Below are 72,089 nucleotides of genomic sequence, written 5' to 3'. Positions count from 1 at the left end.
ATTGGCTTATTTCCATTGGGTCGATAAATATGTATTACTTTGACTTATGAGTATTAGAAAAACACACACCCAGAATCAGAAGAGCCCAATTAAGCTTGAGTTCAAGACCTAGTGCAAATTTACAGAAGTTAAGACAGTGTGGATTGGCACAAGGATATACAAATAGACCAGTGGAACAGAACAGTTAGAAAAAGTTAATGACATATCAGTACAAGTCTATAAGGGAATAAATCTTTTTCAATAATTGGTATTGGAACATACAGTTTTATGGAACAAAATAAAACTTGGTTCCTACAAATATGATTTACAAAATTAAATTCTACTCCAAGGTACATACCCATGAGTGCATGCGTCCACCAAAATATAAGAATGTTCACATCAGTGTTATTTATAATGGTAAAAAAAACTGAAAGCACAAATGTCCATCAAGAGAACAAAATTAATTACAGACTAGTCTCACAATGGAATACTACACAGTAATTAAAAAAAAAACCTAATGATACTTGCAGCAAAATAGATGAATACTATAGACATTATATTAAGTGATACATTTATATAAAATTTAAGATCAGGCATAATGATAGAAGACAGAATAGTAATTACTTTTAGATGGTGGCATTGACTAGAAGGAACATGAGGAAACCTGGAAAAAAGATGTTCTATAAATGTATATGGATGTTTTCATAGGCCCTATAGAGAACTCTTCTGAGCTTTGCTGCAAAGGGCAGTAGGGGGCAGAGAAAGTGGGGTTAGAAGTTTCCTAGAGGATGGGGAAATAACATTTATATGCTAATAGGAATAATTAAGTAGCAAGGGACAACTGATGATGGAGAGAATGGAGTAATGTCCCTCATCAGGGTGGGAGGGGATGAGATGTTCTGCCTACATGGAGGAAAGGGAAGCTTTATAGCAGTGGTTCTCAACCTTCCTAATGCCGTGACCCTTTAATACAGTTCCTCATGTTGTGGTGACCCCCCAACCATAAAATTATTGTCGTTGCTACTTCAAAACTGTAATTTTGCTACTGTTGTGAATCGTAATATAAATATCTGATATACAGGATTTTCATTGTTCGTGACCCACAGGTTCAGAACCACTGCTTTATAGTTTCAGATAAGAAGACAGAATAAAGGTAACTGTATAGAATTAGGAAGTAAAACAGTCAGGATAGAGAAAGTAACGTAGAAACATAAAAAGAGAGGTGATATAATCAAGAAAGTAGCACAGTGAATGGACCAAGGACCTACACAACCAGGAGGGTAAGGTAGCTATTGTGGACGGTTCAAGTTAGGGGGATGAATGTAGTTAGTGTGGTTGGTTTTTTTTCTACAGTGCCATCCAGCTGCACAGGTGCAAGCACCCAATTTAACCAGCTTTGGAGCATTGCCACAGAGTAAGTGTAAGTTTTATGAGATCATATATTTATTTTTACCAGTTGGAGTATAATTAACACTAGCCTCTCTTTTAAAAAATATATTTTTATTGATTTCAGAGAGGGAGAGGGAGATAGAAACATCAATGATGAGGGAATCATTGATTAGCTGCCTCCTGTACACCCCCTACTGGGGATTGAGCCTGCAACCCAGGCAATGTACCCTTGACAGGAATTGAACCTGGAACCCTTCAGTCCACAGGCGGATGCTTTCTCCATTGAGCCAAACCAGCTAGGTCAACACTAGCCTCTTTCCATAGTCAAAACTAGGAAATATTCTTAAATATTTTTAATGAGTTCAAATTTTTATAATTTACTAGAGGCCCGGCACACAAAATTCGTGCACGGGGGTGGGGGGAGGTGGGGGGGGGGTGTAACTCAGCCCAGCCTGCACCCTCTCCAATCTGGAATCCCTCTCACAATCCGGGACCGCTGTCTCCCAACCATTCGCCTGCCTGCCTGCCTGATTGCCCCCTAACCACTCCCCTTCCAGCCTGATTGATGCCTAACTGCTCCCCTGCCAAACCGATTGCCCCCAACTGCCCTCCCCTGCTGGCCTGATCGCCCGCAACTGCCCTCCCTTGCCAGCCCTGTCACCCCCAACTGCCCTCCCCTGCAGGCCTGGTCACCCCTAACTGCCCCTCCCCTGCTGGCCTGATTGCCCACAACTGCCCTCTCCTGCAGGCCATCTTGTGGTGGCCATCTTTGACCACATGGGGCGGCCATCTTGTGTGTTGGAGTGATGGTCAATTTGCATACTGGTCATGACTAATTAGCATATCCAGTCATCGCTAATTAGCATATCCAGGGTAATTAGCATATCCTTCTCTTATTATATAAGATATTTACTATACAGATATCTTTCTGAACTTTTGGTATTATATTTGTATCTATTTCTTCTGTCAGTGAAACTCTTGGATCCTGATGAATTCTAATACTAGTACTGTTATCAGCAATAAAATTACCTAGTGAAGCTTTAAAATTTCTTTGTAGTAATTTTTGTTCTTAGAATAGATCCTGTTAAGGGTGTACAGATGGAGTATTATATTCAACATTCACTTTGAATAATTATTTTCTCTGTATGGATCTTACCAATATGAAATAAAAATGGGCTTAATTGTTGGAGTTAAATTTGGATGTTTACATTTTACACGCCTCCTAACTTTTTTTTAATATACAAAACACATTGGTAAAAGAAACTCAAAACTGTATAAGAGGTTATACTCAGAGAAGCTTGCTTCCATGCTTCCTCTCCCCATGCCCTCTTCATCCCTTCTAGGTTACCATTTCTTTAACTCTGTAAAGGCAAGAATTAAACATTTATCCTTACCTTTGGAGAAGAACTATCATTTATCTCCTGTTGATGAAGGAAAATGCTTCTCTACGAAAGTGTTGGCTAATAAATGTAATTATTTAATTAGAAAGTATTTAAAAGAAATTACTTAATTAGAAAAATCTTTCTGCAAATCTTAAATAATTTAGACAAGGATATTAAAACCACTGGGCAAGAGGTTGTTCAAGAAGATGAAATTGGCATACAACCAAAGTATCATCCCACAGATTGCTTATTGCAAAAGAAAAACATATTTTACGACTGAGAGATCTGGCAAGTGGTCAAACTTGACATTATGTGTTCACTGATGGGATGGCAATATGAAATACACAGCATTAACCATGAAGCATTCTTGCCAAAAAAGTTTAACATGATTCTAGCCAAACTTTAGTTAATGGACATATTGGAGATAAAAGAACAAATTAAACAATCAGACAAATCCAGAGTGTAGGCCATCAGACAAGACAACTGATCTAGTTTCTCCTAATTGGCAATGTCAAGGGGGAAAAGTGGCAGAGCTATTACAGGTAAAAAGACACTAAATGAGACTAGATTTTAAGAAGACATAATGACTCGTCTGGTTGAGCATCAACTTAAGAACCAGGAGGTCACAGTTCGATTCCAGTCAGGGCACATGGTTGCTTTGAGAACTTGGTCCCCAGTGGGGGATGTGCAGGAGGGCAGCCAATCAATGATTCTCTCTCATCATTGATGTTTCTGTCTCTCTCTCCCTCCCCCTCCCTATCTGAAGTCAATACAAAAAAAAATTTTTTTTTCAAAAGATAAAAAGACATAATGGTTCACAAATAGTAAGATATTCACACCAGGCACAAAAAGTGCAACACTTTGTGATATTAAGCAATTCATTATTATTCATACATCTGTGTATAAAAAGTAGATATGACATATATGAAGTATGTTACTAATTCTTTATTTAATTCTCACCCACAGATTTGTTTAACTGATTTTAGAGAGAGGGGAAAGAAGAGTGTGAGAGAGAATGAGAGAAACATTGATCGGTTGCCTCCCATTTGTACCCTGACCAGGGATCGAACCCACAACCTAAGTATGTGCCCTGACTGGGAATCGAACCTGCCACTTTTTGGTCTATGGGATGACGCTCCAACCACACTGGCTAGGATAACTAGTTCTCTACATTGACAACAAAGAGAACATTGAACTGTAAAGAGTTTTACTTATATAAATCATTTAATAACATTTGATTAAAGCTTCAAAAAATTTTTATTTAGAATTAACACATTAATTATATTTGTATTTTGCCTCTAAGTTTTAATCAGTTTGACTATTTAAGATAACTATTTTGAAAACAAAAATAATTTAAATATTTTAATTTTCATTTTTATTAAATATATTTAAATATTATACATCTGGAATACATTTTTTATAATTCATATTACTGCCAGCAGAAATTATGAGAAAATTCTTATTATAAGAATATAAATAATGATTTTGCTAGAATAAAGGCAAGACAAATGAGAAAGTTTCCTCAAATAAGAATTTTGAAAAGACAAGACAAACACAAAGGAAGAGTAGCTAAATACATAAAGAATATAATAAAAATAAGCAGTGTTCCTGATGGAGAGACCTGAACAAAAGAAAGAGAAGCATTAATCACAGACATAGATGTTTTTATCACTCACCCAAACCTTGCTGTTCAACACCCAGATATCCTATATAGTAAAAGCTTAATATGCTAAGTGTCCAGTCATCTGTTCAACCAATCAAAGCATAATCCTATCTAATTAAAGAGAAACATGGTAATTAGCCATAACTTCCCATTGGCTAATCAGGGCGATATGCAAATTAACTGCCAACCAAGATGGCGGCCGTCAGCCAGGCAACTGACGCGAACAGGAGGCTTGCTTGCTCCAGTGACAGAGGAAGCCAAGGTTCCCCGCCTGCCACTGCTGGGCTCTGAGCTTCTCTCTAAGAAACATTGTTACAAATATAGAAGCTAAACAAAACCCCAGAAACCTGCTTTCAGTCAGCCGGGATCTCAGAGCTGGAGTCGCAACAAAGTTTCAAATACAGAAGGTAACCAAAGCTCCGAAACCTGCTTTCAGCAGCCGAGGTCTCACAGCTAAAGCTGGCTCTCAGTTCCAGTGACAGCCATAGAAGGTAAATAAATCCCAGAATTTAAAAAAAAGGAAAAAAGGAGAGGTTGGGAGCTTCAGTCACCCACCAGCCTGAAAATGGCCCTCAGCCCCTCACCCAGACTGGCCAGGCACCCTAGTGGGGACCCCCACCCTGATCCAGGACACCCTTCAGGGCAAACCAGCCGGCCCCCACTCATGCACCAGGCCTCTATCCTATATAATAAAAGGGTAATATGCCTCCCAGCACCGGGATCAGCAAAGCAGCGAGGCCTCCTAGCACCAGGATCAGTGGAGCCACGAGGCCTCCTGGCCCCTGGAGCAGCGTGACAGGGGGCAGTGCCCAAACCCCCTGATCACCCTGTGGCTGTGTGTGACAGGGGGCAGGGCCACAACCTCCCTATCCACCCTGCTCTGTTTGTGAAAGGGGAAGGCGCCCCAACTCCCTGATCGGCCCTGCTCTGTGTGTGACAGGGTGCGGTGCCCCAACCCTCCCATGGGCCCTGCTCTGTGTGTGACGGGGTGGAGCCGCAATCTCCCCATCGGCCCTGCTCTGTGGGTGACAGGGGGCGGCGCCCCAATCTCGCCATCAACCCTGCCTTGAGAGTGACAGGGGGCGGTGCCCCACCCCCCCAATCGGCCCTACCCTGAGCGTGACTGAGGGTGGCATCACAACCCCCTGATCAGCCGGCTCTGCGTGACAGGGGGGAGCTCCCCAACCCCCAGATCAGCCCTGCTCTGTGTGTGACAGGGTACGGAGCCCCAACCCCCCTGATGGGCCCTGCTCTGTGAGGGACACGGGGCAGCACCCCAACCCCCTGATCGGCCAGCTCTGTATGTGACAGGGGTGGCACCACAACCCCCTGATCCGCCCTGCTCTGTGCATGACAGGGGGTGGTGCCGCAACCTCCCCATCAACCCTGCCTTGAGTGTGACAGGGGGGCGGCGCCCCAACCCCCCAATCGGCCCTACCCTGAGCATGACTGAGGGTGGCACCGCAACCTCCTGATCCGACCTGCTCTGTGCATGACAGGGGGCGGCGCCCCAACTCCCCAATCGGCCCTACTCTGTGCCCGACCAGGGGCTGCGGGGCAGGCACCTAGGGATTAGGCCTGCCCTCTGCCACCTGGGAGTGTGCCTAAGCCAGCAAGTCGTTATCTCCCGAGGGGTCCCAGACTGTGAGAGGGCACAAGTGGGGCTGAGGGACAACCGCCCCCCCCCATGCACAAATTTTTGTGCAGCGGGCCTCTAGTCTACACTAATAAAAGAGTAAATGGTAATTGGCATATGACGCTACCCTTTTCATTGGCTAATCAGGGCTATATGCAAATTAACCGCCAACTAAGATTGGCAGTTAACTGCCAACAAGATGGCGGTTAATTTGCATATGTAGGCACAATGCAAGGAGGCGAAAGGGAAAGCAGGAAGAAGCCCCCTGCCACTGACAGTGATCAGAAACCCAGGGGGGAGCTAAGAGCTGGGGGGCAGGGCCCTGGGGCCGCCTTTGCCCTGCCCCCCAGCCATGATCGGAGAATCAGGTGCCTTTTCCGCCCTGGCCAGTGATAGCAGGAAGTAGGGGTGGAGCCAGCGATGGGAGCTGGGCACGGTCGAAGCTGGCAGTCCCGGGAGCTAGGGGTCCCTTGCCTGGGCCTAAAGCGAAGCCCACGATCGGGGGGCTGCTGCAGCTGCGCGTCCCCGCTGCCCGGGCCGGACGCCTAGGCCAGAGGCGTTAGGCCTGGGCAGGGGCGGAGCCTGCAACCGCGGGGAGCTGAGGGTCCCCTGCCCAGGCCTAACGCCTCGGCCGGAGGCCTCAGGCCTGATCAAGGAGCCGATCCAGTGATTGGTGATCAGAGGGTGATGAGGGTCAACTCCTCTGGCCGAGGCATCAGGCCTGGGTGGGGGGCAGAGCCGGGGATTGGGTGGATATGATGGTCCCCTTGCCCAGGCCTGAAGCCTGGGTCAGAGGCGTCAGGCTTGGGCGGGGGGTGGAGCAAGTGATCAGAGGGAGATGGGGGTCCCCTGCCCAGGCATGATTCCTGGGCCAGAGGCCTCAGGCCTGGGTGGGGGCCAGAGCCAGTTATCGGGGGGAGATGGGGGTCCCCTGTCCAAGCCTGACACCTCTGGCAGAGGCGTCAGGCCTGGGCAAGGGGCCAATCAGGCGATCGGAGGGTGATGGGGGTCTACGCCTCTGGCCGAGGCATCAGGCCTGGGCTGGGGGCAGAACCAGTGATGGGGGGAAATGAGGGTCCCAGAGGCGTCAGGCCTGGGCAAGGGGCCGATCCTGTGATTGGAGGGTGATGGGGGTCAATGCCTGAGGGCTCCCAGTATGTGAGAGGGGGCAGGCTAGGCTGAGGGACACTCTCCCCCCCACACACACCTAGTGCACGAATTTCGTGCACCGGGCCCCTAGTGTATAATAAAAGGGTAATGTGCTAATTAGGCCGGATGTCATTCCAGACAAAGCCAGGGCCGGAGGGAAGCCAGCCCAGGTCCCCAGTGCCTATGGGCAGCCAGAGGGAAGCCAGCCCAGGTCCCAGGTATCAGAGGGAAGCCAGTGCTGGCAGCGGGGGAAGAAAGGCCTACTCTTGCACGAATTCGGTGCACTGGGCCTCTAGTATGCTAGTGATATGCTAAGGCTGCTCAACTGCTTGCTATGACGTGCACTGACCACCAGGGGGCAGACAGTCGACAGGTCGACCAGTCGCTACGACATGCATTGACCACCAGGAGGCAGACACTCCGACCAGTAAGTTAGCTTGCTGCTGGGGTCTGGCCGATTGGGACTGAGCGAGATGGGACAGACAGGCCCTGGAGTCCTCCTATGGTACCTCCCTAGCTGGCCAACCTCCCATGTCCCTCCCGGCCCAGATCATACACTGGTGGGATCCCTCGGCCTGGCCTGTACCCTCTCAGAATCCAGGACCCCTCAGGGAATGTCAGAGAGCCAGTTTCAACCTGATCCCCCCAATGCAGGAGCTGCCCCCTAGTGGTCAGTGTGTCCCACAGGGGGAGCGCCACTCAGCCAGAAGTCGGGCTCACAGCTGGCGAGCGCAGAGCCTCTCCTGCCTCCATGGCAGCACTAAGGATGTCCGACTGCCGTGGGGAGTGGGCCTAAGCCATCAGTCAGACATCCCCCAAGGGCTCCCAGACCGAATTTCGTGCACCAGGCCTCTAGTGTTTAATAATTAAATCTAGTTATCTCTAATATTTTGCATTTTGTCATATTAAAATCATAATGCTACCCATCTTTTTTCTACTTCATTGTAAAGAAAATTTGCCAAGACCATGGAGTATATTTTAAGTTTGTTAGCTTTATTCAAACATTTCAAATATTTAGACATATTGTATGTGGGTCTCCATTTGAACTCTTGCCTTGGGCCCTGTAAACATTAGAGGTGGGACTGACTACTATTTTAAATCTCAAGAATAATTAACTAGTATCTATAAAGTTTTCAAAGAGAAAACCCTGTAACACTAGAATGTTAAAAAATTCATATCTATTCAAGTGTACTTTACATGTAAAAAGAAACAAGAAGAGCATTTCCTCTATGCAAAGGCTGAGACAATTAGCCATCCAATAATCCTCCTTGGAAAAGTCACATAAAGATGTCTACCAACTGACCCACAATTAAGAGCTCAAGATTGGGAGGTTTCTGGGAAGATGGCCGAATGAATGCATTCCTACAGCTCAACTCTCTCAACTCCACTCTAAACACTACCTACCTCCCCCAAGCAGGCAGGCAGAGTACATGAGCTAAACCTCAATAATGCTTAGATCTCTTCAGAGTGTGAACTCAAGACTTGCCCTTCAAGGCCAGCTGAAACCTTGGGTCCCACGTAAAGAGCAAGTGCCCTGGGCTGAGAGAACCAAGATGGCGGCATAGGTTAACGCCGGAGTTTGCTGCTTTGAACAACTACTTCAAAAGTGAAACCAAAAAACGGAAGGGACATCACCCAGAACCACAGGAATGCTGGCTGAGTGGAAGTCCTACAACTAGGAGGAAAGAGAAACGCATACGGACACTCAGAGGAGGCACAGTGCTGAAGTCAAATTCTGAGGTGCGGAGTGCACGGAGTGAGCTGGCGGCGGAGGGCGCGGTTGGCGTTTTCAATCGGGAGGGAGTTGCAGACTCTGAGCTCCAGATCCGGGCGAGTCTTTAGGGACCCAGACTCAAACGGGAGAAGCGGGACTGTCTGGCTTCGGTCAGAGCGAGTGCAGCTTTCTCTCCCAGCTTTGCAGCGGGTGCTGGGACTCAGAGAGGCAGAGCCCCTGGGGACAGGACTGAGAGCCGCCATAACTGCTCTCTCCGGCCCACCCTGTTGATCCTGTGCAACCCGCCCTACCCAAGCCCTGCACAGAGGCATTTGCCGGATAGCCTCAGGCAAAGGCTAGATTAGCACCTCCCTAGAGGACAGAAGTTCTCTCACTGCTGACACAGCTGATTCTCATAGCCACTTGGCCTGGAGGTCAAACCCTCCCTGGAATTAGCTACAACAATCAAGATTTAACTATAAGACTGCGAACAAAGACCACTAGGGGGTGCACCAAGGAAGCATAACAAAATGCGGAGACAAAGAAACAGGACAAAATTGTCAATGGAAGATATAGAGTTCAGAACCACACTCTTAAGGTCTCTCAAGAACTGTTTAGAAGCTGCCGATAAACTTAATGAGATCTACACGAAAACTAATAAGACCCTCGATCTTATATTGGGGAACCAACTAGAAATTAAGCATACACGGACTGAAATAACGAATATTATACAGACTCCCGACAGCAGACCAGAGGAGCGCAAGAATCAAGTCAATGATTTGAAATGCGAGGAAGCAAAAAACATCCAACCGGAAAAGCAAAATGAAAAAAGAATCCAAAAATGCGAGGATAGTGTAAGGAGCCTCTGGGACAGCTTCAAGCGTACCAACATCAGAATTATAGGGGTGCCAGAAGATGAGAGAGAGCAAGATATTGAAAACCTATTTGAAGAAATAATGACAGAAAACTTCCCCCACCTGGTGAAAGAAATGGACTTACAGGTCCAACAAGCGCGGAGAACCCCAAACAAAAGGAATCCAAAGAGGACCACACCAAGACACATCATCATTAAAATGCCAAGAGCAAAAGATAAAGAGAGAATCTTAAAAACAGCAAGAGAAAGAAACTCAGTTACCTACAAGGGAATACCCATACGACTGTCAGCTGATTTCTCAACAGAAACTTTGCAGGCCAGAAGGGAGTGGCAAGAAATATTCAAAGTGATGAATACCAAGAACCTACAACCAAGATTACTTTATCCAGCAAAGCTATCATTCAGAATTGAAGGTCAGATAAAGAGCTTCACAGATAAGGAAAAGCTAAAGGAGTTCATCACCACCAAACCAGGATTATATGAAATGCTGAAAGGTATCCTTTAAGAAGAGGAAGAGGAAGAAAAAGGTAAAGATACAAATTATGAACAACAAATATGCATCTATCAACAAGTGAATCTAAGAATCAAGTGAATAAATAATCTGATGAACAGAATGAACTGTTGATTATAATAGAATCAGGGACATAGAAAGGGAATGGACTGACTATTCTTGGGGGGGAAAGGGGTGTGGGAGATGTGGGAAGAGACTGGACAAAAATCGTGCACCTATGGATGGGGACAGTGGGTGGGGAGTGAGGGCGGAGGGTGGGGCGGGAACTGGGAGGAGGGGAGATATGGGGGGGGGGAAAGAGGAACAAATGTAATAATCTGAACAATAAAGATTTAATTTAAAAAAAATAAAGTTGAAAAATAAAAAAAAATTTAAAAAAAAAGTGCCCTGGGCTGAGGATTGGAGTCACTGAGATATGATAATGCCAGATGCTATGACTACTCCTTTTCACACCCCTGGCCCTGGGGGATGAGTGGGAACTAACAGTATGGCTCAGTCCTTCCTGCCCCAGAACCTGAGAAGTCAGGGAGCAGAGTTCTCAGGAGGCTCCAAGACAGAAAAAGCCAGTGCCTCAGAACTAGGGAGTTACACTGCAGGTGCAGCAGCAGGACTTGAGCCTTGCACAAGGGTGGATCCCAGTGGAAGCAAAGAAAGGAAAATAACAAGGCCCCTCAACTAGCAGCCAGAGTGAGGAAGGACAAGCAGAACAGCCACAACGGAGATGACCTCCTGGAACTAATCAGGGGCAAAGAAGCCACCTTACACATATAAGGCAAAAGTGCTTAAGGAAATCTGATTACAAATCACAACCCAAGGATTTAAGTTTTTTTAAATTTAAGTAGTTAAATCCAAGCAAAGAACAGTTACTATGTTGATCTCCATTAATTAAAAGTCAACGCAGAGGCCTATCTCAAAACATCGTCAAGCATGCAGAAGAATGGAACTCGAGGGAACAGGTGACAACTTACCTGGGCAGATCCAAAGCATCTCATAAAAAATCACAGGAGTGCCATGAAATACAGACGAAGGAAAGATGATCATTAAACAAAATTTAGTTCTATAGATTGGAGAGGCTGGCCCATCAGATTGAGAAAATGTGCATACCTAGATTAGCTTCACAAAACTCTGTCAACAATAAAATCATATAAGCTTCTAGAATTAAAGGGTGGGGGGAGAGGAAGAGAATAGGAATCATCACCCCACCCCACCCCCCCAAAAAGATCAGTATTGAATGTGTTTAAAATCTCTAACAATACATAATCAGTTTAGCTTCTTTCTTAATCACATCTGTGGCCTTTGTTGCTAAGATAGATTCCTTTTCACATCTCAATAGTCTCTGAGTATTTCCCTATCTGGGAATATATTTTTTCATTGAGCAAGTAAAGGATATCTTGGCTGGGAAATATACACTTGTATAGTATGTAGTGTGGCAGACACTACTCTAAGTATTTTGGAAGTATTAACTCTTTTATTCATCTTAACAACCCTATGAGGTAGATGCTGTTTATAATCCCTATTTTACAGGTGAGAAATGGTCATACAGAGGTTTAAAAACTTGCCCAAAGTTACAAGCTGGTTAGTGGCAAAACCCTTTCTTTCTGCTAATATCAGACAATGTGCAATACAATATTAAAAGCCATAAGCCGAAGAGACATTATATAAAAAGCAATTCATGCAGATATGCCATAAATCTGTAAGCACTAACAATATATATACATAGATTTGATTTCAAAAAATTTGTGGATCAGAAAAATTACCATAATTCAAATAATTAAATGATATACTCATAAAAGTATGTATAATGTAAAACAAATAGTTAATAGCTCTTAGAAAACAACAGTAAAAGGCAACTTGACAGAAAAATTAATTAGGACTACAAACATGCAGAAGAGTAAATATTAATAAGCAGCAGAGTAAATCCAAATACAAATATGAATTTTTAAAACATTACTAAACAGAGAAATATTAACAATGACATATCACTTTACATCCATCAGATTATCAAGAATTACGAGCCTCAGTTAACACCTTATCAAACTTTACCAAAGTCCTTACTATGGACTACCCCTTTTGACCTCATTTCTTCCTTTCTTTTTTCTTAATATCTTTATTTTTTTGACTTTTTGAGAGAGTGGAAAGAGAGAGAGAGAGAGAGAGAGAGAGAGAGAGAGAATGAATATGACCTCCCAAATGCATCCCAGCCTGAAATTGAACCCCTTAATCTTTGGGTGTACAGGACAACTCGAACCAAATGAGCCACACCAGCCAGGGCCTGACCTTATTTCTTTCCCCTCATCCCTATTGCTTCACTCAAGTCACACTGTCCAGCTAGTTATTTTCAAAGACAAAAAACAGTCCTCTCTGCCTGAAACATTCTCTCCTTGGATATTACCATGGATGCTCTTCACTCAGATCAGGTCTTTGCCCAAAAGTCAGCTGCTCAGAAATTTGCCCTGATCACCCAGTCTATTATAGAATCCCCTCCCATAATGCTCCATCTGCTTAAACTACTTTGTTTTCCTTTACACCACCATCAGTTACCTAGTGTAATGGATTGTTTTATGTATTTGTACAATGTTTACTTTATTACATCATATTACTTTCATTGCATTGTTTGTTCATTGCCTGTCTCCCTTGGTAGATTCTAAACGCCAAGAGGGCAGAAACTTTTTCATTCTAGTACATAAAATAAGACACATGGCAGAGACACTCAATAAATATTTAACTGATTGAACATACAATGAGCAAACACCTACCACTAGTAACGGTACTAATAAAACGGAGCTCTTCTACCCTTGTGAGATATGTAAATTTTTAATAGGTTTAAATTATGTAAAATTATGCATGTGTATGACAATATTCTCTTTAACACAGCAATGAGTCACCAGCCCTATAGTCTACTAAATAAAGTTCCAAAATATAAGGACGTGTTCATAAGAAGGATGTCTATCATGGCAATACTAGAAGAGGGAAAAATTAGAAACAAGAATGAATGCTCAATAAGGACATGCTTGAATAAAATGTGGTGCATACACAGCACAAACTGTGCAGGATTTAAAGTAACTGAAATTAGATCCATGCTTGTTGACTTAGAAGGCTGTGTACTATATAGAAAGCAAGAGAGGCAAAATTCAGATAAATGTAAATAATGTGAGCCCATTTCCTAAAACAATACTAAACCTCCACTCTGTACATGCGTGCATATGTAAGCAGAGCGAATGGTGAGTAACCAATTGTAATACTATAATGGTTATGTAGGGTGTAGGTATGGTTAGGAAAAATTAAATTCTTTTCAAAATGTCCACATCAAAACACACAGAAGACATGTCCCACTCATGTACCATTATACATGTGACAGACTGTAGGTTGTCTAACAGTCATTCCTTGTCAGTCTTTCTTGCCATCAAAGTCTACCTCTCAACAGACGCCAAAACTGCCAGAAACACTCTTCCCCAGCTTCCCCCGCAGTTGAGACGTGACCTTGTAACCTGATGAAATAAACGTTTGCTAGGGTCTCCTAGGAAAGATTGCTTTTCTCCATGAAGAGAGACACAAGGAGTACCAGCTTCTTCCTGGCTCCTGCTCTTGAACATAGTTATCTGAGGACGTTACAGCTGGAGCTGTGAGAGCCATCTTATAACTCTTAATAGGAAGGCCAAGGAAACCAAAAGAAGCCAGACCAAAGCCCCGATTTTGCTAAGCTGCTATAAACCCTGTAACTGGCAGCACCCAGCATTGTTATATGTTATATACATAACTAATAAATCTCTACTATTGACATTACTTTTAGTCAAGTATTTGGGTCCACTGCAGCCCAACATATTGAGTAGCCATATGTTTATGTGGATATTCAGAATATATGAAAAGCTAACCATCAAAATATTAACAGTCCTCATATTTTTATACATTGTTTAAAGTTTTAATAACCAAATCACTTATATAGTCAGATAAAAATAATACAGCTGATTTCATTATATTTAAAAATAATTAACTTCAGGGTCAGGCAGGAAATAGACAAAAGAGATAAATTTAAATGCCGTAGATGTGATTATGAAACAGTGCAAATTGAAGATCTGGAAACAATCCAAGTGCCCATTAGTAGATGAGTGGATAAAAAAGTGGTGGTACATTTATACCATGGAATACTATACAGCAGTAAAAAAAGAAGACTCTCTTACCCTTTGAGACAGCATGGAGGGACCTGGAGAGTATCATGTGAAGTGAAATAAGTCAGTCAGAGACAGACAAGTATCACATGATCTCACTCATATGTGGAATCAAATTAACAAAATAAACTGATGAACGGAGTGGATCGAGAGACATGGAAGCATGAAACAGTGAGAAATCATGGAGGGAAGGTGAGGGAAGGTAGGTGGGTGGGAGGTAATCAACCAAAGACCTTGTATGCATATATGCATGGCCCATGGACACAGACAATAGGGTGGTGAAAGCCTGTGGGAGGCAGGATGGGCGGGAGGGGGTCAGTGGAGGAAAAAGGGGGACATGTAACATGTAATACTTTCAACAATAAAGAATTAAAAAATAAATAAATAAAACTACAAATTGTCAAAATTTCTAGTCGCTATTTAAAAAATAAAAAGTATTAAAAATAATTGAGCAAAGACTAAGCATTCTAAGAGTTGAAGCATTTTCTTAAACAAGAGGGGTTAAAATATTACATGTCATGGAATGGTCAACACTGACAAAGAACACAAGTTTAAGAATGTCTGAAAACTTAAGATATCCACTACATGAATCAAAAATAAAACACACATTCTCGCCTGGCTGGTGTGGCTCAGTTGGTTGCACCAGGAGGTCACTGGTTCGATTCTCAGTCAGGGCACTTGCCCAGGTCTTGGGCTTGATCTCCAACAGGAGTTGTGTAAGAGGCAGCCCATCAATGTTTCTCTCTCTCCCTTCCTCTTTCTCTAAAGTCAATAAAAACATATTTTAAAATAAAATACACATTCTAGAAAGACAAAAGCAAATAGATTAGAGCAAAACACTAAAAAAAGTAGCAAGCAAGCATTTAAAAAAAAAACACTAAAAGATGACTATTACCAAGGATATAAACTACAACAATAAATCTTCTGTATTAAAGACAGATGATCTCAGAAAGCATTAAAAATGACCAAAATTTGTTTCCAACTGACACTAATAGACAGGATAAATTTACCTCCCTTTCTTTCCATAATCATAATGAAATAACAATGAAGAGGAATAAGAGCTTCTGAAGTGACATAGCTGTCCAAATCAGCATCTTTCCCTTTCTCCTAAAAACTGGACAAAAACAATATAGGGAGGAGGTAAATCTTGTGACCTTTCTCATTGAAACAAAGTATAATCCATAGACACCAAAACATAGATAAGTTCTGCCGCTGAGACTGTACAGAAGAAATCAACAGAGACCACCCAGTGGTGGCAGATCTGAGAGCACTAGCCAAATACAGCTGCACCCTAAAACGCAGACCTTTACAATAACCAGCGCTGCCACAGGCAAAAGGGAGCTCAATGGTATCCAGCAGGCCCAGCAACAAAAATGTGAGAAATGCCAGGAAAATACAAATATTTCAATTCATTAACCTTTTTAAATGGGCACATCAAAGATACTATCAGAAATAAAATAGAAAAGGAACACACACACAGCAAAACTAACAAATGAAAACTACTCCTTCAGAGAATATAAAAATTATAGTCAAACAATAAAATGGTTATTTTCTTCAGGCTATTCTGGGAGCCACTGAAAACCAATTAAGTTAAAAAAAAGGGGGGGGGGATTTATTTGCTCACACAAAGCAAAAATCATTAATGAAAAGTAGGAAGAAGAAAAATATATGGGCTTAAGGAAACCAAAAACTCCAGGTTTCACATTCTCGACTTCGGCGCGAGCATGCGCACGCGCATGCACACACACACACACACACACACACACACACACACACACCTTGGGAAGGGGCTATAAATGTGGCCAAAGTGGAGTTTGATATAAACAGAGCAGCAATTTTCAATCCCTGCTGCACATTTGATTACTTGGTAACTGAGGAGCTGTCAAAATTACCAGAATGAAAATTTACAATAAATGGGTAAAAGACACAATTTTTAAGCACACATGTGCGTGTGTGAGCACACACACACCTAGTTCTCAAAATACATTCAACATCACTCAAAATAAAAAATAACAACACTAAAACCATATTAAAATAGCATTTCTCCTCTTCCATTGACAAATATTTAAAGTATTAACAACATAATCTGGGGCCACAGGGAAACAGGCACTCATACACTGTGATAATGCAATTGATGCAAAACTAGGTACACTTACCTTGATCTCATTTCTAGTTGTTTAACCTAAAGATACATGAAAATTTAACTGTGCAAGATTATTCATGGCAGCAGTTTTGTAATTGCATATATTTCAATGCATATGGTCATACATAGGAGAGGGGTTGAACAAACCATGGGACACACAATGGAGTACTTGATAGCTGTAAGATCTTAAGATCTCTCTGAATTGATATGGAACAATTTCCAGGGTACATTGTCAGGTGAAATAAAGTGCCACAGATATCTGTAGTATGTTACCCTTTGTATAAGAAGAGAAAATAAAATATACATGTATCTATTCCTTTGTGCAAAAAGAAATAAAGGATAAACCACAAGATGCACAAGTTTGGTTACAGGAAGTGGATAGGAATGGGGTAGAGAGGACAGAAGGAATTAGGGGGAGGGGAGAATGTTATTTTTCTTGATAAAACTTTATAAACCATACTGACTTTTAGAGCCATGTTAATGTTTTACACATGCAAGGAAGAAGAAAGGGAAGACGTGGGAGGAGGAGAGAGGGGAAAGGGGGACAGGAGGGAGAAAAGAAAGGAAAAGAGAAGAGACTGAAAAGGAAGGGGAAGGGAGAGGAAGGAAGACAAGATGGGGAAGGAAAAGAGGAAAAAAGAAAAGGGGTAGGAGAGAAACAGGAAATGTGGGGCAGGGGACCTAACTATATAAAAGCTTAAGCGACTGAACGACCGGTCACTATGACACGCACTGACCACCAAGGGGCAGATGCTCAATGCAGGAGCTTCCCCCTGGTGGCCAGTGCGCTCCCACAGCCAAACTCCCTTGGTCCCTCCCCCAGGCCAGCCAACCTCCCGCAGTCCCTCCCCCTTGCTTGGCAGGCTCCAATGGGCCCTGGTCACTGGCCAGGTCAAGGGACCCCATCTGTGCATCAATTCGTTCACCGGGCCTCTAGTTGTATTATAAAGAAACGAATGAAATGGTATTTCAAGTAGTAACAGCTACACTGAAGGAAGGGATGAGTGGAATGGAGAACTTAAGTTTTGAATAGAGTATCTGAATTAAATGCCCTAAATCTAAAGATAAAATGAACCCAAAAAACATACCTTGAATTCTTAGGCTTCTAACTTACAAACACACAGGCTAGCAATTATAAAACTATTTTGTTTATTCTAGGATTGAACAAGCATGTTGGGGATATCCTGCTTTCATACTGTACACACAAAAGAATTACACATATGCAAAGAGAGCAGAAAGACCCTTCTGATATTTGGTTGGAATTAGAGATATCAATGTTAACTCATGGATTTAAAATGTATATGTATAAAGAATTATAGAAAAAAATAACCTATAAACATTTAAAAATTATTTAAGTGTGTGTGTGTCTGTGTACATGTGCATCTATTTTCCATCTGTCTGCTGTGAGAACTTAGAAGCATTGACACCTCAGTAGCAATGAGTATACCAACTGTCCAGATCATGGTTACTAAATTCCAGTCTCCACTAAAGAAATCATTGCTCCATGGAGAAATCACAAATTTCAGGGCTGAAGCAGAGAAAGATCAAGATGTCAAGACATGCCTGGGACTCACTTTTGTACCCAAAAGTAAATCACATCAAAGAAATGTGGACCTGTTCTTAAAAGGACTGAGGGTCTGTTCCAGATTAAGGTGACTAACAGGATATGACAACTGAATATGACACATATACTGGTTTCCATCTGCTATCAAGGGTATTGGGACAGCTGATAAAATCTGAGTAAGATCTACAAATTATACTACTGTACTCATGCAAACTTTCTCATTTTGATTATATTATAGTTATGTATAAGAATATTCTTGCTTTTAGGAAATATAACTAAATATTTTGGGAAACACACACTGAAATATTTAAAGCAAAGGATACTTATTCTCAAAAGGTTCAGAAAAATAATTTTGACAGAAAGTATGGTACAATTCTGGGTGAAGAGTATATAGAAATTCTTTGTATTATTCTTACAGCTTTTCTATAACTTTGAAATTGTGTCAAAACAAAAAGTTAAAAAATCACTTATCCAGAGTTCATACAAAGGTAACTCTATTTACTTGTCTATAATCTACAATAAAGCCATATGTACTTCAGGGAATAGAAAGCAATATTCTTGGAGGGAAGGGATTCAGGGCAGGTAATATCAGTGATGTCTACTGCAAAGAAAAATTGTAGCAATTTCTCTGCAGGATAAAGCATGTAACTATGAAAATCGTCATCTTTCAGCATCAGATAACTATGTGGAATTGTTTAATGCAAAACTGTTAGAAATACAAGGGGGAAGATGGATACATCCATACTGTATTAGAACAAAAGTTTCATTAGGTGAGATTTTTTTTGTCACTACTGTTAACCAGCCTAGCATATGGTAATCATTTAATAAACGTATTTTCACATTTACATTATATAAACTTACAGATTATAAATCTTCACGACAGTGGAACAATGTCTATTTTGTTCTCTAGTCTATTCAACACTTAGCAATGGCTAGCACATAATAGGTGCTCAATAAATATTTGCTAGAAGACTAATATGAATCTGCTCTTTAATACTTGTGGGAGGTTGAATAATAACAAATATTTAATACAGCAGAATTCCAGTGGGATCAAAATATTAATATACATAATCCCTCTATCTTCTTTTTAATTTATAACTTAGTAAGATGACACCGCACTACGATAAGATGAATATGGGCTCATCCTATATAATAAAAGGCTAATATGCAAATCAACCAAATGGTGGAACGATCAGTTGCTATGACACACACTGACCAGGGGGCAGATGCTCAATGCAGGAGCTGCCCCCTGGTGGTCAGTGCACTCCCACAGGGGGAGTGCCGCTCAGCCAGAAGCAGGGCTCATGGCTGGCGAGAGCAGCGGTGGTGGAGAGCTCTCACGCCTCCATGACAGTGCTTAGGCCCATAGGGAGTGGGCCTAAGCCATCAGTCAGACATCCCTCGAGGGCTCCTGGACTGCAAGAGGGTGCAGGCCAGACTGAAGGGACACCCCCCCACACACACACACACACACCACCCAAGTGCATGAATTTCGTGCACCAGGCCTCTAGTTTACTATAAATGTAAGCATTCATGTTATTACAGATGATATGCGTTTACTGTTTTGAATTGTGGCCTTAAATAGGCAATTAGCCTTGCAACATAATTATTGCCCCTCGCCACAAAACATATTTCAGAGCACTGATCTAAAGCCAGCATTACTACTTTTAGCAATGTCTTAACTATTTAACTGGTTAAGAGTTAACAGTGCCATGTGGCAAGATAACTCACTCAGTAATCTAGAAATATATTTTCTATTTATGTTAGAAGGTAATTAAAAGTTAAAATAACTAAGAATAAACAAGCAATGGAGTCTTTAAGAAGACTTTTTTATGGCCAATTGGTATAAACTGCTTTATAATTTTAATAGGCTCACATTATCAGGGATACTTTTTAAGATATTTTTTCAAAATGCAGATTGTGATTAGTCACCACAATTTTTTTTTTTTAAAGGACTTAGCATAGGAAAATCTCAGAATGCATTCATTTCGTAGAGGACACCTTCATGAAACTTGTGATGAATACATCCACAGAGCCACAATTTAAGTATTTCTTATTGTAGGTTGTAATAATAATAATTTGAAAAATGCCTTTTGTGTTTTAAATCTCATTCAGTAGAACCTAGACCAGGGGTGGGCAAACTTTTTGACTCGAGGGCCACAATGGGTTCTTAACTGGACCGGAGGGCCGGAACAAAAGCATGGATGGAGTGTTTGTGTGAACTAATATAAATTCAAAGTAAACATCATTACATAAAAGGATACAGTCTCTCTTTTTTTCCGTTTTATTCATTTCAAACGGGCCGGATCCGGCCCGCGGGCTGTAGTTTGCCCACAGCTGACCTAGACACATCTTTGCAAATTTGGCAATCTTACTCTACACTCTGCTCCTAACAAATATGGTACAGAAGTAACACCAACTTAAAAACCAATCTAAACACAAAAGTAAAAACCAACCTAAAGACTGGTTCTCAATGGGCACAATAGCACTGGCATTTTTAGGGCTGAGCAACACAGCAGATCTACACACCTGAGCCAGCATGCCAAATGACATTCAAATATCCTGACATTCATAAAAACCTTTTACAATGTTGACATTTTAAGTCTAACTGTATTATCTAACATTACCTAACACCAAGTAATCTTTTGCAAAAACTTAGTATCCTCTGAATTTTTCCAGAAATACCACATGAAAATTGAGAAGATACTTTGTCCAGAACTTTACTTAATATTGTTCAACATTTCAAAGTAACATAATAGCTTTTATTTTAGAGTAACATAATGGTTTCAATTTAAGTTATACTCACACTGTGATACAGTTGTACATTCAATTATTATACTTCTGCAGTTACACTTGGGCTCCAGTAATTTTACTAAAAACTTCCTTTTAATTTCCCCTCACTTATCCTATTATCATCTCTATTATTCTCTAGTTAGGAAATTTATTTTTTTTAAGTGGATAAGCAAGTTAAATTATCCATGAATTGCACTTCAGGATAAGCGTGTACAATGATTCATTTGGGGGGGTGGGGGAAGTGTGCTTTGTCTGACAGATTTAAGAACCACAGATTTAAGGATTTATGCACCACCACCACCCCCAGATCAGAGGCCCTTATTTGAGGAACACAAGGACACTCAGCCTAAGGAATCCATGGAGTAGCTTCAGAGCAACAGAATTCCCCAAAAGTACATACAATTTGATATACATAGCCACCTGGGGAGATAACACATAACTTTATTCCACACAAACACTATTAGATTAAGAACCATTACATGACGTTGAGACTGCATATATTGGGCTGGATTATAAACTTGGATCTGAGTGGTGGGGCGCCAAACCCGATTACATTTACAGAACTGTAATTTGCATCATTTCATCAGTGTACAATGACAACTTTAGCTTGACTAAGTTTACACATCCAATAGATGGCAGAATTAGCATTTGAACTCAGCTTGTCTCCAAGAGCATGTGTGCGCTTTTCTGAAGCAGATGGCTATTGTTTTTTCCCTTTAATCTTACTGTGGACTATCTACTGGATTGTGTCTTCTTTTGGCCTTTAAATAATTTGTACCAAAAATTATGTCCCCCATACGGTAGTTGCCCAAGCATGATTGGCAATTTGGTCACTAGAATGAGCTTTATGGAATGCATTCTGCATACTACCTTACTTTTGGCTAAATCTTTTCTCACATTCCCCCCCCTTCCTTCATATTTTTACTTTCTGTAATAAAGCAAGGAACAAATACATACCACATGCCAATTAGGTAACACAGGAAATATCTTAGTAAGATGGTCCTACAGAATGAGAACAAGCTTTGTTGGATAATTCAGAAATCACTTTGCAATCATTTTTATAATTCAAAACACTGTCACTTACTTTGATAACAAATACATAAGATCCAGTATATCCCAGTTTGAGAGAACCCTGGTTATCTTGGCTGCTTTCTAAAGAGCAGTAAAAGATAACTCGCAGATAAACAATAACCATTTGAAGACTTGGGCAAAAACTAGGGAGGTCAGTTGGGATGTCTTTCGGCATAAGAACCCAGACAGTGACAGGGACAATCAGAAACAACTGCAGTGGACTCAGAGACACTGCCTATGTGGATGGTGAGAGGAAGTAATAACAATGCAAATCACTTAGTCAACTGTAGCCACCAGGTGGAAATGGTTTTTTTTGCTGGAAGTGAAAAGGAAATGGAAAAGGGGTAAGATCCTTGGTTTTTGTCAATACCATCACCACAAAACACTGAGTAAGGGTAAGCAAACTTTTTCTATAAAAGACCAGGTAATAAATATCTTAGGCTTTGCAGGCCAGACAGTCTGTTACAATTAGCCAACTCTGCTATTGCAGCATAAGAACAGCCATACACATATGTAAACAAATGGGTGAGGATATATATGTATATATTCATCTCCATCAGATGATGTTTTTATTGATTTTAGAGAGAGAAACATTGATGTGAGAACCAACATGACAGAAAAATCAATCAGTTGCCTCCCATATGCACCCCAACTGGGGATTGAACCCACAACCTGGGTATGCGCTGACTGGAAATCAAACCCAGAACCTTTTGGTGCACAGGATGACATTCCAACCGAGTCACACTGGCCAAAGCATGAGGCCATATTTTAATTAAACTTTACTTATAAAATTATCAGAATGCAGGACAAATAAAGCCTACAAGCTAGTTTGCTGACCCCTGACATAGAGGTCCAATAGGCAGGGGAAAACATGGATCTGAAGCACAAGAGGAAGGTCAAAGCTAAGGACAGAGATTTAAAATCACTGTCACAAAGTGACAGGATAGATAACCTAAAAATAGTAGAGATGAGAGACTGAATCATCATCCATTTTATAATTGTGTTCTTCAGTACTAATTTGCAAGTTTTGCAACTCTGGTCCTTGCGGTATTTTTTAATTGGGTTTTAGTTGCTTTTAAAGACAGACATAAGTAGCAGCACAAAAATGCATGAGGTAAATAAGTAGTTGTTTCCTGAAAGGAAAAAAGGTATGAAATAAGAACTTACGATTCCCTTAAATATTCTGGCCCAATTATAAATCCTTTATACTTTAAATATTGCAGGACACTGCAATATTTAAAGCCCCAAATGTGTATGTAATAGGTTAACACTCTGATGTAACAAGATAAGGCAAAGCAGGGTCAAGCTGGGACTAACTTTATGCTGCACCTACAGAGTACCCTATACCAAAACAAAATGGCAGACAATTCACCCAAAATTGAGCCCAAAGGCTGAAGACAAAACTAAAGCAAAATAATAATAGCTTTAAAAACAAAGCTAAACTGTTTACAATATAAAGATAGGCTTGGGAAGTGTACTCATTTCAAAAATTGTGAAGTTAAATTCATTACAAGGCTTAAAAACAAGCTAGCTCCAATAACATTGTACTTGATTCAAGCTTTTTCAATGTTTAAAAACCTAAAATAGAAGTAATTACTAACTTATTCTTATCTTTAGGAAAAGCACAATTTAGCAAATAAACTGTATTACTCATATTTATAACAATGTTGGCTCATTAAAAGGAAAAAAAGCAACTAAAACCCAATTAAAAAACATCACAAGGACCAAAACTGCAAAACTTGCAAATTAGTACTGAAGAACACAATTATAAAATGGATGATGATTCATGTATGTGAATTAAAATGATATGGATATGGAAGGGGTAGAAAGTAAGTGCCACTTAGTACTGCTAGAGAAAAACTTTTCTTTATACATAACAAAAAAGGACTGCACAAAGATAAGACTACAACTTATGCTGGGGGACTGTAAAAACAAAATGACAAGGAAGGAAGGGAGGCAGGCAGGGAGGGAGGCAAGGAGGGAGGCAGGGAGGGAGAGAGGAAGACAGTCATCCAACAAGGCATACATTCATATAATAAATCACTAGACAATTAAAAACAATGTTCTACATGTGCTACAATGTGACGTGTAAAAATGTCCAAGATTATTAAATAAGAAAACAGTGCTAGCAAAACTGTGCCCAAAGAAAAAATTACACACATGTACACACATATATCTGGGTGAATCACAAAAATTTACAAACATTTACAAGAAATCTGAGTGGTACCTTGAAAACTAGTAGGATTGAAGGAGACAGGAAATTTTCACCTACTTTTCTACAGTGAAAATAAGCACAGATTATGTTTAGTCAAACATTAAAGAAAAAAACCACAGTATTTTGGGAAGATGGCTAGAGAAAGGATTGCTATCTATAAAACCACACCAATGCAGATACAAACCCATTTAAAATGTTTCATCATGCTCAAAGAGTATGTTAAATGAAATGGTGATATTTTTAGTAAGTGCAACCACATAACCAAAAAAGAGCCACATAACTTTACTTGGAAAACCATATGGAGTTCAGTAATATAAAGTAGAAATTAAGTGTCACAAAAGCTATAATTTGCATGTGAGTCTTTGGCTGAATCCTCCCATAATGTGACGATCTGTTTAGACTCAATGCCAGAGCTGGGTCTTCAGAGCCAACAAACTCATTTTATATTTACCTTTAGACTACTAATCTGCAGTAATACAAACCCTAAAACTTCTATTACAAAACTATTTGTAGAACCTTATAAAGAGATTTATTGATTTTGAATATATGTCTGCTTTAAAAGCTTAGAGTGGAGACCAGTCCATTTTGTTTTCTGCTCAGCACCTAGAGCACAGTAAATAGAGGTACTCAATACAATTTTTTGGAGGAAAAGTAGGAACATAAAGTGCATGTGAATGCAAAACTATGAGGAATTATAAATTCTAAAGTAAAAGAGGCAAAATTAAGATGTGAAAATTGATTCCTCTGGATTGGAAAAAAAGTCATGTGACTGCATGCCCACAATTTCATTTTTACTTCCAGCAATGGAAGGAACAGTTACAGAATATTAACGTCTAAAACTACTATGGTACTAGGAAAGCAGCCTAACATCTACTTTGCAATTCATAGTAAGCAGGATACCACAGACTTTTATTGAAAAATGCTACAGATTAGGACTAAAGTTTTGACACCAAGTCCATTAGTTGAGAGGAAATGAGGAATGGAGAGACAACACAGTTGCCTTAGGGATTAATGGCCAAATGAGCTGGCTTTGACTACTGAGGAAACCAACCTAAGAGTAGTATTTCTCAAATTACATTGTCAAAAGCATACTTCTGTAAAATATTTTTAAAAAATTACTAGAAAAATGATCAATACTTTAATATCACAGCAATATCGAATTATCGTATGTTTCTAGACACTTTCATATTCTGTATTCAGAGTCACTAGATGGTACTGACCTAGTTTTGTTTTTTTAATGTCAATCTGACCTAAAATCTTGTATTTGTAGTCTGAATCTGAAAAAATTCAGTTTTCTTCCCCTACACAAAAATGAAGACAACCCAGACAATTAGAGATAAGTAGCAGACTTGTCATTAACTTGTTTTAATTTTGAAACATAAAACATGTGTTTTAAGTAAATTAAAATTCTTTTAAAATGTAAACGTTAGCATTTAAGAATCCCAACTGCTATCAACCTGAAAATTTTGCTTTATTTTGTCATTTATCTTAGAATAGGATAGACACAAAAACTGTATGAAAATATTCACTTAACCTACAAACCCCTCCACCTGTCTCCATTTCTCAAAATTTCCCCAAGTGATTAGTTGATTGCTAACAGAGTTAGCCAGGGAGATTAAATCCATTGTAAATTTAATTACCAAAGGAAGATGAAATGTTCATACATCTGGCCTATAAACTGACTATAATCGGGTACAATTTACTATAGCCTATCAGATAGGATCTACACTATTGAGAGTATAATGTAATTTACGGGGTCTCTGGAACCAAATTTCCAGACTCAAACCCACACTTTGCAATTTACAAGCTATAGAGTAACTTAAATCCCATATTCATCTGTTTCATCTGCAAAATGGGGATAACAGCAGCTAATTATTAGGTAGGTTAAAGTGCATGTAAAGTGCTTAGAACACTGCCTGGCAGATAGTACTATATAAGCGTTGTAACTATTTAATTCTTACATACTATGCCTTCAAATCCTTTGGTAGAATTTGGATTAACAAATTGATTAATATACCACATCCCTACAATGAATTAATATTCATCTGTTAAAGATTATTTTAATTCTCTATTATGAAAATATATTCATTTATAATATTCTGTTGGGTAGGGAGGAAAAAGTTAAAAAATCATGTAGTCTAATCTTATATTTAGAAAAGATGCTAATGTAGTTATGAAAAGTTGCACATTGCTGTAATACTTTAAGTAGCATTTGCAAAAGTGACTCAGTTTACCGTTCTTCCCCAATGGGAAAAAAAATATTTAAAATAGACTGATTCTAAAATAGCAATGATGGGATAATCAAATACTTTTAAGTTGGAGCTTTTAAAAATTTAGAACTGTGTACATTTAATGTATTATTCTTCCTCCACCCCTGAAAGCAGATGCTTCTTAAAATGGACTGCATCTTAGAAGAGCATTCATATTTAATAGATATGCTAACTCCAATCCCACCCACTGACAAGACACCACCACCACTTTTAAGCAAGCTCTTGAAGTGATCACAACCAACTACACATATCAACAGACAATACATCACCTTAATCACTCAAGATTAAGCCGCAGATATTAGGTACAATAAATTGGGATTATAAACATAAGTCAGTATTTCTAGAACAGTGACTTAAGAGTTGTAATACGGAGAAGACTCAGATTAGGTAGCTTGTGGTACCCTTAAAATGGTTTTAAAAGTCTTCAATGAAATCAATACTATTAATTTCATGTTTATTTTATATAGGATTTTTGTCAAGCTTTTCCATTTTCAGTTAAAAACAAATTTTCTTCTCAACTAATGATTTTCATTCTACCTAGTTCAGCTTAAATTGTCTATTATAGCCATATTTCATTTCACGGAATCTGAAATCTATTAATTATATATTATAGGCAACATGTCTTCAAATTTGCTTTCAAATGATGCCTACAAGGAATAGATCAAATTTTCAAGTTTACATAAAACCATACCACACCAATTTAGCAATATAAATGTCTTATTCCATTCTATTTAAACAGGAGCACTAACAAAATTCTTAATACATATGTCCCACCTGTACTCTTTCCCTATGCTACTTACAAAAGAACATCTCAATTCAGCAATCAAGTTTTACAACGACTATCCTACCAAACAAATAGTGATGCACCAAGATCACAATTCTCAAGAGTTATAACATGTTAAGAGTACATGATTTACCTAAGACTGAGGGACTGTGCCTTACTTTATAAAACACAGAGATAGCCACATTGATTTAATTTCATATATGATGCTACCTATTCAATTTATTAAAAATCTTAATAAACATAATCAAACTAGTGCTCCAAACTTATACTGTTCACGTGAAAGACACTATAGGAGAAGACACAATAGAGACTGGCTTGCAATAAGAATTACAAATTCCTTCTACAGAGATGGAGAAATAAAAGGACAAATCTAGTTGTCTAAAAGACAATTCACTGTACACATTTTATTTACAGTTTTGTACACTGTCTTTATATGAATGGGACCACTTTTCTACTGGAGCCATTTTTTAACCAAAGCAAAATAACCTAATACAAAGTGTTAAAATACAGCATAAAGATACAAAAACAGACATACTAATTCTAATTAGGAATGTAATTATGATGTTACATTTTTTATAATCCACAATTATGTTTAGGAAATCACACAAACATAGATCACTGATTTGAATGAAATGCATAAATTTGTAGCAAAGCTTTGTAGTTACAAAAAAACAAAAAATTACCAAAGAATGCCCAAAATTAATGTTTATTCCACCTTTGTGTCATATTCCTGGATCCTTCACCAATATTACATGAGGAAAAAAACAAAAGCAAAACAAATAAAAAGTGAAATCAGAATCACTAATGTCATCAAATAGGGAAACAAATAAATTAAAATCTAGCAGCCACCAGCAAGAGTACAGCAAAGACAATGCTGTAAAAAGAAACAAAGAAAATTGCTAGAAAACTGTATGCATCATACTCTTTCAAACCAGCAAAATATGCTCCTGCATACAATGGAACATAAACAGAATTCTTTTCCTGTAAGGTATAGAAATGCAAGTTCCTTTTTAACATTGTGGATGGGTAAAATATGTTTGTAATAATAATTATTCTAAGCTATTACAGAGTATGCCAGAAACACATTAATGGATTCTGGGGATGATGTGTACTGTAATTCTTTGATTGGGACAGTGGACATTCTAACCAAAAAAAAAAAAAAAAAAAAAAGATGAACACAGAAGTACAAGACAAAGGTGAATGAGACTTCTCTTATATCTTTGCAACATTTAGATGGAAATCAAATTTAAATGCAGTCCACTCTGCTTTTGAAGAGGCTTTGGTTCAGCTCCCAAATCTCGATTGCTTGACGCAGTCTCCTATGAGAATACTCAGAAGGTGTCTTCTTAAACAACAAACCTATTTTTAGTGGTGGAGCCGCTCTTAGTAGCTGTGTCTGCATGGGACTGATAACCAATCACTATCTTTGGAGGAAGTCCTAACCTTTCCTTGTATACCCTCCTAGAAGAAGAAAAAGAAAAGTGGCCATTAATTTTTATTCATGCACACATCAAATTCAGTATTATTATTCTTATATTTGAGTCTACTATGTATCAGGTACTGTGATAATTATTAATAAATCAATAAGCACAGCAGGAACAGTCCCTGGGCATGGCATTTATAGTATTTGATTATTTATAAACAAATAATCACAAATACGCATGATAGAGCTGTAACACATTATAATTAAAATAAAAATAAAATAAATTACATGAACATGTTTTTACATTCTCTGGTCTAAAATGCTAATTGTTACATATAAACCTTAGTAAATACTATATACTACTGCACAATTACACTTACTATACCTACTACATGATTGCATAGACAAAAATTGAAGGCAATTTATGATATCTTCTGGACAATCTAGAACACCCATGATTTCTGCCTTATATACTAACTCTACAATCTACCTTCAAATAAGATGTGCCACTATTTTAAGAACAAAATGTGTTAAGTGCCAAAGAGGGTTAAGTATTGGGGCTGTGTTACTATATAATAAGGCACTAATCTCATCTGTGAAATTACAGAAATTTCCCCTTTAAAAGTCATGAGGTCAAAAGTATAATGCCAAGAGAATGAAGCGTATCTTGAAGGCTGAGGAACAAAAATAAGGCTGTGTGGCTACAACTAAGAGGGTAAGTGAATATGAGAGATAAAGGTGACAAGGAAAATGGATCTTTAAGAAAAAAATATCTAAATTTTAAAAATAAGCAGCAAAATTAAATAAAAATAAAGGAACATACATTTTCATGGAGCTAAATACTCCAATATGACACTAAGACAGTTTTACTTTATAGTCCAACCTCCAGAATATTTCAATACCTTCCCTTGATGAAGGCATCTAATAACAATTTTATGATAACTAAAATCGTAACGATTATCATCAAGTTTACATTATGACACTATATAGTCCTGTCAATTATACTAAATCATTAAAAATGCCAGAAAACAAGAGTACTGAGCCACACAACTTGGAGAGGTTAAAAACAAAACAAAACAAGGAGAAAAATTCTATCCTTGGAGAAGTCAAATTATAAAGATTTCAAAACTTTGACACAAATACAAAATTGTCTGAGGAAAAAAATTTCACACTTAATTTCTTTTAACTTGTTTCAAATATATATAAAATTCCCAATTAAGTTTTGATGCGGACAGAAAAATGAGAAATATGATGACGAATAAACAATCATCTCCTTTCTCTTACAGAAACCTACAGAATAAAACCTGGAGCATAACCATACCTTTTAATTCAGAAGGATTCAGAGAATTAATGTTTGAAAAATCACAAAAGGCAAACCAAACATTTTATGACCTATGGCCAATACCTAATTTTAACACAGCTTAAAACCAAATCTTACTAATTTAAAGGTAGTAAAAAGAAAATCCTAGTTAACTGACTGATGTTTGAAAGAAAAAAACAAAGACAGGCAATTTTTATAAAGAATAATATTTACCAAAAAAAGATTAAAGCTTAGACATATGGGTTTTAAATATGGGCAAAACCAAGACAGTGTCACTTAAATTTCAATAAAAACTCTATGTACAATGTACACACAACCACAAAATACACGTATAATATTCACCAATTCTCACTGCATTATTATGAGGATTATACACTTAGTAGTACAATTTTAAAATAGAAAAACTTATATTCTCATTGATAAATTAATATGCTACATGCCAAAGTAGACAAAAGTGTTCATGAAAACAATACGAGGAAAATAATGATCTACAAATACAAGTATTTCTAAAGCTACAAATAAAACTACCCTGCTTTTGAGTATCTTAATATTTTAAAAGAAATACACAAAGAGCAAAACTTACCCTATATGTGTAACAGCATCTCTGTTTTCACATTCAGTAGTCCATATTGCTATCTTATCACCCTTAGCTCTAACATTAACAACGGCTCCACATACATCATCACTGTAGTCATCAAAAGATTCTCCAATAAGGCACAGCAGCTTAAAAACAAAACCCAATCCCAATTACATCCAATAGATTAAAAACAGTTTATTCCACTGCAAATGTCTCATTATTTGTATATATACAAAAGAAAGGTTTAAATCGAGTTGACTTTTTGAATGTCTACATTATATTTATGTTTTAATGTTTTCATTTGCTCCTTTGTTTCTCTGGTTAATATCAAGAACATTAACAGCCATTTTAAATTTCTCAGCAGCCCTAGCTGGTTTGGCTCAGTGAATAGTGTGTCAGTCTGTGGACTGGAGGGTCCTGGCTTCCAGTCAAGGGCACATGCCTGGGTTGTGGACTCGATCCCCAGTAGGGGATGTGCAGGAGGCAGCTGATCAATGACTCTCTCATCATTGATGTTTTTCTCTCTCTCTCTCTCCCCCCCTTTCCCATCCTCTCTGAAATCAGTAAAAATGTATTAAAAAAAGTAAAAAAATTCCTCAGCAAATTGGGCAAATGATATCAGGACCCCTATGAAAGTTGAGTTATTTTATTAATATTAATTTACTATGCTGCTTCTTCTTACTGTTTTTCATGAACACTTTCTAATGTTTAATTTAAGTGTACAGTTCAGTGACATTAAGTATATTCACAACATGTACAACCATTACTACCATCTATTTCTAGAACTTTTGTCACCTTGCAAAACTAAACCAACTTTTCAGTGTAGAAATCTAAAATGGTATTTACTGATAATCTCCCCCAAAAGCAAAATTAAGTCTCTTCTTTAAAAAAAAAACACAAATAAAAGAAAAAATCCCTCCCCGGTTTGGCTCAGTGGTCAGAGCTTGGGCACATGAACTGAAAGGGGGTATGGGGGGCCCCTGTACCTCAGTTGCAGGCTCCATCCCCATCCTGGCCCAGGTTGGGGCCCATGAGGGAGGCAACCAATCAATGTCTCTTTTACATCAATGTTTCTTTACGTCTCTATCCTTCCCCTCCACTCTCTCTGAAAACCAGTGAAAAAAATATCCTCAGTTGAGGATTAACAACAACAAAAAATCAGTCACTCAAATATGTATTAACTAGAGGCCCGATGCATGAAATTCGTGCTGGGGGGGGGGGGGGGCCGGCATAGAGAGGGAGGTGTGTCCCTCAACCCAGCTTGCACCCTCTCACAATCCAGGGTCCCTCTCACAATCCAGGACTGCTGGCTCCTAACCACTCACCTGCCTGCCTGCCTGATCGCCCCTAACTGCCTCTGCCTCACCCCTGCAGCCGTGGCTTCGTCCGTACGGTCGTTCGGCTGTCCGGTCTAATTAGCATATTACGCTTTTATTATTATAGATTGCTTCACTTAAGTGCTAACTATAAACCAGCTAATGTGCCAAGTGCTAGAGATACAAGAGAGACTATGATTTCTTCTCCTAAAAACGTGGGGTTTAGAATCTCTCACTATAGAAAATGCCTATTATCTCATATTTCATATATATGTGTGTGTGTGTGTATGTATATGTATATATGTATATATATGAAGCCAACAGTTACAGGTTACAGTTACACAACAAACTGAATGATGAAACTACATCTTATAGTTTGCTTCGTTGGTCTACAAAGTTCAGTATACAAAACAATACTCTGAGAGGGTTGTAAAGACATTATACAAAATGTGAGGTTCTATCATTTTGAATTTAATGTAAATATCAGAATGAGTTTGTTGAGGAAGGTCACGTCAATTGTATCTGATTTGTAATGTGGCAGAGGGTTTCACTGTACTAGTATGTAAAATATACAAACTCACATGATAGAACAAAATTAATTGCTGGCTTAGATTTTCTAGAGTGGGCATTTTTTTATACTCTTTGATTAAGTAACTGATGTAAATTAGATTTAGTATTCCAAACTGTTTTATAATTTTAAACCCTTACTGTCTCTAGCCAAAAGCGATCGAGGTCACTTCGTCTCTGCTGTTTGTTCAATGTAATTAGCCATCGTCCTCCTCGTTTGTTTTTCTCATCTTCCCACATAGGTTTAATACCATCCTACAATGTTAGAAGACAACAATATTAGACAATATTGTTACTTTAAGAGATCACTTCTATAAACAGCAAGCAATATCCTGTCAACATTTCACTTGAATCCCCATGAATGATGTAGTGGAATAAAAGCAAACAGGACTTAATGCCAAAGGCATGGAATTGCAGAATTAAGAATCTTGACTAAGGGACTTATTAGCTATTAAATCTTGGGTTTCATTTAATTTGGAGGTTCTTAAACATTCCGAGTATTGTACCTTCTCAAAGTTAGATATACTTCTATATCTAGAAGATGTATGCAAAATTTATGCACAGCTTACACAAGATCAGATAATTAATGAATGCCCCGTCTCCTACCATCTGACAAAATCCATTTGTAAATATATCAGGACCCACATACCCCATGTTAAGAATTCCTGACACACAGGGGTTTAAAGTACACCATAGGAAATCTAGTCAATAATGCCATACTAAGTAATACTGAATGTAAACTATAATTGAAAAAAGAATTCCTGACAACTCTGGACTTCAATCTATTCAATATATAAAGAGACTGGATTGGATGATCAAAGCTCTCCTTGAAATCAATCACAGTATATGCCCACAAAGTAAGAGTTTCACTTAATTTCAATTATTTATACTAAAACAGGCAAAATATATTTATGCTAAGCCTAGTAAAGCTATTTAATTTTTCTCCAAGCATCAGAGCATTTCCTGTTCCTAAGTTTGTGGCAAGATTTAAAGAATACCTGAATGGTCCAGTCTTGTAATATATATATATATATATATATATATATGAAATCATCAATGAAGCATCATACCTTAAAGAGTGAGTAGTCACAGCCAGGCATTAAATTACTAGATAACTGGATATGGTTGTACAGACTAGGTAAAAGAAAAGGACAGTTATAAACATAGAATAGTAATGCAGAGCATAGGTGCTTACATAACATTTAAAAATATTATAAGAATAAAAAGATGAAAGTATGTGTTCATCACTTGTTTTTCTATAAATTAAATTTCTGAAATGGACCAAACAGATATTAATAATGGTCAGTTCAAGAATCAATATATGATGATTTAAGAAAATAGCTTTAATTTTATTCTGACAATATATTTTGATGCATACATATGTATATATAACAAACTGAGAATAGAGGTATGAGGTGCCTTTAAGTAGATGAAAAAATTTGAGGCTAATGAGCAGTTTTAAATATACAAATCAAGAGAAAGCAAGATGAATTTCCTGACCATCAGCATTGTATGACTGAAATAAGCCACCATTATCATTCTTGAAGGTATCCAAGAGTAGAACGGACCAATGGTTCCCAAGCACCACAGACTTGTTACTACTTAGTCAGCATAGAATCATTTGAAGAGCTTTAAAACACAAAGAAACAAGACACCAGTCCCAGGCCCCTACTCCTTGGGATTTTACTCCCTTAAAGATGGGTGAAAAACCTGAAATCTATATTTCTAAACTATTCCCCAAGTATCAGTGAAAGAGAATAACATTTGGGGTGACTTAGATGTACACCAGTCTGATGGTAGAAGGCTAAAGAACAAACTTGTTATAAAATTGGAAACAGTAAAAATGTAGAAATCATGATAGACCATGGATAATATAATTGATCCATAGTTAGATTTTCTTGTGTATTTTAACCTAGTCTAGAAGTATTTTAAACAGTTTTCAGCAAGTCTGGCATCCTTTGGATCACATTCCACAGGATAACATGCAAACCCAATTTGGGTGAAACAATGTAAGACCAAGTAATAAGGTTTCTTGAATTGTTGAACCTAATGATCACTCTTCCCAAACTACATTGTCACTGACAGCTTTTACTAGATAACAAAATTAAGTTTACTATAAAATTAGCCACCACCATTTTTATAAAATTAATGGATAATGTGGAAGTAACCTTCTAATGGCACTTAAGGTAGAAAAGGTCTCTATTCTTCTTGATGGTGCCCTAAGGTCCATAGTAACAAACTTATGAGAATTTGTAATGGAACATTTAAGATAATCCTAACACTACAGACAAATCCAAAAGGATTCAACGGTTGTTTACCACTAAATTTGCTAGAAAAAAAGACAGAAATTAAGAAGTTATTTAGATACTTATAGAAACCTGAAGGATTCCTTCATATCTCTAAATTATCGTTTAAAAATCTACTATGCAGCCGTGGCCTGTGTGGCTCGATTGGTTAGAGCATCATCCCATGAACGGAAAGGTGCCGAGTTCAATTCCCGGTCAGGGAACTTACCCAGGTTGCAGGTTTGATCCGCAATTGGGGGCAGGTACAGGAGACAACCAATCAATGTTTTTCTTTCCCTCTCTTTCTCCCTCCCATTTTTCTCTCCCTCACTCCCCCACTCATCAATACAAAGCATACCCTCTGATGAGGGAGTGAGCTTTTTTTTTTAAGTCTACTATGCAATGACATCACTTACACATAACTAAAGTGTGGGGCCACTTTACATGTTCACAGTTATTATATACTCATAAAAACCAAATAAACTAGATAAATGCAAATCTGATTCAATGGGAAAAATGGTTCAAGACTCTTGCTCCTCTTCCTCCATAGACTGCAGTACTCTTAAATAAAATAACAATTAGAGAAGGAAAACACAATGTTTTGATGAAGGGCAAAACAGAATAATCCCAGTTAAACTAAAGAACTAGACATATGAATTGGTGGGCTTAAATGTAGTTCTATTACTTAAAAAAATGTTTCAATAAAATGTGAGCAAAGTGGCTAGCTGACAATTTGTAGTTTTCAGTGATTCAAATGCATACTAAATGCCTATGAGAGGCAAAGCACTAAATATACAGAAGAATATTGGTTGCAGGCACATCCCAGTGGGGGGTGTGCAGGAGGCAGCTGATCGATGTTTCTCTCTCATCGATGTTTCTAACACTCTATCCCTCTCCCGTCCTCTCTGTAAAAAATCAATAAAATATATTTTTTTTAAAAATGTTTTTAACAATTTTTAGTTTTCATATTCTCAAATATTTTCTCCTTATACATTTTTCAAGTATGGCATACTAAATTAACTTAGTTCTTATAGAATCAACATTCCAAACCTTCTTGAAAAAAGACTTTACAACTTTATACAGTGGAACCTCGCTTCTCGAACTTAATTCGTTCCGGAAGGCTGTTCAAAAACCGAATCATTTTTTCCCACTAGAAATAGTGTAAATTGAATTAATCTGTTCCAGACCTTCAAATAATTCTGTTTTAACCTTTCTTATATACAGTACATGTATATTGTATTTTACTCTATAAACACTTTTTTTGAAAGGACATGAAATGTAAAATGAAAATTTAACAATTATAAGCAACAACAAAAGAAAAAAAACATAAAAATATTCACAACACAATATTCTGAGATTTTAACAGTGGTAAAATGACTCATATTCACACGTTCTTTCCTTTGTCACCTGAGAGATGCGTGACTGATCATACAGGTATCAGCATAAAAGGGTTGTCAGGTTGAGAAGCAAATTGTTCAAGATGGGAGACATTCTAGAAAGTAGGTTCCACTGAATTTTATTTTGAAGCCATGCACAAGTTTATGACCCCCAATCTTAACTTTTGCTAAATCTAAAACAAAATCTCAAAAAAATGTTCAACTATTTTTGGAGGTGAGGACATTTATAAATAATCTTCACAGATACTGTCATTCTTTGACAAATCCTAAATATTTAGCACTTCAGCCTTTGAAATCTCAGAATTCTTTTTATTTATTGATTGACTTTTTAGAGGGGGGAGGGAAATTTGTTGTTCCACTTTTTGGGGGGGGGGGGGCGGGGGGGTTGACCTTGACCAGAATCAAACTGGGGCCCTTTGGTCCACAGGCTGATGCTCTAGTCCAGGGGTGGGCAAACTTTTTGACTCGAGGGCCACAATGGGTTCTTAAACTGGACCGGAGGGCGGGAACAAAAGCATGGATGGAGTGTTTGTGTGAACTAATATAAATTCAAAGTAAACATCATTACATAAAAGGGTACAGTCTTTTTTTTTTTTTTTTTTTAGTTTTATTCATTTCAAATGGGCCGTAGTTTGCCCACGGCTGCTCTAGCCACTGAGCCAAACCGGCTAGGGCTTGTTCCACTTATTTATGCACTCATTGATTGCTTCTTATATGTGCCCTGACTGGGAACTGAACTTGGAACCTTGGCATATGCAGACAACATTCTAACCAACTGAGCTACCCGGACAGGGCCTCAGAATTCTTATAACAAGAAATCCCAGATGTTACACTGAAATAATTTACAGAAATGAAGATCTAATAACAAAGCTCTGGAATACCCAAGTATGGGGCAAATGTATCCAGGCATCCAAGAAAGGGGACAAGTTCCAACAAGTTGTCAAAAGTTCTAGGGGTAGTAAAGCAAAGGATCTCTCAAAACAAGGAATAAAGAACATGAAAGGCTAAAAGATTACAAGACTGAAGCGTTCTAAAACTGATAAGGTATAATCACCAATTCAAATAGTTGTGAGGAGACAAACAAAAAGGTAGTTGTATAGACAAATATTTATTAACTTTTCACTTTAACCTTCATTTGGTAAATGTGACTTAAAATTACATACTAATACAACAACAAACATCCTAAAATGAATGGGTTACTTACGCCCAAAAGTCTTCAACAGTATCAAATTCAGAGATCAGCCGAAGGTTTGCTTGCCAAGTTTTGCTTTTATCATTTTTAAAAAACCAGAGTGCCCATCTAAAAATAAAAAGCCAATGTCAAAAAATGGCAGTTTTACATCCATGTTCACTGCAGCATTATTCACAATAGCCAAAAAAGGGAAGCATCACAAGTGTCCACAGATATATGAATAATAAACAAAATGTGGTAAAAGCATACAATGCAATATTAATTGGCCTTAAAAAGAAAAGAAATTCTGACACTTGTGACAACATGGATAAATCATGAGGCCATTATGGTAAATGAAATAAGACAAAAAACCACAAATACTATATGATTCCATTTGTATGAGGTACCTAGAGCAGTCAAACTCAGAGACAGAAAGAATGGTGGTTGCCAGGGGCTAAGGAAAGAAAAGGGGGAATTGTTGTTTAACAGGTGAAGTATTAGTTCTGCAAGATGAAAAAGAGTTCCTGAGACTAGTGGCACAACAATGAGGATGCACTTAACAGTACATTTAAAAGATGTAAGTTTTATGTTATGTATATTTTATGAAATTATTAATAAACTAGAGGCCCGAGGGGGTGCACTCGGGGGGATCCCTCAGCCCAGCCTATGCCCTCTTACAGTCTGGGACCCCTCAGAGGATGTCCACCTGCTGGCTTAGGTCCGCTCCCTGGGGGGAGCGGGCCCAAGCTGGCAGTCAGACATCCCTCTGGCAGCCCGGCAGCCCTGGGGGATGTCCACTTACCAGCAGGGAGCAGATCTAAGCTGCAGTCGGACATCCTTAGTGATGCTGAGGAGGTGAGAGAGGCTCCCGCGACCACCGCTGTGCACTGGCAGCCATTAGCTTGGCTTGTGGCTGAGCAGAGCTCCCCCTGTGAGAGTGCACTGACCACCAGGGGACAGCTCCTGCATTGAGCATCTGCCCCCTGGTGGTCAGTGTATCATAGTGACCAGTCATTCCCAGTCGATTTGCTGTTAGGGTCAATTTGTGTATTACCCTTTTATTATATAGGATAGAGGCCTGGTGCACTGGTGGGGGCCGGCTGGTTTGCCCTGAAGGGTGTCCCGGATCAGGGTGGGGTCCCGCTGGGGTGCCTGGCCAGCCTGGGTGAGAGGCTGATGGCTGTTTGCAGGCTGGTCAAGCCCCCTCCCCCTATTGGGGACCCTCACACCATGGAAGTTTGGCCAGCCTGGGTGAGGGGCTGATGGCTGTTTTCAGGCTGGCCAAGCCCCCCGGTGATGGAAACTCCCAGCCTCTCCTTTTTTTCTTTTTATTCTGGGATTTATTTACCTTCTATAATTGAAACTCTGTAGCCTTGAATGGAGCTCAGAGCCGGTCAGGGCGGGTGGGAAGCTTGGCCTCCTCCATCACCAGGAGCAACCCAAGCCTCCTGCTTGTTCCAGCTCCATGGCCATGGCCGGCTGAGAGCAGGTATCTGGGTTTATTTATCTTCTATAATTGAAACTTTGTTGCCTTGAGTGGAGCTCAGAGCTGGCCGCGGCAGGCGGGAAGCTTGGCTTCCTCCATCACTGGGGCAACCAAGCCTCCTGCTTGCTCCAGCTCTGTGGCTGCCGGCTGCCATGTTGGTTGTGTTAATTTGCACTATAGTCACTCTGATTGGCTGGTGGGCATGGCTTAAGGCGTAGCAAAGGTATGGTCAATTTGCATGTTTGTCTTGTATTAATGTAGATTGAAAGGGTAGTTATTACAGTGGCAAATGAGTAGCTTTCTTTTTCTTTTCATTTAAAAGGTTATGTATTTTATGCCTAATACATACCACATTCTCTATACAGAGACTCATTGAGGCTCATCTGAGGTAAATTCACAGAACTTTAGTAAAGTATTACAGTATGCTAAGTGCTGGGATAATCAAGCAGTTATTTAAGAAAAACAGAGCAGAAGCATTTAACCTGAAAGGAAAGCGGGGAACAGAAAGTGGAGTTTTCAAAGAAACAAGAGTATACCCTAAGAGGAAGAAAAGGGAGTGATAGGAAAAGGGAAAATTATTAAATGTGACGCTGTTTACTCAAATTCACAAATGGGAAAATAACAACATAAGGGACTTATTGAGTAATGCTACCACAGGTATGTTCTGCAATAATGTATATCAGCTTCTATATAGGTTTATAATTCCCTTAAAAGTATTTACTCTAATACTTTGAAGATAAACTCACGTTACAACGAAGTTAGACTTAAATGTTATCATCTTCATCTTTAGAATTATATACACCAAATTGCTATACCACAGATAACTCAGAGAAACTTCATTTTCTCACTGATAAAAATGTCTGAACACAGGGTTTCCAAATGGACATATTTCATCAACTCTTTGACTAATGCTTGATAATCTCAAACATAAAAGAGATACATGTTATGATCTATTTGATAATTTGTATTTGCCAACACACTAACAAAAACACCAAAAGCAAAGGCAGAAAATATATTAAACACACATACAAGTTCAAGTACTGTACTCTGGATTTCTAAAATTAATTTTAGTCTTTCCTCAAAATTTAAAAATAGCCAGGCCAGTGTGGCCCAGTGGTTGAGCGTCAACCTATGAACCCAGGAGTTCAGGGTTCAATTCCAGTCAGGGCATATGCAGGAGGCAGCCAATCAATGTTCCCTCTCATCACTGATGTTTCTATCTCTCTCTCCCTCTCCCTTCCTCTCTGAAATCAATAAAAATATATCTTTTTAAAAAGAAAAGAAACAATTAAAAATAGAACTAAAGGGTGTCCCAAAATTCACGCAAGAAGTAATTTTGATAGAAAACACAGGCTTATAATTAAAAATTGTAAATCTTTTATTGATTCATAAAGTATACAGTATAGGGTTATGTATGGAATAGCATATCGGGTTAATGGCCTCCACGGCTTTGCTGGCACAGCGACAACGCAAGTGTCCCACCCCACATCCGGCCGCTCAGCACCTGCGTGTGCAAATTAACCCGCCATCTTTGTTGAGTTAATTTGCATGCTCACTCCTGATTGGCTGTTGGGTGTCACAAAGGTCCAGTCAATTTGCATCTTTCTCTTTTATTAGTGTAGATGGGTCATCTCAGTGAAAATTGAATCCTCAACCTGACATATCTAAAACTAATGTTTCATCTAACCTTTCCCTCCAAACCTATCCTATTCACCATTTACTTACCTTGCTGCCTAAAGTCAGAAAACTGTCAGAAAACTTACCTGTTTTGTAAAGGATGTTTAATATAGTGTTCTGGGTTAGCAACCTCCTGATTAGATTCTGTTTTCTCTTCTTCTGTAGGCGGGGGATTAGGAGTAGGGGTGGTTTCCTAGTGGAAAATAATAAAACAGTATTTAAAATTTCTTAAGACATCTAAGACAGCAACACTCTAAATAAACTTAACCAATAGTGCCAATATTATCTTTTAAAGAAAACATTACAGAAACACTTCATAAAACAGATCAACCTCTAAGGAAAAAGCTCAAAACCCTCCATTCTAGCATATCTTCATTAACAGAAAACAGTTTCTCAAATTAAAAAGCATAACAATAATAGTATATATGGTTATCTTCCACTTACACAGTTTAATATCAGAAATATTGTTAGAAACCATACAACAAATCAGCTAACTTTCATAACATTACAGTACATTAAACTACTGTATATGAAAGTGAGGAGTAAGGAAAATACAACTAAAGTGTGGAGAATATAACTATATTACAAAGAAAAGTTTTCAAAAAATTATTAAGCAATACTACACATGAAGGACCTAGCCTTCATATCATATTGTTATGACATATGGAAACTTAAAAGTTCTGCAACTTCTGTCTTTTCCAATTGGACCTATGCAAAAAAAGCTAGACATTGGCTTGTACTTGCATCTTTTTCTACGTTAGACATAATTAATACTGTCACCTAATATCAGAAAAGAAAGGAGCCTGGAGATAACAGATGTTCTCCACACTGTGCCATGTAACATTTCTCCTATTATAAATTTGTGTCAACAAAATAGAGAGCCAAGGAAAGTCACTGGAAGCTGATACAATAAAGGGGGAGTAGAGGGGGCACACTACAACAAGCGTTTGGTATCAGATTTAAACTGAAGTAGCAAAACAATACAGGTCCACAGTGTCGAGTTCATGTAAATCAGAGATGCATCATCTAAAAGATCTGTGCAGATAGGCAATAAGTACATATTTTACAAAATACATTTTTCTTATCAAAATGACCTGCCCAGGAACTACTTTCTACTAGCCTAAAGACACTCATAGCAGGGACTATGTCTTGATTTTGCTCACAATTGTAATGCCAAAGAACACAGTGCTACACCCAAGAACTTGATTAACTTTTTTTTAATCCTCACCTGAGGATATGTTCCTTCATTGATTCTAGAGAGAGAAAGGGAGAAAGGGAGAGGGAGAGAGAGAAAACATTGATTGGTTGCCTCCCATACACACACCGACCAGGGACCAAACCCACAACCTGGGTACGTGTCCTGATCAGAAATCAAACCTGTGACCCTTCAGTGCAGGGGACATTGTTCAACCAACTGAGCCACACCAGCCAGAGCCCATCTGTTTCTTACCATCTATTCTTTCCTCCTCCCTCTCTGTGTTTGTTTGAATCTTTTCTTTTGGCCTATCTTGGACTTCACCAATTCTACATTCTGCTGAGTTCAGTCTGTTCTTACTCATTCAATGAGCTCTTAAGATGGGATGCAAAATACTAAAGTACTCTCTGAAAATATTCCTTCACATGGCATACACCAGATCTAGTAAGATTTAGAAATAATGACAAATTGCTTATGAAAATTTTAATATTAAAAACTATATAAAGGGGCACAATTCCTCAGTATAAATTTTCTTTTAAGTCATATTTTGTAATTAGATCTAGTTATTTCAACAACCCATTATTTTGTTTTTTAATACTTTTATTTATTTCAGAGAGGAAGAGAGAGAAAAAGAAACATAATGATGAGGGTGAATCACTGATTAACTGCCTCTTGCACACCCCCCCTCTAGCCCACAACCTGGGCATGTACCCTGAATGGGAATTGAACCATGACCTCCTGGTTCATAGGTCGACGCTCAACCACTGAACCACACTGGCTTGGCCAAATACATTTTTGACTCAAAAGAGAATCTGCACTTGAAACACATTGTATAACACATTTCAGATGGGTAAAGTCATGAGATGGTGCAGTGTGTTTATCCAGATGGTACAGCACCAGTAAGACTGAAAGAAAAGGGTTCTTGAAATCAGACAAAGCTAGAATGGTAGGCGAGAGTAAGATTGTAAAAGGCCTCAAAGATCAGGCTAAAAGTGTACCTTTCATCTTGTGAGCAACAGAAGCCAATAACTAACAAGTCAAAGTGGTTAAATACAGATGATAAAAAAAAAAAGACAACCAGTTTGAATGCAAAATGTTAAACCTGGTTTTGGATTTGCTGAGTTTATGAGATTCAAATAAAAATTCTATAGTATTATAATTTAGTGGTCTTGGAATTCAGTAGCTGTCATAGCAATAGAAGATAGCTAAAGGGGAAGAAAAATGTTGAGCAAGGGTAGGACAATCAATTTAACAATCAGTTGCAAAAAATCTCAGGAGCTTTTTACATTCTGCAAAAATCAACACATGTATTAGGCATATTAACCTCGTGGGACAATCCTAATATCAAAAAGCTAGACAGTTCCCAAATTCAGGATAATTTACATAGGTTTGTTTTTAAAACACCAGACTAAAGTTTAGATTCTTCTTCTCACCATGTTCAAATTTACATGGATTAAATTCCAAAACCATGGTGTGTTGTTTTTCCATGATTATGAACATTCAATTTCCCTCCAACCCTCAACCCACACACTTTTCCAGAAATAATGAGCCTTCTCCTCAGGACACCCAATTTGTGTCCTCTATTACTTCACTAAACAAATATATTTACTAAGAACTTAAGAACTTTCAGGACTTTTTCTGGAGGTTAGGACATCACCTAAACCTTAATTTGAAGTATGCAAAATTAAACTGTTCTCCTGACACTAATAAAGGTTTGAAGCAGTAGCTCAAAGTGTGGTCCACAGATTTCTGCTGGTTATATTTGTACTAAAGGCCCAGTGCATGAATTTGTGCACAGGTCGGGGGGGGCTTCCTCAGCCTGGCCGACAATCGAAGCCTACCTGGGGGCCGGCCAGCTGGGGGGGGGGGGACCCCAGGAGGTTGGCCTGCCGCCCCCCAATCAGGGCCATCGGAGGGGCCCCAACAGGCCAACCTCCTGCGGTCCCACCCCCTTGCCAGCCGGCCGGCCCAATTGGGACAAATGGGGGGCCGGTGGGGTGGCCGGGGGGAAGAGCCACGGGAGGTGGCTCTGGGAGCGCACTGACGCTCCTGCATTGAGAGACTTCCCCCTAGTGGTTAGTGCACGTCATAGCAACTGGTCAACCGGTCATTCAGTAGTAATGGTCACTTAGGCTTTTATATCTATAGATAGCCAGATTAAGTATAGAAGTAGGAAGTAAACATCTAGAAAGCTTTCTAGTCGTTTGACAGTACTTTTATATCTGCAGAAACCAATAATGTCAAATTCAGCCTTATACTATACATGCAGTTTTTCATCTCTATCCTATTTTAGAGAAACATTAGATTGGAAATAGTTTTAAAATAAACTAGTTTTCTACTGAAGTATAAGAAACACTGGTTTAGATCACAGACTGTAAGTAGCACTGGATTAGATCACATACTCTTTAGTACCCAGGTTGGAATCCCAGCTCTGCCATTCACAGTTGTATAATTTTGGGCAAGTTCAACATCACAGCACCAAATAATGTATAACAATACTACTGGTAACCCATGTCCAATATCACATTCTTATATTCCCCCTCCCTTGAATCACTATTTTTTTTGGTTAGTTGGAAAGACCAAGGGGGTATTAATAGAAATGTCCATGTTGCAAAAGACAGCTGCAGTTACAAACCCAACATTTCTGTAAACTGAAGGCACTATACATTAAAGATATAAAATAAGGAGCAGATGGCGGCATAGGTAAACACCGGAGTTCGCTGCCTCGAACAACCACTTCAAAAATACAACGGACATCATCCAGAACCACAGGAAGGCTGGCTGAGTGGAAATTCTACAACTAGAAGGAAAGAGAAAAGCATACCGATACTCAGAGGAGGCGCAGTGTGGAAGTAAAATACTAAGGTGCGGAGGTGCACGCGGAGCGGGCTGGCGGCTGAGGGCGTGGTGTCGTTTTCAATCAGGAGGGAGTCTCAGGCTCTGAGCTCCAGTTCCTGGCGAGTCTCTGGGGACCCAGACTCATACGGGAGAAGGGGGACTGTCTGGCATTGGTCGGAACTCGAGGGCAGCTTTCTCTTGGAGGGACTTGCAGCGATTACCAGGACATTGAGAAGCGGAGCCTCTGAGAGCAGCCGTAACTGCTAGCCCTGCCCTGTTGATCCCATGGGACCCACCCTGCCCAAGCCATGCAGGGAGGCTTTTGCTGGATAGCCTAAGGCAGAGGCTAGCTTAGCACCTCCCTAGAGATCCAGGAGCCAATGTACCCAGAGGTCAGAGTGGGACCATCCAGTTTGCAGCTCCGTGGAAACATAAAGGACACACTCAGGGGGCAGACTCAGTGACCACCAAAGCCCCACTGAAGCAAGTCTTGCCCCATAACGGTGTCTCCAGCACAGAAGTTCTCCCACTGCAAACACAGCTGATTCTCACAGCCAATTAGCCTGGAGGTCAATTCCTCCCAGTGATACCAACAATAATCAAGGCTTAACTACAACAAGACTGTGCACAAAGACCACAAGGGGGTGCACCAAGAGTGTCCACCTCAGGTAATTGGGGAGGCTGAGCCACCGGGCCCTATAGGACACCTAGCACACAAAGCCACTCTACCAACACAGGGAAGCATAAAAAATGCGGAGACAAAGAAACAGGTCACAATGACAGAAATGGAGGAAAGCAAACGACTGGGTATAGAGTTCAAAACCACACTTTTAAAGTTTTTCAAGAATTTTCTAGAAACTGCCAATAAACTTAATGAGACCTACAAGAAATCTAATGAGACCCTCGAGGTTGTGTAAAAGACCAACTAGAACTTAAGCATACACTGACTGAAATAAAGAATATTATACAGACTCCCAACAGCAGACTAGAGGATCACAAGACTCAAGTCAATGATTTGAAATACTAAGAAGCAAAAAACACCCAACCAGAAAAGCAAAATGAAAAAAGAATCCAAAAATACAAAGATAGTGTAAGGAGCCCCTGGGACAGCTTCAAGCGTACCAACATCCGAATTATAGGGGTGCCAGGAGAAGAGAGAGAGCAAGATATTGAAAACCTATTTGAAGAAATAATGACAGAAAACTTCCCCTACCTGGTGAAAGAAATAGACTTCCAAGTCCAGGAAGCACAGAGAACCCCAAACAAAAGGAATCCAAAGAGAACCACACCAAGACACATCATAATTAAAATGCCAAGAGCAAAAGACAGAGAATCTTAAAAGCAGCAAGAGAAAGAAAGGCAGTTACCTACAAGGGAGTAATCATACGACTGTCGGCTGATTTCTCAACAGAAACTTTGCAGGCCAGAAGGGAGTGGCAAGAAATATTCAAAGTGATGAATAGCAAGGACCTGCAACCAAGATTACTTTATCCAGCAAAGCTATCATTCAGAATTGAAGGTCAGGTAAAGAGCTTCACAGATAAGAAAAAGCTAAAGGAGTTCATCACCACCAAACCAGTATTATATGAAATGCTGAAAGGTATCCTTTAAGAAGAGGAAGAAGAAGAAAAAGGTAAACATACAAATTATGAACAACAAATACACATCAAGTGCATCTGAAAATCAAGTGAATAATCTGATGAACAGAATGAACTGGTGATTATAATAGAATCAGGGGCATAAAAAGGGAGTGGACTGACTATTCTTGGGGGGGAAAGGGGTTAGGGGGACGTGGGAAGAGACTGGACAAAAATCGTACACCAATGGATGAGGACAGTGGGTGGGCAGTGAGGGAGGAGAGTGGGGTGGGAACTGGGTGGAGGGAAGCTATGGGGGGAAAAAAGAGGAACAACTGTAATAATCTGTACAATAAAGATTTAACTAATCAAAAAAGAAAAAAAAAGAAAATGAGAATAACAATTAGCCTCCAGGCAGAAGCAATGGCCACATCCTGTTGGAAAAACTCTTGCCGCACCTGTGGAAAATTTCCTGAGAGGCACACAAGGCAATCCAATTAGTCTACAGGCAGAGGCAGTCTCTGGAGGCTATGAGTCTTTACCTGATCTAATTAGTCAGAAACAGCATTGACACTATCCTGCAGTAGAGACTGAGAGGCATAGCAGATCTACCTAATACACAGTCACAAACCCAAACAGGCAGCCAAAATGAGAACACAAAAGAAAAACAAAAATGAAAGCACTAGAGAATTCTCCAGAAAAGATAAATGAAATAGAGATAAGAAATTTATCTCGCCGAAACCGGTTTGGCTCAGTGGATAGAGCGTCGGCCTGCGGACTGAAGGGTCCCGGTTTCGATTCCGGTCAAGGGCATGTACCTGGGTTGCTGGCACATCCCCGGTGGGGGATGTGCAGGAGGCGGCTGATCGATGTTTCTCTCTCATCGATGTTTCTGACTCTCTCTCTCTCTCCCTTCCTCTCTGTAAAAAATCAATAAAATATATTTTTAAAAAAAATTAAAAAAAGAAATTTATCTCATACAGAGTTCAGAATAATGATAAAGATGATCAACAGCATGCAAAAAGATATAGTAACTATGAAAACGGAAATAAAGAATGACATAGCACAAATGAAGAACACATTGGAAGGAATACAAAGCAGATTAGGGGAAGTTGAGGACTGAATCAGTGAATTAGAAGACAGGGTAGAAAAAAAACCACTCAATCAAGGAACCAAAAAGGAAAAAAAACACTAAGAGACAGAAGGACAGCTTAAGGGAGCTGTGGGACAACATAACAATATTGGCATAGGTGTGCCAGAATAGGCAGAAAGGGAAAAAGGAATAGCAGAAATAATAGCAAAAAACTTACCTAATCTGGTGAAGGAAAAAGTTACACAAATTCAGAAGGCACAGAGAGTCCTGAGCAAACAGGCCCATGCCCAGACACATCCTAATCAAAATGTCAAAAATTAAAGACAAAGAAAGAATCCTAAAGGCAGCAAGAGAAAAGCCAATTGTTACGTTCAAAGGCACTCTCATAAGGCTATCATCTGATTTCTTATCAGAAATTCTACAAGCAAGGATCTGAAACCAAGATTACTATATCCAGCAAAGCTATCATTCAAAATAGTCAAATAAAGAGTTTCCCAGCCAAAAAAAAAAAAAAAAAAGGGCTAAAGGAGTACATCACCACCAAGCAAGCATGATAAGAAATACTAAAGGGAATGCTATAATGAGAAGAAGAAATAGAGGGAGAAACTTAGGCATAGAGAATTAAAATGGCAGTAAATAAGTACCTATCAATAACCTTAAATGTAAATGGATTAAATGCTCAAAGCAAAAGACATAGGGTAGTTGAATGGATACAAAAACATGACCCAACTATATGCTGTCTGTAAGAAACCCACCTCAGAACAAAAGACTGACACAAGATGAGAGTGAAAGATGAGAAAAATTTTTCCATGCAAATGGAAAAGGAAAAAAAAGCTGGTGTAGCAATACTCATATCTGACAAAATAAACTTCAAAATGAAGGTCATCACAAGAGATAACAAAGATCACTACATAATACTAAAGGGATAGATCCAACAAGAGGCTATAACCCTGGTAAACAAATATGCACCCAATATAGGAGCACCTAAATATATAAAAAAAAACTTCTAGAGGACTTTAAAGGAGAGAAGGACAACACTACAGTCATAGTAGGGAACTTTAACATCTCACTGACTTCACTGGCTAGATCTTCCAGACAAAAATTAACAAGGAAACAGTGACTCTGAAGAACACACTGGATCACATGGATTTAATTGGCATTTATAGAAAATTTCACCCCAAAGCTGAGGAATATATATTCTACTCAAGTGCACATGGTCTTTCACAAAGAGGCCACATGTTAGGACACAAAACAAGTCTCTACAAGTTCAAGAAGATTGAAATCATATCAAGCATCTTCTCAGATCACAGTGAAATGAAATTAAAAATCAACTATAGTTAAAAAAAAAAAAAAGAAAAAACATTCAAACACATGGAGGCTAAATAGCAAGTTATTAAACAACTAGGGGCCCAGTGCACGAATACGTGTACCTTGAAAGGAACTGTGGGCTGCGAGGCTGCAGTGGGCACAGGGGTGGGTCTTGGCTTTTTTGTTCACCAATAATGAATTCTCAGAAAGAGAAGCTAAACAAACAATCCCATTTACCATTACAACAAAAATATTAAGATACTTAGTAATAAACTTAACCAGGAGGTTAAAAGACTTGTACTCAGAAAACTACAGGTCTTTGAAAAAAGAGATAAAGGAAGATATAAACAAGTGGATGAATGTACTGTGTTCATGAATGGGTAGACTTAACATCATTAAAATGTCCATACTATCCAAGGCAATCTACAGATTCAATGCAATCCCTATTAAAATGCAATCTTAAGAAGAACAAAGTTGGAGGAATCTCAATACCAGATATCAAGCTACTACAAAGCCACCATAATCAAAACAGCCTGTTACTGGCACAAGACATACAGACCAATGAAACAAAACAGAGACCCCAGAAATCGACCTAAGCAATTATTCTCAATTAATATTTGACAAAGAAGGCAAGAGCATACAATGGAGTCAAGAAAGTCTCTTCAATAAATGATGTTGGGGAAATTGGACAGAAACATGCAAAAAAATGAAACTAGACCAACTTATACCATACACAAGAATAAACTCAAAAATGGATAAAAGACTTAAATGTAAGTAACAAAACCTTAAAAATATAGAAAAAAACCATAGGCAGCAAAATCTCAGACATCTCTCATAGCAATATGTTTACAGATACATCTCCTTGGGCAAAGGAAACTAAGGAGAAAATAAAAAATGGGACATCAAAATAATAAAGCTTCTGCACAGCAAAAGAAACTATCAACAAAATGAAAAGGGAGTCCACTGTATAGAAGAAATATTTGGCAACGATACATCTAATAAAGGGTTAGTATCCAAAATATATAAGAAACTCATACAACTTAATAAAAGGAAGACAATTCAATTAAAAAATGGGCAAATGCCAAAACCGGTTTGGCTCAGTGGATAGAGCGTCGGCCTGCGGACTGAAAGGTCCCAGGTTCGATTCTGGTCAAGGGCATGTACCTTGGTTGTGGGCACAGTCCCAGTAGGAGATGTGCAGAAGGCAGCTGATCGATGTTTCTCTCTCATCGATGTTTCTAACTCTCTATCTCCCTTCCTCTCTGTAAAAAAATCAATAAAATATATTTTAAAAAAAGAAAAGAAAAAAAATGGGCAAAGGACCTAAATAGACACTTCTCCAAAATGGACATACAAATGGCCAAGAGACATATGAAAAAGGCTCAAAGTCACTGATCATCAGAGAGATGTAAATTGAAACGACAATGAGATCACCTCACTTGTCAAAATGACTACCATCAACAAATCAACAACTGACCAGTGCTGGTGAAGATGTGAAGAAAAGGGAACCCTAGTACACGGCTGGTGGGAATGCAGACCAGTGCAGCCATTATGGAAAACAGTATGGAGTTTCCTCAAAAAATATGGAACTGCCATTTGACCCAGCAATCCCACTTCTAGGAATATATCCTAAGAAACCCAAAACACCCATCAGAAAGAATGTATGAGCTTCTTGGTTCATTAGCAGCACAATTTACAATAGCTAAGATCTGGAAATAGTCCAAGTACCCATCAGTAGATGAGTAGATTTAAAAAAAAGCTGTGGTAGTCATCCTATATAAGAGAGGGATATGCTAATTAGCCCAGGTACGCTAATTAGTTATGGCAGGATATGCCAATTAGTCACAACTGGTATGCAAGGTATGCAAACTGACCATCACTCCAACACTGAGAGGGATATGCTAATTAGCACTGATATGCTAATTAGTCACAACCGGTATGCAAATTGACCATCACTCAAACACACAAGATGGCCACCCGCATGTGGACACAAGATGGCCTGCAGGGGAGGACAGTTAGGGGTGACTAGGCCGGCAGGGGAGGGCAGTTGGGGGCAACCAGGCCTGCAGGGGAGGACACTTTGGGGGGGGACCAGGCCTGCAGGGGAGGGCAGTTAGGGATGACAGGGCCGCCAGGGGAGGGTAGTTAGGGGTGACCTTTGGGGGGCGGGGCCGGCCAGCCCACCACCCACAGCCCCTCCCCATGGCCGGCCCCACCCTCAATCAGCTCCCACCAACCCGATCGCCCATGGTCCCTCCCCCAAGCCAGCTCCGCCCCCGATCGCTCCCCCATACCAATCAGGAGTGGGGCTGGCTGGCCAACCTCCCACGGCCCCTGCCCCGGCCACTGACTCCCAATGGGCTCCCCCACCCTATTCGGGGGCCAAGCAGCCAGCCCACCACCCACAGCCCCTCCCCTGGCTGTGCCCACCCCCAATCGGCCCCCCACCCCAACTGGGGGCGGGGCCCACTGGCCAATCACCCTTGGCCCCTCCCTTTAGCCCACATGACCCTGGGCACTGATCAGGGCCTGATCAGGGCCGGGCCGGCCAACCTCCCGCCATCTCTTCTTCCTGACAGGCCCGCCCCAGTTGGGGCTGGGCTGGCTGTCCCCCCTCCCCGCCACACATATTTGTGCACTAGGCTTCTAGTAGTAGATTAAAAATGGTGGCAGAGTAGGAGGATGCTACACAGACATGCTCCCAGGAACAAGCTGGAAATACAGAAAGGCTTCCTGAATAATCAATGGAAAACTCACAGGAGAGAACCCTGATACCCAAGGACTGAAGATGGAGACTGCATAGAGACTGGTAGGAGGGGCAGAGGTGCCAAAGGGCTGGCCGGGCACCCACAGACAACTGAAGTCCCAGAGAGATATCTCAGCTGTGGGGGGGTGCCACTGAGAACTCTGGGATCTAATCCCGAAGCTGGGCTCCCCAGCAGAGAGCACCAAACTGAGGAGGGTACCCACATAACAACTAGCTGTGAAAAGCAGTGGGGTGCTGTCAGCCAGGGAGTGACAGCTGAAAGTTCGGGCACCCTCTTAAAGGGCCAATGAACAAAAATTCCCTGTGGAGCCACCCACCTTGTGCTCTGGCAGAGAGAGGGTGAAGTGGACTGGAGCTGTGAGAGCAGAACACAGGACTGGGGTCTCAGGGATAGAGCTCAGAAGGCAGACACCCCAAGTTTCCTGGGCTGAGTCATTCCCTCATGCAGCAGAGGACTTCTTTCCCACACAGACATCTGCCTTGCCTGGGAAGAAGACAGTGGACACATCCTATTGGAAAAAACTTTGCCCTGAGGGCACTTGAGAGATTAAAAGTAACAATTAGCTTCCAGGCAGAAGCAACTGCCCCACCCTGTTGAAAAAACACTCGCCAAACCTGAGGATGATTGCCTGGGGCAATTCAAGTTGGAATCCTATTAGTTTGTAGACAGAGGCAGTCTCTGGAGGCGTTGAGTCTTTGCCTAATCCAATTAGTCAGAAACAGCCTTTAACACTGTCTTGCACTAGAGATGGAGAGGTATAGAGGATCTACCTAAAACATAGTCACAAACCCAAACAGACAACCAAAATGAGAAAACAAAGAAACAACCCTCAAATGAAAGAACTAGAGAATTCTCCAGAAGAAGAGATAAATGAAGCAGAAATAAGAAATTTATCTGAAACAGAGTTCAGAGTAATGATGGTAAAAATGTTCAACAGTATGAGAAAAGATACAGTAACTATGAAAAAAGAACAGTCTGAGATAAAGAATGACATAACACAAATAACACATTGTAAGGAATACACAGCAGATTAGGGGAAGCTGAGAATAGAATCAGTGAATTAGAAGACAGAGTTAAAAATATCACTCAATTAGAGAACCAAAAAGACAAAAACAATTAAAAAACAGGAGGACAGCTTAAGGGACCTGTGGGACAATGTGAAACGTAACAATATTAGAATAGCAGATGTGCCAGAAGAGGCAGAAAGGAAGAAAGGAATAGAGAAGGTGTTTGAAGAAATAATGGTAGAAAACTTCCCTAACCTGGTAAAGGAAAAAGTCACACATGTTCAGAAGGCACAGAGAACCCCAAACAAGAAGAACCCAAACAGACCACACCCAGACACATCATAATAAAAATGCCAAAACTTAAAGACAAAGAGAGAATCTTAAAAGCAGCAAGAGAAAACTATTACCTACAAAGGAGTTCCCATAAGGCTGACACCTAATTTCTCATCAGAAACTCTACAGACCAGAAGGGAATGGCATGAAGTACTCAAGAAAAACAAGGATCTGAGTCTAAGATTACTATATCCAGCAAGGTTATCATTCAAAATAGAAGGTCAAATAAAGAGCTTCCCAGACAAAAAAAGGCTAAAGGAGTTCTTCACCACCAAGCCAGCATTACAAGAAATGCTAAAGGGACTGCTGTAAGGGATTGCTGAGAAGAAGAAACAGAGAGGGAAACCTAGCCATTCAGAATTAAAATGGTTATAAATATCTCTCATTAATAACCCGAAATATAAATGGATTAAATGCTCCAATCAAAAGGTGTAGGGTAGCTGAACGGATACAAAAATATGACCCAACTATATGCTGTCTACAAGAAACCCACCTCAAAACGAAAGACACACACAGGATCGAAGTGAAGGGATGGGAAAATATTTTCCATGTAAATGGGAAAAAAATAAAAGCTGGAGTAGCAATACTCATATCCGACAAAACAGACTTTAAAAGCATCATGCTGCCCTAACCCAGTGGTCAGCAAACTAATTAGTCAACAGAGTCAAATATCAACAGTACAAAGATTGAAATTTCTTTTGAGAGCCAAATTTTTTATATAACTATATAGGTAAGTACATTGTTACTAACTTAATTAGGGTACTCCTAAGGCTTAGGAAGAGCCACACTCAAGGGGCCAAAGAGCCGCATGTGACTAGCGAGCCGCAGTTTGCTGACCACGGCCCTAACCGGTTTTGCTCAGTGGATAGAGCTTTGGCCTGTGGACTCAAGGGTCCCAGGTTTGATTCTGGTCAAGGGCATGTACCTTGGTTGCAGGCACATACCCAGTAGGGAATATGCAGGAGGCAGCTGATAGATGTTTCTCTCTCATTGATGTTTCTATCCCTCTCCATTCCTCTCTGTAAAAAAATCAATAAATTTTAAAAAAAAAAAAGCATCATGATAACCAAAATAACCCTGTCAGAGAAAGATAAATATCATATGATCTCACTCATTTGTAGAATATAATGAACATAAACTGATGAACAAAAATAGAGCCAGATGGGGGAAAAATATACTAGAATAGAAGTAATCCTGTTACTTGCAGATTTTTAATATCTCCTACAACTTTTGTGATATACTGTTAGTACAGTTTCGGTAATATTATTATACTTAAAATTCTTTCATTCTTGAAATATGTTTATTGCATGTAATATTACTATATGTAAGATCATTTTTCATGAATAATTGGTGTTTATTGCATGTAACATTATATTTAAGATCATTTTTCTTAAAAAGAAACAAACCCAAAAAACACAAAGTCCCAATTTAGTTATGCAAATGTTGTCCTTGAAAAGATCAAGGGTAAATCCCTGAGAAATCACTTGCTCATCTAGTTCAATAAATTGCTTTCACCTTTTTGCATTGCTGGTCTGAACCACAATGGGATATGTTCATAAAACAAAAAGGCACTAACAAGGGCTATGTCTACAGCTTTAATAGAAGAGGAGAGGCAAATGACTCAATGGCCTTAGTGACAAGAGCATTCACCAAACTCCTTTGTGGGTTGTCTCCTAGTTTCAAGAATTGTTCACCCATGACAAAGAAGCACATTTCTTAGAAAATAAACTCTCAGGCTTGCCTTGGTAAGAAAAAAAAAAAGCTGTGGTAGTAAAAAAAAAAAAAAAAAAAAAAGAATCTCTTACTCTTTGAGACAGCATGCTAAGTGAAGTCAGTCAGTCAGAGAAGGACAAGTATCACATGTCACATGTGGAATCTAAGTAACAAAATAAACTGATGAACAAAGTGGATCCAGAGACATGGATACATGGAACACAGTATGGAATCTAAGGGGAGAGGCAGTGGGTGGGAAGTAATCAACCAAAGACCTTGTATGCATATATACATAACCCATGGACACAGACAATAGGGTGGTAAAGACCTGGGGGGAGGAAAAGCTAGGCAGGCTGGAGAGGGGATCAATGGGCAAAAAGAAGGGACATATTTAATACTTTCAACAATAAAGACGTTTTAAAATAATTAAAAATAAAAATATTGTAAAATGCAACATGTAGATGTTTAATCTACTAGGTAACACTAATCTAATTAAGTAGTAATGACTAACACTAGACTTGTGTGAACATAGTTGCGTAAATTTGTTGCACTATAGATAAAAACTGACATTTTTAGATAGACAGCAAGCTATACTTAACCACATTTTACTAGCATATAAAAAAATCTCTACAAGCCACACTTGAGTTTCTGATCTTGAACAATTTTAAACTTGAGTACTGGCCAGTCTGGATCAGTGGTTGATTAGAGCATCGGCCCTCGGACTGAAGGATCAAGGATTCAATTCCCATCAAGGGCACATATCTCAGTTGCAGGCTCAATCCCCAGTGCAGGTCGGGATGCATTTGGAAGGCAACCAATCAATGCGTCTCTCTCACATCTATGTTTCTCTCTCTCCATCTCTCCTTTACCTTCCCCTCTCTAAAAAGAAAAAAGAAGTATCAATGGAAAAATATCCTTGGGCTAGGATTAACAAAACAAATCAAACTTGAATGTACATATCCTTAACTTTTAACTACTATAAAAACTTGTAGGTATCTTATTATATTTAAAACTAGAGGCCCAGTGCACAAAAATTTGTGCACTCGGGGGCGGGGAGGGGGTGTCCCTCAGCCCAGCCTGTGCCCTCTTGAAGTCTGGGACCTCTCAGGGGATGACCACCTGCTGGTTTAGGCCCGCTCCCCGGGGGGATTGGGCCTAAGATGGCAATCAGACATCCCTCTGGCAGCCCGGCAGCCCTCAGGGGATGTCCACTTGCCAGTGGGGAGCAGGCCTAAACTGCAGTCGGACATCCTTAGACTCCCTCCAACGCTGCTGTACTGGCAGCCATCAGCCTGGCTTGTGGCTGAGCAGAGCTCCTCCCATGTGAGAGTGCCCTGACCACCAGAGGGCAGCTCCTGCATTGAGCGTCTGCCCCCTGGTGGTCAGTGTGTGTCATAGTGACCAGTCATTCCCAGTCCTTCTGCTATTAGGGTCAGTTTGCATATTACCCTTTTACTATAGAGGATAGAGGCCTGGTGCAGGGCTGGGGGCCGGCTGGTTTGTCCTGAAGGGTGTCCCGGATCAGGGTGCCTGGCCAGCCTGAATGAGGGGCTGATGGCTGTTTGCAGCTGGTCACACCCCCTTCAGGGTGAGGGTCCCCAATGGGGTGCCTGGCCAGTCTGGGTGAGGGGCTGAGGGCCATTTTCAGGCTGGCGGGTGACTGAAGCTCCCAACCTCTCCTTTTTTTCTTTTTTTATTCTGGGATTTATTTACCTTCTATGGCTGTCACTGCAACTGAGACACTGGCTTTAGCTCTGAAGCTCGACTCCAGCTCTGAGACCTCAGCTGCTGAAATCAGGTATCTGGGTTTGTTTGGCATCTATAATTGAAACACTGTTGCAGCTCCAGCTCCAAGGCCCGGCTGGCTGAAAGCAGGTTTCTGGGGTTTGTTTAGCTTCTATAATTACATTGTTTCTTAGAGTGCAACTCAGAGGCCGGCAGCAGCAGGCGGGGAACCTTGGCTTCCTCCATCACTGGAGCAAGCTTCCTGTTCGCTTCAGCTGCCTAGCTGCCGGCCACCATCTTGGTTGGCAGTTCATTTGCATATCGCCCTGATTAGCCAATGGGAAGCGTGTCAGAGGTACGGTTAATTACCATGTTTGTCTATTATTAGATAGGCTAAACTAACTGTCAAGGTAGCACTAATATCTCAAAAACCAAGTTACTCTGCACAGCTATATAGCTTAGGACAAAATTACAAATTCAGAGTGTGATAATAGAGATCTAAGAAATAAATGTGATGCTCTAGAACAGCGGTTCTCAACCTGTGGGTTGCGACCCCTTTGGCGGTCGAACGACCCTTTCACAGGGGTCGCCTAAGACCATCCTGCATATCAGATATTTACAATTCATAATAGTAGCAACATTACAGTTATGAAGTAGCAACGAAAATAATTTTATGGTTGGGTCACAACATGAGGAACTGTATTTAAAGGGCCAGAAGGTTGAGAACCACTGCTCTAAAATGATAAGTCTAAGAACAAAAATTAAATGTCAATCTGCTTAAACCAAAGGCTACCAGAAGACTCATGTAAAAGTAACTATGGAAGGGATGCTTTCAGTGTGGAAATATGACCCTGGCCATTGAGAGCGCACGGGAGTGGGGTGGGTGGGGGCTGAAAAAGTCACTTAAAAAATAAGATAAAATGGCAGCCAGGGCTGTAGCATTGGAGCTGGAAGATGAGGACAGAGATGCTACCAACATTGGAGATTCTATAGAAAGGTATAGACTGGAAAAGAGTGACTTTTCTGAAAATGAAAAAGAAGCTGACAATGAACGTAAGTTGAATACTATGACAATGAAAATACTGCAGAAGCTAATGTTGAAACTAATGTGGGCAGGGCAGATGGCATAGCTAAAATCATTAACCAAAAACTCCTGCCCTGGCCAGTGCTGCTCGGTGTTTGGAGCATCAGTCCATGCACCAAAGGGTTGTGGGTTCAATTCCAGGTCAACGGCATGTACCTGGGCTGCAGGTTCAATCCCTGGCCTTGGTCAGGGTACATGCAGGAGGAAACCAAATGATGTGTCTCTCTCACATTGATGTGTGTCTCTATCTCTTTCTGCCCTCTTCTCTCACTCCCTCCCATTCTCCCTAGAAAATCAATAGAAAAAAATACCCTGGGGTGAGGATTAACAAAAAGCAAACAACAACAAAAACTCCTAAAAGTAAACCCACTATTCTGGTCAAAAACCAAGAGCTAGAAAAGGAAAAAGAAAAGTTAAAACAGAAGAGACTAGAAAAAAGAAAACAGCTTAATAAGAAGCAGGAATGGGAAATGATGTGCAGAGTCAAGGCAGATGTGAAAGACCGAAAAAAAAAGAGTGGTATCTTCAAAGAATTGCAACAAGGGATAATGTTGTATCATTATTTAACTGTTCATAAGCATCAAAAGAACATTGATGAGATTAAAGAAACTGGCAGCTCCATTAGAAAGCATGCTAAGTTGGTATCAACTGTTTTCAAGAAAGATTCCTTCAGTGTTCGAAGCGGGATGGACACAAGTACAAACGAGAAAAGTTCAACTGGAAAGGACTCAAAAGCCAAACAGACTGACGTGAAAGAAGAGGGCCCACACTCACTGCTGGTGGGAATGTAAACTGGTAGAGCCACTATGGAAAACAGTATGGAAGCTCCTCAAAAAATAAAGAACAGAATTACCAGTCTGGGATATTTATAATGGAGAGGCTATGCAAGTGGGAGGGCAGGAGGCATACCATAAAACACCCTCTGCACCTTCCTCTCAATTTTGTAGTGAACCTAAACCTGCTCTAAAAAATAAAGTCTATTTAAAAGGAAAAGAAAAATGCACAAAGAAGGATACAGTAAGAAAAAAAGAACCTACAAACAGGTACACCAAAGTATTACCATAGGACAGCTTGTTATTGAAATTACTGACATTTATTTTCCTCATGTCTATCTAAATGTTTGAAATTTATTATAACAAAATTATACTGAATCCCAAATATATACCTGAGTATACTTCTGGACTGCTCACTCTATTCCAGTGATCTGTCAGCCCCCACATGCATCAATATGACATGTTTATAAGTTATCTTTGTTCAGTACTGCTTTTTTCTCGTTGTAGAACAAGTTCCCCATTGCCCCTTTTCCTTTTGAGAAATTTTCTGCCAATTCTCATTTATTTATTCTTTCAAATAAACCTCACAATCATTTTATAAAGCAAGGGCTTGCAAACTTTTCTATAAAGGGCCAGAGAGTAAATATTTCAGGCTGGTGATCTTTCCATCATTTATTCTTAGCTAGCAAGCTACACAAAAATAGCCCAAAGGTCAGTTTGTGGAATCCAGTATAAAGTGTAGTTCCCTACCTACCTGCAAAGATTTTGGCCTCTTGATTCAGTTTGTACTGAATTTAGATGTTCAAGAAAAATTAACATCTTTCCAATAATAAATCTTTTTCAAAAGTAAATTATGATTCTTCATTTATTAAAGTTCTCCACTGCATTCCTCAGTAGAGTTGTATAGCTTATATTTATGAACTAGAGGCCTGGTGCACAAAAATTCATGCACTCGGGGGATCTCTCAGCCCACCCTGTGCCCTCTCGCAGTCTGGGACCCCTTGGGGGATGTCCACCTGTTGGCTTAGGCCTGCTTCCTGGCCAAACATCCTTAGCGCTGCCGCAGAGGCAGGAGCAGCTCCCGCCACCACTGCTGCACTGGCCAGCCATGAGCCAGCTTCTGGCTGAGTGGCATGCCCCCTGTGGAAGCACACTGACCACCAGGGGGCAGGTCCTGCGTTCAGCATCTGCCCCCTGGTGGTCAGTGGCATAGCGACCGGCCATGCCACCATTAGGGCCAATTTGCATATTACCCTTTTATTACATAGGAATAGGATACTGCAAATTACTTGTTAGATATACAATTCCTGTCCACTTGAAGGCACTGGCACTTGGGTACATGAATGATGCAAATTGCTTGCTTGATTTACTATTCCTGGTACTTTTTGCCTAGTTATAGAAAAAGCATATAACACTGTATTCTCTAATCAGAATGCAACAAGAAGTCACTTGTAAAATGTCATGGTAACTGTTCTTTATTTCTTTTCTATTCAGTAATGCAGTAACTGTAAGGTCCACAGAGAGCTGGGTTACCCACTTAAGAGTGCCTGGCATTGAAATGTTTGAATAAATGAGTGACTGTAATTTTGTTCCCTCGCAAAATTTCACTAAAACTATAGTAAAGACATCTTTTTTAAGCCCACAACTATGGGGAGAGCAGCTCTAAGAAAGAGCTAGAATGTAGATGGAGGATAAGTGGTAACTAATCAATGTGCACAGTTAAATCCTTCAAGTCCAGCAGCTGACAGCACCTTTAGAAAGGGGTCGTGAAGGAAGGGTGTAATTAAAGAGAATTATATGAGAGTTGTTTGTGAAATAACTAGATTCCTGAATCCCCTCCCCCTAGTCCAAGTCACTAGGATTGCTGCCATATGGGTTCAAAAATAAAAAAAATAAAAATAAGCGCCCTAACTGGTTTGGCTCAGTGGATAGAGCGTTGGCCTGTGGACTAAAGGGTCCCAGGTTCGATTCAGGTCAAGGGCATGTACCTTGGTTGCGGGCATATTCCCAGTAGGGAGTGTGCAGGAGGCAGCTGATCAATGTTTCTCTCACACTGATGTTTCTAACTCTCTATCCCTCTCCCTTCCTCCCTGTAAAAATTCAATAAAATATATATTTTTTTAAAAAGCAACTTGGAGGAAACAGACAGCAAAAAAGAAAATGTCTTTTAAAGTATGTACATATAAAAATAAAGTACGTACCTGTACCCTTCAAAAGAATAAGTTGAGATTTTGTATGCATACAAAAATTATAAGAAACCATAACAATTCTAAGAAACCATAAAAGTGAAAATTCAGAGGACGAGAGAGAGAGAGAGAGAGAGAGAGAGAGAGAGAGAGAGAGAGAATATACATCTGAAAATTAAAAGTATCAGGCAGAAAAAGTTGGAAAATAAATGAAATTTCCCCAAAAATAAAGCAAAAAGAAAAGGAATTTGAGAGCAAGATTTAATTTTTCTTTAAAGTCAGGGAACCAGTCCAGTAGATATATTATCTGAATAACTGTTTCCAAGAGAAAAAAAGAGAGGAAAATAATAATGTCAAAAGTGACTAATAATAATAAATGTCAGATGTGATGAATATGAGCTGTTGCCATATTGAAAAAGTCTAATAAGTACTCAGCACAACCGATAAAAATACTCATACTAGCCCTGGTGAGTGTGGCTCAGTTGGTTGGGCGTCATCCCATGCACTGGAAGGTCGCCAGTTAGATTCCCAGTCAGGCCCCATGCCCAGGTTGTGGGTTCTGGTCCCAGGGATAGGAGGCAGCCGATTAATGTTTCTCTCTCCCTCTTCCTCCCTCTCTCTCTCTAAAATCAATAAAAACATTAAAAATACTGATACTAAAACATACCATTGTTAAATAGGAACAAGGAAAGAGCTTACAAATTTCTGGGGAGGAAGAGAACTGGTCACATTTAAAAACAAAACAAACAAACAAAACAAAAAAAACAGCCATCAGAAATCAACAGCCACAACAGAACCTGGCCATGAAGCAATGACTTCAAATTCTGAAGAATTCTACACCCAGCTCTAGCTAGTTTTGCTCAGTGGATAGAGCATCAGCCTACGGACTGAAGAGTCATGGATTCGATTCTGGTCAAGAGCACATGCCCAGGTTGCCAGATCAATCCTCAGTGGGGGACATGCAGGAGGCAGCCAATTGATGTTTCTTTCTCATCACTGATGTTTCTCTCTCTCCTTGTCCCTTCCTCTCTGAAATCAATAAATATTTTTTAAAAAGAATTCTACACCCAACTAAACTACAGATATATATATATGCACACACACACACAACCTATCTAATAAAGGAATATGCTAATTGACCCTAACGCTGCTGCGGCGCCCACAGCCAATAAGGAGGGAATATGCTAATTGACCATCATGCCCTCAAATATGGCAATACCCACAGCCACAAGATGGCGGCGCCCAGTCCCCTCAGCCTTGCGGGGGCGGCAGGTGCATGGCAAGGCTGGCCTGCCCCTAGGTGGGCCCAGCCTCTCCAAGTGCCTGCCTCCGGAGACCCCCAGTCTCCTCAGCCCCCCAGCCGCCCAGGGCCTCCCCAGGCTCAGGTAACCAGGGCCGGCTGAGGCTTGTGCTGCCAACAGTGGCAGCAGCAGAGATCTGATGGGTCGTCACCTTCCCCTGATCACCGGGTTGCCTCCCACCCGAGGGCTCCCGGACTGTGAAAGGGGGCAGGCCGGGCTGAGGGACCCCCCCAACTCCAGTGCATGAATTTTCATGCACCAGGTCTCTAGTATATATATATATATATATATATATATATATATATATATATATATATATATATATATATATATCTACACTAATAAAAGAGAAAAATGGTAATTGGCGTACGACGATACCCTTTTCATTGGCTAATCAGGGCTATATGCAAATTAACTGCCAACTAAGATTGGCAGTTAACTGCCAACAAGATGGCCGTTAATTTGCATATGTAGGCACAATGCAGGGAGGCGAAAGGGAAAGCAGGAAGAAGCCCCCTGCCACTGACAGTGATCGGAAACCCAGGGGGGAGCTAAGAGCTGGGGGGCAGGGCAAAGGCGGCCCTGGCCATGATCGGAGAATCAGGTGCCTTTTCTGCCCTGGCCAGTGATAGCAGGAAGTAGGGGTGGAGCCAGTGATGGGAGCTGGGCACGGTCGAAGCTGGCAGTCCCAGGAGCTAGGGGTCCCTTGCCTGGGCCTAAAGCGAAGCCCATGATCGCGGGGCCGCTGCAGCTGTGGGTCCCCGCTGCCCGGGCTGGACGCCTCAGCCAGAGGCTTCCTGCAGGGGCAGGGGCGGAGGCTGCGCGATTGTGGCGCCCCCCGCTGCCACTGCAGGTCCCCGCTGCCCGGGCCGGACGGCTAGGCCAGAGGCGTCAGGCCTGGGCAAGGGGCCGATCCTGCGATTGGAGGGTGATGGGGGTCAACGCCTGAGGGCTTCCCAGTATGTGAGAGGGGGCAGGCTGGGCTGAGGGACATTCCCCCCGCCCCCCCCCCCCCACACCCAGTGCACGAATTTCGTGCACCGGGCCCCTAGTATATAAAATAAAGGCATAATATGCTAACTAGACCGGACAGCCAGACGTCCTTCCGGACAAGGGCAGGCAGCTGTGGCAACTGGCAGTGGCAGCAGAGGCGGGGTGATGGGGGCGGCACCTTCCCCTGATCGGCCCCATCGCTTCCCACAGAGGGAGGCCAGACTGCGGACAGTAGGACATCCCCTGAGGGCTCCTGTACTGTGAGAGGGGGCAGGGGCTGGGCTGAGGGACACCCCCCACCAGTACATGAATTTTCATGCACCCAGGCCACTAGTGTGTGTGTGTGTGTGTGTGTGTGTGTGTGTGTGTATTGCATTAACATGCAAGGTCTCAAAAATCTTTAACTCTCATTGGTAACTATTTTCAAAACCTATTGGAGATGTGATCCACCAAATTGAACAAGAAACCAAATAAAAGGAAGAAAAGGGACACAGAAAATGAAGAGATGCAACGAAGAAGTCAGATGAGAGAGAATGAGAGAAAAATAAAAGGAGATTCAAGAAAGACAGGTATGCACCAGATATAGAGAGCAGTGGTACAGATTAATGTGATTCAAGCTACCTTCATTTGATAAGGCTGCTGTGACAAAGATGCCTATTATTCTACCCTTAAAACACAGACACACACACACACACCAATTTCCTAGCCCGAACTTTTATCTATACTTAACCATGTGTTCACAAAGCTTTCTCTCCTCCGTGCCCTGTTCCCCGGAACAGCTAAGAATTTCATACCCCAATAGTTCAGCTTTAACCTAACTCTTAAAATATATAGAGCAGCTCACTCCCACAGACCACTCTCCTACGTGAAGGTTAATTAGCTGGCCCACACCACAGCCCCATCAGGTAACTGTAGTCTTATGTTTCTCAGAACATGTTCATGATCTTACCTACTGGTTTCCCCAAGAGAGGCTCTAGTAGTAATTCCAGGAAGTGAAAGCCAAACAATAACCCAGAAAAGGTGTTCAGCTTATCTTCTCTTGGGAACTTCATTTAACAATAGCAGTACTAACCTTTTCTTACACATCTAAGTTTTTAGTTTTTCTAACTAAAACACACTGCTAAAAGGAACATATAACACTGGATTAAACTGTAATTATACCATTTAAAAATTCAAGGGAAGGATTAACGTAAGTCAGGATGGGGGAAATATGAATGATCATGGATACATGGTTCTTCAGTCTATTACTTTAACACTTTTGCACATATGTATTTTATATTTTTTTCTACATATAAACATTTCACAATTTGAAAGGGGAGGAGCTTTAAAAAAAAGTAGTCTGATAGCCAACGATAGCCAACTATAGTCACAGAAGGGAGTTTCTTTGTTTTTTTGTTTTGTGTTTTATTAATTCTCACCTGAGGATATTTTTCCATTGATTTTTAGAGAAAATGGAAGGGAGACAGAGAGAGAAACATTGATGTGAGAGAGACACATCGATTGGTTGCCTTCACACTTGTCCTGACCAGGGCCAGGGATCAAGCCTTGATTGCAATTGAACCCGGACCCTTCAGTCCGCAGACTGACGCTCTTTCCACTGAGCCAAATTGGCTAAGACAAGAAGTGTTTTTACTTGACCATTTGAGTTTTTACATTTTTAACATTGTTGCAAAAACATTTACCTTACAGATATACTACCTCAAGTATGGAAATGCTATATAGAGAAAAAGGTTATTGATCAGAGCACTGAAATAGGAAATGATTACAAATAATCTAAACATTGATCATTATAGAAATAACTATGATCAAGACCAAACCATGTACACGTGAAGATTCTCACTGAGCATCAAGTTATGTGTTACTACGTAATAATGAGGACATATGCTACCCCACATATGTGTCTGGGAACAACGTTTAAATAAATCACAAAATGCTGAAATGGAAAAAAAAGAGACCAAACCATGTAATACATATCATCAGAAAAGAAAGCTTTATGTGTTGATATACAATGCTCTAAAAGACATATTAGGTGAATATCATAATATGCCAGAACAGTGTACATAACAGTTGGCTACCACTTTTTCTTTAAAGAATATGCAGCCCTGGCTAGGTAGTTCAACTGGTTGGAGCGTCACCCCATACATCAAAAGGTTGCGGGTTCAATTCCCAGTCAGAGTACATACCTAGGTTGCGGGTTCAATCCCTGGTCGGGGCATATAAGGGAGGCAACCAGTTGATGTTTCTCTTTCACATGATGTCTCTGTGTCTGTCTCTCTATTGCTTTCTTTTCCTCCCTCCCTTCCTCTCTCTAAAATCAATAAATATATCCTTGGGTTAGGATTTTAAAAAAAGAATATACATATTTGCTTGTACTATATATACAAATCTCTACGGAAAGATACAAAATGACAATGTTAGTTACCTCTAGAGGTAATCCACCTGGATGGGATCAGTTAAGACGACTTTGCAGTATACTCTTTTGGACAAAATTTGAGTTTTGAACAATGTAGAGTACTGCCCTATTCACACAGTTTTTAAATAGCAAAAAAAAAAAAAAAGCCTTAGGACAACTTTAATTCCATACAAGACCAACAATTATCTTCGAAAGATTAAAACAGAAGTTTTCCTAGGATAGAATTAAACAGTAACTTATCCAACCAAATTGGTCATATTCGTTGTACAAAATTAAGGCAAATATACTACAGATGCATATGTTTATATACACCAGAATATGTGTAGATTCTAGAGCTATGTTATCCAATTTGGTAGCCACTAGCTACATATGAAATTAAATTTCAAGTAATTAAAATTATATTTAAATTAATTAGAGTTTACAATTAATTTCCTTGGTTGCACTAGTCACATTTCAAGTACTCAATAGCCATGTGTGGCTAGTGTCTGCCATGTTGGATGGCACATAGCCTGTGCCATGTAGCTTCCTTAATGTTTCATGTTAACTCACTTAATTCTTACTGTACACATAAATGTAACTGGATTCTTTTATAATTCTAAGTATTTTATTTGAAATATTTTAAAACATTATTCTGAAAACAGGACCACAGACGTCAACAATTGCTAAAAACGTCTATTTAAATTTTAGGCCATGGGCACATTATTAGTGATTAAAAAATAAATAATTAAAACCTACATACTATAAACCAAAATCCAAGATATTTCACAATCCTACGCATTATTTTTTAAAAAGTTTACAAGTTCAAATGAAAAAAAAAATATATAAATATCTCAATTCTCACCCCACTACGCCACTGCCCATAAATCATCTGGTACATCCTTTTAGTTTTGATTTTATATTTAATTTATTTGTGTATGATGATGACCTACACATTGACTTTATTCTTAAGGTAGGAGGAGTTTTACTGAAGATAAAGTACTTTTTAGTTTGGGTTGAATTTGTTTCTTTTTTGAAAAGAATAGTAATAAAGCTTGAGGACAGAACCCTATAAAATGTATTTATCCTAAGATATTAAGAATATTAGGAAAAAACTATGTTTTATCTTTCCAATTAAAATATCAAATTTTCTTGCCTTAGTTAATACTTAAAGATTATAACTAATTTCTGTATAGCATTTTAGAATAACAAGTTTAAAATATACAACTAAAAACATGCTTATGTATATTTTAGCTTTAAAAATTACTGTAAAGCCATGCATTTCAGAGAAATCTTTAGGTCTCATTACTACCTTCCCCAAACAATTTTGCTTTTAAGACTAGGAACATATTATAGCTGAAAACTTTTCAAAACAACTAACTCTTTGCCAAACCTCTCACCAAAATTACTAAAAGAACAAAGGTAGTGGAGAATAAATTTCATAATCTCAAAAATTTTTAAATGTACTACTGTTTTCACTAGCAAAATATTTTAACTGGCAAATCATTTGAATTGACAAGGTCCAGACATTAAATGAGAAAATGGAGACAGGAATTGACCATTCACTTTGAGAAATCTACGCATAAAGTTCTGGACCAATTACTAAAATATGACCAGTATAACTACTCGTTTAGTCCTCAGATGCAGAGACCAAGTTGCTATTTATTTTCATATGATTCTGTACTTCAGTTACCAAACATTGTGGTAGCCTAAAAACAAATATCCACACATTTTATCTTATAGCTATAGCAAAATATCTAGTGAAGTGTTTATCAAACTAATCTTCCCAAGTTGCATAAGGAAAGCACATTGCATGCCTATTGCAAAGAGTGTCATGGTTAAGAACACATATCTGGAACTTGGCTGCTTTAGTTTGAACTCCACCCCACCACTTACTAGCTGTGTGATCTTGGACAAGTTAGTCACACAAAGTTACTTAATCTCTTTGTGCCTTGATTTCCTCATCTGTAAAATAAGAATATTATCTACCTCACAGGGCTGCTTGTAAGGATTAATATATATAAAGCATTTAGTGGGGGGGGGGGTCAATTGTGGAAAAGGGAGACATATGTAAAACTTTATACAATTAAAAAAAAAGCATTTAGTGTGGTGCCTGACAAGTATATACTGCAAGTGCTTTATTTTAGCTAAATAAAGATCTGCCTACATTAAAAATAGATGTAACAGACTGTGTTTAAAAGGTCATTTTCATTAAGTCATTTGCTTGAAATCCAATGCTGGTTAGATTTGTCATAATTCCACAGAAACTTACTGAACAGTGTGACTGAAGTACAGCTTCCCATTGTTTCTGTGGGATAATGTATCAAGAGTCCCAACTGGCGGGTTGTGGGCTCTCGATCCCCAGTGGGTGGCGTGCAGAAAGCAGTTGATCAATGATTCTCTCTCATCATTGACGTTTCTATCTCTCTCTCCCTCTACCTTCCTCTCTGAAATCAATAAAAATATATATATTTTTAAAAAGTTCCAACTGAGCAAAAAAATCTTACTTTTCTGATTATATTCTCAGTTCCTGGAAGTGACTTATTCAGCACATAAGAGACAAATGTGATTCTTTTTTTCGGACACAATTAGGAACTTTTGAAGAAACACTAGTGATTTTTACGATATAGATAGGAGTAGGAAGAGTATCTGAGAATTGTGGATCATAAATAAGCTTTGCATTTCTTGTTAATGGCCAAGGACTGATAATCAAAAGGCAGCTATGTGAATTTCCTAGCAGAGAGAGGAAAAGGTGTATACACTAGGTATGCATGGATACACCGGCATGCAACATATTCACGGAGTACTATAAACTTCATTTAGTTCTTCATAAATGACAAACTGCCATCTCACTGCATTAAAACATCAAAATCACTATAAGATATCTTATTTCCATTTTTTAGCTAGATTTAGAATGTTCAGTCTTCAAGGTCATACAGATATTTAAGTTAGACTATAACCCGTATTTGTTTCCACTGCTCAAAAGAGTCTCTATGGCCTAACCAATGGACACGGACAACGGGGGGGGGGGGGGGGGGCATGAGGGGGGGGTAGAGGGTAACGTGGGGACAAGGACACATATGTAATATCTTAATCAATAAAAAATATATTAAAAAAAAAAAAAGAGTCTCTATGACAAAGACAGAACAAGTCACAGGTACCAGAAGAACCAGAAAATTTCCAGTAGTAGCAAGGAAGGAAAAGTAGAAATTACCATTGCTAGAACAACTATTTCACAGGTTCCTTGTTATGTCCAAGACTGTTGGCATTTCTGTATTCTTAACCATAAATTGAACAGAATATTTTATTAAAATGTTTTGCTTAAAGTTTTCTGTCCAAATTGGGTAAGTTTACATAATTGATTTTACATCTTTAGTGTGTGAACTGTGTATTTCTAAGTTGAACTGTGTATTTCTCCGTGTCAAACAATTATGCACACTAGTAATTCAAAATATAAAATGAAGTGAAATTTGACATATAAATACCAGATTCATTTAGTTGCTTTATGAATGAATTTTTATATACTGAGTTCTTTCATTAAAGAACATGCATATTAATTTGCAAGATCTGCTTGTCAATCAAGTCTTTGGTTAATAAACAACACTGAATTATATGACATATTTGTCAATATGTATTTAAGCCTTATTTACTTTTAATAAATAAACTCTGTAATACAAAGCATGTTTCTAAAGGATAAAAAAAGAAACAGATCAGATGACCGTCCAAGTTGATCCCACTTTTGAAATTAATGTACAACTTTACATACTGAAGAGACACAGTGTAAAAACAAGTAAAATTATATACCTTCAATTTAACTAAAAAAAAAAAAAATAATGTAATCTCTTACCTTAAAAAGAACTACTAGTATGGGGGGGAGGGAGGGTCAATGGGAAAAGGAAAAAACAACAAACAAAGGGGACATCTAGAATACAATAAATGTGTAGATTTCAAATGCCAAAAGAGTAACAGAGGAGTATTGTTTAGCCCAATGTTCAAAATATTGCCATATTCACTGTAAAGAGGGAAAATGCTTCCTTTAATTTACCCTATCAAGCTTCTCAACAAATTTAATGTGACTGAACTTATACACACAAACTTGAGAAAAACCACACAATATCAAATAGAAATCGCTGATATTTTATGTACACAGATAAAAAGTCCCCTATGAAAGGTGGGACAAGGAGGAAAAATAAAAAACAAACAAACATGGTTCTTTTAAGTATCTGTTATGCCCAGCAAAAAAGCAGTAAGAAAAGTTAGAAGCTAGCTGAAATAGCAATGAACACTTTGTAGGCTTAAGCATGCATACCTCAATTGCAACCAATACTAATCAGCTGCTTAAAAATAAATAAAAACCACTATTTAAAGTTGTCCAAAAAATTATAAATAATTTGTGGACGAGGATGCATTAAAAGTACTAAAAATCTGCATTTTCACCAAAAATGAACAATTCTGCACTGTTTTATATATCCTCAAACGACTATAGTTTCAATCTGGCTTTCCACTTTCATACACTTTAGATTTTTAGGTTCACTACTCCCCAAATTTAAATGCAGAATCCAAATCATCCTGGGACAGCACTAGAACAATCACTATACTGTATCACTGATTGAGAATTAAGCTCACTAAGCATTTACATTAAACAAGGTATAGAATCACATCTTGTATAACTTTGTTGGTACAATGTTCTAAAATCAGGGTCTATAAATATTTACTGGCTCAAAATAGTCCTTCAACACTCTGTAGTTCTGTGCTGTGCTGTTGAAACAAACCTGCATTATTTTGCAAAATCTGAAGGACCTAAATGTTACTGAAATTTAACAGAATACATTATTACTGTTTAGAAGCTTTAGCCTTGCCACCATTACCAGGTGTAATTTTTTTTTTTTTAATGACACTGGTAAAGTGGGTAGGACAGCAGATACGGTCAAAAGTGAACATCAGAACCCATTAAAATGGATTTAAAATAAAATTTTACAGATTTCTCCTAAGTCTTTACCTATGTAACATTAATATCCCAAAGTCAGCTAATTGTATCAGACACCTAAGAGACAGTTTTGCAGTCAATCTAATTTCCAGGAACATAAATGAAAACTGATACCAATAAAAGAACAAATAATCAAGCAAACTCCCCTAAATTCTGGCAACAAGCTAAGAATAGTTTACATCAATGTAATGGGGGGGGAAAGCCTTAGTGTGTGTATATATATATATATATATATATATATATATATATATATATATATATATATATATATCTTTCCCATGGCTAGTTAAGCAAATTGGTAGACCATTACCAAAACCACAAACTAGCATTAGATATACAAAAATACCTGGCAACCCTGGTCTAGAACTGGTTCCAGAGTGTCAAAGGATTTCTGGTTGCTAATAAACTCCATTATACCTCTAAAGCAATGTCACTTAGGTGTGACATTCCTAAAACAGCCACACAGGCAGGCCTACAAGTTGCAGGGAGCCGGTGCTGGCAAACCCAAACTAGGACCAAGATACCCTCCTCTTCTTTGGGCGGTCACTCCCAACTTTCTGTTCTGGGATCTGCTTGCTTCAACTATGTTTAAAATAGTGCCTAATTGGAGAGGAAAACGGATAAAGAAAACACACACGGAAAATCAATTTTCAAAGTTAAGTGAAGTGGGTCTTTAGAAAAAAAAAATGCTTTGGGCAGTAAACAGTGAAGAACTGGACCCGGACTCCTCGGCATGCTCGGCGGCGTGCGCACGGCGCGGAAGGGATGAATGAATGGGAGGCCGGCGTGTGTGCGCGGCGGGAGGTCCGGTCGGCGGCCAGACCCGCGGCGGCGAGCGGCAGGCCTCGCTCCGCCCCCGTCCCTCCTCCATGACAGCCCAGTCTCCAGCGCGGAGGGGCGAGAACAAAGTGAGCCCCCTTCTCCCACCGCCACCCTTCCCCCGCCTCGGAGCGCTCTCCCGCGAGACGCGGGGTTCTCCTCCCCACCCCAAACCTTTCTCGCCTCCCCTGCCGCCAAGCCCGCCAACTCTCGGGCGCGCCGGAGGAACATGCGCTCGCCCCGCTCGACTCCCCTCGGCGAGGTCGCAGCTTCCCCGCGCGTGCCGCGGCTCCACGTCCGCGCGCCCACCGGCTCTCGGCCCACCGGTCCAGCGACGACCCGCGCGCGCCCCACGCCCGCGCCCTCCGCCGGAGGGAGGGAGGGAGGGGAAGGCAGCCCGGGCTCCCTCCTCCATCTCATTCCAGGCCGGCACGCCGCCCAACCTCTCCGCGGCTCCCGGCGGCCGCTCGGAGCCAGCCCCGCGCCTTTCTACCCGAAGACGATCCCCACACCCTTAGCGCAGGGTCCGGACCACCCGGGAGGGCCACCCCGCGGCTCCGCAGGCGGCGCCGCGCCGCCCCTCCCCCACCCTGCCCCCCAGCCCTCGGCCCCCGCCAGAACGTGTGCGCTCCACGCCGCCGCGGCCAGCCTCCGGGGCGCCCCCAGTTGCCCGAGGGGAGGTCAGGCCCACGAAGAGGGGGAGGGGGCGGCGAGGGATGGTGTGCGCGCCGGGAACGCCGTCCCGCGGGGTCCCGCAGTCGGAAGGGAGACGGAGCGCGGGGCCCGGTGGGGGTGGGGGCCGAAGGCAACACTCACCGGTTCCACAGTCGCCATCTTAGATCGATCTGATCGCACAACCGCTCCTGAAGGGGGGCGAGAGGAAAAAAATGAGATTCAAACCGGGTTGGCTGGTTAATATCCACGTGACGGACGTGGCCGTTTGGCCTTGGCGGCGCCTGCGCAAGACTGCGGCAGCGTGGGGAACGAGAGGCTTCTGGGAAATGTAGTCTCTCGCTCTCTTTCGCGCTGTCTTTTTTAAGGGCAAAGAGATTTTTTTTTTTTAAAGGGCTGGTCACGTGGTCGGAGGGTCAGGTGCGCGGCTCTGCGCGCGGCGCGCGGCCGCGTGCGGGCGGGTGGTCTCAGTCCTCTGGCCTGGCGGCGGGGTCGCTGCCGTGGCGCTCACTGCCGGGCATGCCTGCTGAGCCCTTTGTTGCCCTGTCCTCCCATCGTCCCCGGAAGGTTGGGACCTGCAGGCTCAGCACGCACAATCACGCTTCATTTGTGTAGCGGAGGTCCTAGGACGAGAGGCCTGTGTGCTTATTTCATTGCCTTTTGACTTCCCACCATTTTCTCTCGGTTTCACAAAGAGGCGGCGGCGACGGAGCGGCGTGGCCGTTGAAGCAATCGACCGTCCCCGGGCCCCGCTAATGCGGGTGGTCACTCGCCATCCCTGCGAGAGGGGGTGGCGGGACCGCGC

At 40.2% G+C, this 72,089-nt stretch overlaps 1 protein-coding gene and 1 long non-coding RNA gene across 3 annotated transcripts; both read right to left on the bottom strand.

The window, feature by feature from the left end:
• Positions 1-27,677: 27,677 nt before the first annotated feature.
• On the bottom strand, positions 27,678-71,563 carry EIF4E (eukaryotic translation initiation factor 4E). Of its 2 annotated transcripts, none has more exons than XM_059664988.1 (7): positions 71,429-71,563; positions 40,610-40,716; positions 37,394-37,489; positions 33,578-33,641; positions 32,649-32,762; positions 30,631-30,770; positions 27,678-28,764 (listed from the first exon to the last, which is right to left on the bottom strand). In XM_059664988.1, exons 1-7 carry the CDS (start codon positions 71,444-71,446, stop codon positions 28,650-28,652), a joined length of 654 nt encoding a protein of 217 aa, XP_059520971.1. In that variant the 5' UTR covers positions 71,447-71,563; the 3' UTR covers positions 27,678-28,649. The 2 variants fall into 2 exon arrangements, with proteins under 2 accessions (XP_059520971.1, XP_059520961.1); XM_059664978.1 differs by lacking the exon at positions 71,429-71,563 and adding an exon at positions 70,922-71,047.
• LOC132227045 (uncharacterized) lies at positions 67,278-68,597 on the bottom strand. Its single transcript, XR_009451107.1, has 2 exons — positions 67,944-68,597; positions 67,278-67,804 (listed from the first exon to the last, which is right to left on the bottom strand). It is a non-coding gene; the product is annotated as an uncharacterized LOC132227045 (long non-coding RNA).
• Positions 71,564-72,089: the final 526 nt, after the last annotated feature.

The sequence above is a fragment of the Myotis daubentonii genome, chromosome 1 (assembly GCF_963259705.1).
Source record: "Myotis daubentonii chromosome 1, mMyoDau2.1, whole genome shotgun sequence".
Taxonomy (NCBI): domain Eukaryota; kingdom Metazoa; phylum Chordata; class Mammalia; order Chiroptera; family Vespertilionidae; genus Myotis; species Myotis daubentonii.
The sequence above is the reverse complement of the archived record's forward strand: the minus strand, read 5'-3'. Positions and strand labels throughout refer to the sequence as shown.

Coding starts and splice junctions, on each gene's coding strand:
- EIF4E (XM_059664978.1), bottom strand. CDS start 71,032: ATGAGATGGAGGAGGGAGCCCGGGCTGCCTTCCCCTCCCTCCCTCCCT. Junction 37,490..40,609: donor AAACATCCTTTACAAAACAG/GTAAGTTTTCTG, acceptor TTTTATTTTTAG/ATGGGCACTCTGGTTTTTTA. Junction 32,763..33,577: donor GTGACTACTCACTCTTTAAG/GTATGATGCTTC, acceptor CTAACATTGTAG/GATGGTATTAAACCTATGTG.